Source organism: Cyrtonyx montezumae, unplaced genomic scaffold (assembly GCF_038088225.1).
Source record: "Cyrtonyx montezumae isolate F1298 unplaced genomic scaffold, pur_monq_1.0 scaffold_63, whole genome shotgun sequence".
NCBI classification, from domain to species: domain Eukaryota; kingdom Metazoa; phylum Chordata; class Aves; order Galliformes; family Odontophoridae; genus Cyrtonyx; species Cyrtonyx montezumae.
Window position 1 is genome coordinate 450,132 of NW_027072071.1, and position 66,759 is coordinate 516,890.

Sequence of the window (66,759 nt, forward strand, 5' to 3'; positions counted from 1 at the left end):
CAAAGGGCAGGCAGACAGAGGCTGCCACCTGCTGCCCATAAAAACCTCTCCGACTCCTAAAACGGTGTGAAACCCAGATTCATAGATTAATAGATTCATAGATGCATGAGGTTGGAAAGGACCTACAAGATCATCTAGTCCAACCAGATCTGCGCGTGCATCTTAACACACAGGTCCATTAACCCACAGGGAAATCATCCAGCATGGGAAAATCACCAAATTATGGGGCAAAGATGCCTGGAAAGGGAAGACTATCAGAGGAGTTGGAATCTGATCTTTATAAGTCCCTTCCAACTTGTGAACATGTCCCATAGGGCGAGAGAAAATCACTTGGGTAGAGGAGAGAAAGAGTCCCAGGGACACATCACTCTGACACCTGGAACCCCTATAGAGGAAACTAAGAAACACCACAGAAGTGTGGCATGGACCAAGATGGATTTCTCTGCACTGCTGCAGAAATCTCGTGCCCCCTTCCCAGGGGCACCACAAACAGTGCCACTGGGAGCTAATTTGGTGGCATTAATATTCCATCCAAGTGATGGGTGGGACATCTGGACCTCTCCTCTGAAGGTTGAGCTAATTAATCTCCTACCTTTCTCCTCTGATGTCAGGCTTCCTCATAAGGCCATCGTTGGCCCTAATTAAAAGGCTCTTCAAGCTGAGTGTCCCCTGAACACCAGCTGTATTTTGACAGTGACAATAATTATAGAAATCTCTTTGGTAGAAGAATAATAACCCAACAGTGAGAAGAAAGGTCCCAGGGGAGAGACAGTAAGGAGTAGGGAAGTCGGGGATTAGAGCCTTCATCCCCTGGTGATGGGTGAGGGAGAAACGTGGCCTGTTTCCCTCAGGCTTACTGTTCTCTGCACCTGAGAAAGGGCATTTGGGCTGAAATGGACATATTCAGCCCTCAAGCACCAAAACATAAAGTTCCCCCAATGGTCCTCCAGGAACCCCCCCCAGAATAGCCACAGAGCTCAGGGCTGTGTCCATCAGGAGCTGTCAGCACCTCACAGCTGTCAGTTCTGCTCCCCTCCAGCCTTCTTTCCATGGATATAAAAGGGATGAGCCCACTTTTCAGGAGGTCCCCCAGCAGAGCCACTGTCCTCAGCTTGATGACTTCCAGATGTTCCCCAGCTCCTGCTCTGAGCCCGAATGTCCCATGGGATAAAGCTCTGACTCAGATCTGCAGCTGCCTCTGCTCATCCCCAGTGGAAGAAATGGTGGTGGATGGCTGCATTTCAGATCTGGCCTTAAGGGAAAGCACTGGGCTTGGACTGAGAGCGGTGTCTGCCCATCTTCGGAGCTCTAAGTTTGAATTTAACCCTACAGAAAGCAGCAGCGAGTGCTTGTGTGCACAGATGCTTCATTTACCTTTTCATTCTCTTTTTTTTTTTCCCCCTTTCATTGTTAATGTTTTCAACTCGCACCGAAGGTGTTTGGAAGGGCAGTGCTACAGGCATAGAAATCACCTCCCTGTGCACAATGTGCTGTGGCAATGCAGACCATATCACCTGGAAGCTTGAAACCCGTGGGTCACTCCTTTGGTCCAAGCTGTGAAAAAAAAATAAAAAATAAAGAAAGAAATTCAAAGATAAAAGAAAAAGAAATGACCTCAAAAAATGAAAAAAAAAATAATAATAAAAAAAATGAAAAAAAAAACAACACAAAAACCACCAAACCAACTCATTGCTGAAGGCGTAAGGCTGAGAAATACGGCAACAACTATATTTTTGCAACGTCCCCTCTTAAAAAATCCTGTAATGATTCATAATGACCCATCCAACTAAAAAGAGGAGCACCGATGACCTACCTGTCAGCTTTTAGCATCCTGCTAACAAGCTTAAAAGCACCGGGAAGGAGTAGAGTTGAGCCACAACCAGTGAACGAGGGAAATAGGATCTTGCTTTTAGGGGAGCGGTTGTCCTTGCAAGAAGGTAAGTGCCTTTCCCTCCCTTCTTTCCTTCCGAACTCAGAAGAAATTAAAGTAATGAGAGTGCATGATGATAGACCAAGAATCTAATTTTCTGTAAATGAGGGGTGGAGGGGGTGGTGGTATTTAATTCCCTTGATGCACTGAGCCAATCAGCCCCGCTTGGAAATGTAGAACTCTAATTAATTAACACTTGGGAACGCAGCTTCTCTGAGCAGCTAATGGTGGGGAAAGTCCCACGGTATCACAGTAATGAGAGCAAGGCAGGAATTTTGCTTCTGGATAGATGGTGGTGGGAGGGAGTTGGGGCTAGGGGGGGTGGGGGGGTTGGCAATAAAGTTTATTGTGATGAATTATGTCTTTGGATCATGCAAATCCGTCCCTGTGTGCCTACAGCCAGGACAACGCGCTGGTGGATAGCAGTGGGAATGTGATTTCAGGGGCACCCACCACTATGCTACCAGCACTCCTGGAAGGGATCTCTCATTCCACACCCATCCCTGCCGTGCTGGAAGGGTTGGAGGGGGTTTCACAGTGATGGCAAGCTGTACTTTTCTGTCTGAATTCCAGGAGGACAAATGAAGCTCATCCGCTGGCTGTACCTCTCCGGGCTGGTGTTGGCTGTGCTGATTCCGACAGCATGGCAGGTGGCTCCCAGGGACATGGGGGATGCACTGAGGTATGGCATCGGGTGGATGGCTGTGGGCAGCGGCTGCTGCGGGCCAAGAGCTGAGTCCCTTGCTATTGAGCTGTGCCTGATTCCTTTGGATTGATCCATTCTGCCAGCTCACATTGCCACATCCCCCTGGGGTTTCACGGTCTGCTTGTGTTGGCGGTGTGGTGAGCAAGGCTGGGTGCCTCTCTCCTCTCCATCCCTAGAGGGACAGAGGCAACTGGCTCCCCTGATGCTGAAGGCAGCATGTGTCAGGAGCTGTTAGCTGTGGCAGGATATTGCAAAGAGCAGGGATCTCTGCTGCATGGGGAGATGCAGAGGCAGACACCGAGAGCAGCGCTGAGCCCGTCTCCACACTGTGCAGGTGGGAAACCCTCCGTGGTCTCTGAGCCTGGAAGGGGGGGCCCATCTGCTCCCCATCTGTAGAGGGCTGAGAGCAGCAGTGATGAGATCCCTGGAGCTGAAGATGTCTATGACCTTGCAGCCAAGGAGGGTGCAGGGCACAGAACAGGACAACACACATATTTAAGGGACAGTGCTGGCCAGGTTTGCCAGATCCCCACCATTATTTTTATGTGTTCTTACAGATTTTCTGGACACTGCTCCACGCATTGCAGCATTTTACAACCTCCTACAGGAAGGGCACAAGAACCCTTCTGTTTGATGTGCATTAATCCCTGCGTTTTGCCTCATTTTTGCTATCAGATGGCCTTTGTATGAAGCCCCATCCAACACAAAGCGGCACTCAGAGGGCACCTTCACCAGTGACTTCACTCGCTACCTAGACAAGATGAAGGCCAAGGACTTTGTGCATTGGCTCATCAACACCAAACGCTACAGGTAGGAGGGAGATGGAAGCAGGATGATTCAGGGAAACACCACAGTGCAAAATGCTAACAATACTAGGATGACAGAATCAGTGAGGTTGATTAAGACCTCTTGGGTCATCCAGTCCAACCATCCACCTACCACCAATATTGCTCTCTAAACCGTGTTTCTAAGCAGAATCATAGAATCACTGAGATTGGAAAAGACCTCTAAGGTCATCCAGTCCAAGCCCAGCCCATCCCACTATGCCCACTGACCATGTCCCCAAGTGCCACCTCTCCACGGTTCTTGAGCACCTCCAGGGATGGGGACTCCACCACCTCCCTGGGCAGATTGTGCCTATGCATCACCTCTCTTTTGAAAACAAAATGTCTCATAGCACTCAACCTGGACCTCTCTTGGCACAACAGGAGTCCAATAGTTATTTTCTGCTCTTACCAATGCCATTCTTACATCAATCTATATTTTAAATCTTGCCAATGGCCAGAAAATAAACCTCAGCCTTCAAAGTGCTGAAACCCAACAGACGTCAGCCACGTTGGGTACAGTAGGACTTCTGGCTACGCACCCTCCTTCATCCCATTTCCAGAAGCAATGAAAAGCAATTAATGAAGGCACCCCCAGCACGTTCTCATTGATGCGTCCTCGTGCTGCGGCTGCTATGGCCGTTGTCTTATTTCTACAGCTCTACCAAGAGGTACATGAGGGAGCAGCCCCGCAGCATCCCCTTTCTGGCCTTGCTGCCAACAGAGTAAGTCATCTTCAGCCCCAAGAAGGGTCATTTCAAAATGCATCCATGTATTGGGTGGTGCGAAGCAGGGCTTCCCAACACCACCTCTTCTTTTTGCTCTCGTGTGGGTTCATCCAGTGCTGTTTGTTTGTTTGTTTGACCAGGACAACAAGGAAAATGAAGCAGCTTTGGGGTGGGGGATTAAATAAAAACTTATAAAATCACAGAATGATAGAATCATTAAGGTCAGAAAAGACCATCAGGATCATGTAACCATCAACAATGGGCAGAAGTCATTTTGCTCTGCGGTTTTAGCTCAGACACTTTCACTTTGTGTTTCAGTTAACAGAGGTGGATCATGTCTGCATTTTAGGGGATGCAGTAACTCTGCCAGAGCACAGGTCCTTTGCCAAATGAGAAAACTGCTGCTGTTGTTTCCATGTTCACGAACTGATTTGGGAGAGTTTCTGTTTTGTGAAGCTGTTTGGTTTTTAGTTGCTTTATTTATTATTATTATTATTATTTCATTTTTAAAAGGTACAATTAAATGGCAATCCCAGGCTTTCCTCATCCACCCATGGCTGTTGGACCCCCGCATCACCAGTAGCAAGCAGACTCTCTGCAGAAGGATTGATCCACGAAACAGAAAACCACACAGTGTTTCACACTCCCCTGCTGAAATCAGCCCAGAAGCTCAGCATCCCTGCCCAATTTATTTCTTCTGTATTAATTCCTGTGGTGCTGTCCTCCCTAACTCTGGTTCTGGGGGCTTCAACCCACTCCAGCACCCCATGGGGATCCTGCATGCTGCTGTCTGAGGGCTCTGGGAGAACCAAGCTCTGACCTGGGGTTGGTTCAGGTGCCCCATTTTTCTCCAAATTCCTTGAGTTTTACATTGATTGTAACCAGGATGCACCTGACTGACCCCATGATTATCCCATCTGCTCAGACCTATTGTTCTAAGATTAAATAAAGGAGTATAAGAAAGACAAGTAGAACATATTATGTTTAATTCTACCCCGTTTGTATTGAAAAAGGATGAATTGCCCCAGATCAGTGCTGCTCACTCCCCCACCTCCTCTGAAACATCCATAAACGTGTCCAGGAACACCTCCAATCCTCTCCATCAGCACCACAGCCCTTCAAAAGACACCAGAGCAGCACAGCGACACGAACAGATTTTATTGGGTGATTTTCCCATCATGGTCAGTGAATGACAGAGAAAACCCACAGCAGATGGGACTGGGATGGTGGAACATGTCGATAGCAGCAACAATTTGAGACAGGAACCACGAGACAGCGACACAAAATGATGGTATTCGGGTTTCACAGAATGAACCCTAAGTAAATAAAATCCTTTCAAAAAAATATATATATAAATTAAGATTTGCAACTGGGAAACAACACAGATTTGTTCAGATGCTTTCTTTTCCTCCCTGTTTTATTTACAACACTGAGCGTTTCCAAACTAGATCATCTCTTGCAACAAAAATAAATTTATTTCTGTATCTCCGGAACAAAAATAATTTCTCTATTTCTACATGTAGCGTGGCAGAAGGGACACTATACCGGGAGAAAACAGAAATGTCATCACTGGACTTACTATCCTTTTACTTTCCTCCCATCCTTCTTCACTTAGGGCGCACCATAGGATTCATTTGGGATTCTTCTTTATTAGCTGTTTTTAATCCTACGGGAGAGGGGAGCTTTGCTCTTTGCATTGGCATTTGCTGCCAGGGAGCCTTCCTCGGGACTTCCTTCTCCTCCTCCTCTTTTTCCTCCTCCTCACACCCCCAGTGCTTTCAAAGCCCCCTACCATAACAAAGCTGCCCTTGTGCATGGCCCCAGCAGTTTTTATAAGGCACCAGAGATGAGGATGACACCTAGCACCCATCCTGCATTGGGGAATGGATTTTGCTGCCAACCGAACCACCATGGCAAGTTGCAAATAAATGATTTTAATCCCACTCTGATTCCAGGGATACCTTTGTGGGGGCGCTCCCTGCCCCCTACACTGAAATATCAAACCCTCCCCAAATCGTGGAATCGTTATTGTTGGAAAAGACTTCTAAGATCATCAACCCCAACCCCACCATGTCCGCTCATATGGACCAATCCTTGGGTTGGTGGTGAGTAAATGGAGAGGCAGCAGCAGCAGCACTGGGGTCTGCAGCTGCAATTGCAATAACTGCGTTATGAAGGAGAACTCTGCTTCCTTTTAAATAACAATTTGGAAATGAAATGAAGGAGAAAAAACTAAGCCTGCAAACAGGGGAACAAATAGTTTGACATCTGAATGTTTGTGCACCCTTTGCCAGGGTACTCTGAGGAAGCCTGGTTTGCTTTTGACATAAGGAACCAACAACTTTTGCATTTGGGGACGCAACTTTTCTGGTCCCTCAAGGGAGCAATGCCAGCTGTGGGACAGAGAGTGCATGCAGAAAACAATCCCACCCCCCAGCCCTAGTCCCTGCTGGGGAGGACTGGAATAGGGACCAACTTTCTGCTCATAAATAGAGGCAAATAGACAGAAAGCAGCTGCCCTGCAGCCAGAGGGTGAATAATTCCAAGGCTGCACTGCTCTCATGCAATGAGCAAACCCAAGCTTTGCATATCTTCCTTCCTCCAACTCTATCTTATTTTCCCTTGAAGAGCTAAACCTCTTTCTCTTTCTCTGACAACCACCAGCCACCAAAGCACAGTTTGCAAATCCAAACCTGTGCTTTTCTGCCCTGTTTGTTGATGCACAACCAGCATCCTTACAGAGCATTATTTCCCCCCACCCATTTAATAGTGTGCTGGGTTTGCGTGATGCATGGAAAGGCTGGTCCAAAGGATGGGACAGCAAAAGGGATGAGGTGATGGCAGCATCTCCAAGAGCCTGGAGCCACTTCATATGGGGACAAGAATAACCCACTGGGACTCCTTCTGGGTTCCTTTTCCTCCCAGACTCCATGGCCACCCGAGAGACTCTGTCTCTGGGTTGAGATTACAGTCCAGTGGCTCCCAAAATATGAGAGCACATGGGTACCATCCCTGCTCAATAGCATCTTCCAGCAGGGCAGCAGGGGAAGCAAAAAGTAAAAACCTCTTCCCACTTTCATAGAACCACAGAATGGTTAGGTTGGAAGGGATCTTGAAGATCATTTACTTTCCTGCTGGTCCATGCCACCCTGAGAGAGAGAAGGCTTTTTGCATGGGGAGAGGGACAAATGAGCAGAGTATTCTGGGGATGTAAAAGCAAGGAAAGCAATGGATGTGACTGACTGCTCCTGTGACCATATGGTTTATTCAAAGCAGTGGGTTTTAAGAATTTCCTTGTATCAACTTACAGCCAGGGAAAAGAGGGTGGCATTTCTAGTGTTTAGAATCAAAGCACCATGGAATGGTTTGGGTTGGAAGAGTCCTTATAAATCATAGAAACTCAGAATGGTTGGGTTGGAAGGGATCTCAAAGATCGTAGAACCATAGTACTGTTGAGTTGGAAGAGTACTTAAAGATCACCCACTTCCAAACCCCTTCTGTGGCCACCTGCTGATTCTGGAGTCAAAGCAAAAAAAAAATGATGGGAAAACTGGAACAAACACTTCTTTCTCTCTGCACTTCCCACCACAGAGGACATCTCTCCCACACCAGTAAGAGAGAGAAGAGTGAATCTAAGCAAGGATCCCGAATCAAAGCAAAAATCAGGCAGTGACAAAGAAGAAAGTGGAGAATGCGTCAAGTATAACAGAAAATTATTTTGTACATTCATCGTTTGTATTTGGACAGAAAAAGGGAAATGGGGGGAGATTGGATATAAAAGAAAAACCAACTAGATAGCACTGAATGACCAAGTGGTAGCTGTCCCTCTACCACCACAGACCGCGACAAAACACGCACACGCACGTACACACAGAGGCTGAGTGACACCAAGCTCCCACTGACAGCGAGGTGCACCTCAGATTGCTGGTCTAGAGATACTGAATGCCTGAAGCACACCAAGGATAACTGGAAATATCTTCAATGGCTTTAATGGGAATCCTGCTACTTGGAGGAGAGAACCAGGGAGGGTGCGTGCTTGCTTCCTCCACCCAAAATTGCTGCTCTGGCTCATCCCTGAGTCTCGTTCTTGCTCCTCTCCTTCAAGGCAAAGATCCCTAGAGAGGACAACTGAGGGAAAAGAAAAAAAGAAAAAGAAGGAATCATAGAATCATTAATCTAAAATCATCCATCCTTCAACCTAAACCTCCCCCGGTGTTTGCTGTCTGCTGTTGAGGATGAGCTCTTTGGCACCGTGGCTTGCTGAGCAGTGCAGTCACATTCACCATTAAACCCTCTCACCTTTTTCTTCGTTGGATTCAGAGTTTTTCTGCGTTCATGGTAAGAGCTTTCCACACAGTTGTCTTCGACATTTCATCTGAGATGTTAATCTCAGAAGGGTCAGTCCTGCAATCATTGAACCAATCATGATGGTTGGAATCATGAACCTCATGAATCATCAAGCCCAACGGTTGACCCATTCCCACCAAGCCCACTAACCGTGTCCCTGAGTAGAATAATAGAACATTATGTTTGGAAGAGACCTATAAGATCATCCAGTCCAACCCCAACCCATCCCACTAAGCCCATTAATCACATCCCTCAATGCCACATCTCCAGGGTTCTTGAACATCTCCAGGGATGGTAACTCCACCACCTCCCTAGGCAGCCTGAGCCAGTTCATTATCACTTTTCTCATTAAATATTTCAGGTAGCAACCAGCACAGTTACAGGAGCCAAAAACACTGACTGTATCAGCAGCAAGGAGAACAGGGCAGAGGAGCACAGCACAAGCATGGAGATTTGCTGGCGAGGAGTTTTGTGAGGCAAGCTGGAATTCTGTGCAGTTTTCCAGCTATCATGCAGCCATGGCCTTTATATGCTGGCGCATATCATGCCTGCCATTCCTCATTTCTATACACGTTGAACTCCAGTTGTTTCAGACTCATGGATGATGCATGTTTTAGGGGCCAAGAAGGAGCCGTGCAGTCACTCTGCTCAGACTCAGAGCTCTGCAATCACCTCCCACAGTTCTGCCCATGCAATTGATTTCCACCTGATCTCTAAGGGGTGCCCAAAAGTGTAAGCAGAGCAACTTGTGCCAAACCTCCATAAACTACTCTTGCCAGGGTTTCTAGCACGTGGTGGGGCTTTACCTGTCTCTGCTGTTCTGCTTGGTGACATCCACGTAGCTCGTCTTCCCCAGGCTCAGCTGGACTGAGTTTGCAGCAGCAGCTTCCATCATCTGCTGAGACTCCTGCAGCAGAGGAGCAGATCACCTCACTGTCTTTGAGCAAAAACCCCACACTGCCACTGCATGCTGCCCCTCCTGGTCCTCAGCAGCTTTAGCACTGATGGAGCAGGAAGAAAACCTTTCACTCCAAACCTTTTGGGGGTTCGAAAACCCATTATGAGCAAATCTTTCCAATAATAATGATAAGAATAACAACAATAATAAAACTTGCTTTTAGAAGACAATTTAAAACTGTATAATTGTTCAACAGTTAAGCTCATTGTATGTTTGTTCAAGTGATAGTTTAAAGTAAAAAATGGTTGTGAGGTGGGATACAGGCCATTGGGCTCTCCTTCTGTTTAGTTCCAGTCTCCCCACATCATATAATGACTGGTTATGATAGCAATTCCATAGCCTTCAGACACCTAGCAGCATTACCTCTTCTTCTTTGGCTTCATTTTTGGCATCATCCAACTTCTTCTTCTTGCTTTCTGGCATGAGGTCATCTAGCCAGCTGAGCTCTCGCTTTGTGAAGCAGAAATCCAAGACTTTCCGGACAAAAACAAGAGCCAAAACCTTCAGAAAGAGAAACATAAGATGGTTGGGTTGGAAGGACCCTTCAAGATCATAGAGGCATAGGATGGCTGGGCTAGAAGGGTCCTTAAGGATCATAGAAAAATAAGATGGTTGGGTTGGAAAGATCCTTAAAGGTCACAAAAACATGGAATGGTTGGGTTGGAAGGGACCTTAAAGGGAAGATATGGTGAGACCAGAGGCATGACTACACCCCACCCAATGCTGCAAGCATCTTGTTGAGAGCCACCAACCATCATGGGGAAGACAATGGCCGCACGGGATGCCTTGATGATCCACAGCAGCACGAGACAGGTGAGCTGCACCAGGGTGAAGAGGTGCACTTTGCGCAGCGGCACGTGCCGCAGGTAGATGAAGTCGGGCTGGTGCTTGGCCGGCATCCCAAACAGCTTCAGGCGGTCAAAGAACTGCAAAACAAAGAGGAGATGCCACAGTGGGACTGCAGGGAGTTGATGGCCTTACTGAGATCTGTAAATATCTATTGAGGCTCTCACAATAAGTGTTGATCTCTTCTAACGTGAACGGTTCCCTCCTACCCCCAGGGAGCTGTCACCGAGTCGCAATTATCCCACATGATTCTATAATAGGTATTCCTTTGACTATTGAATCCTCCAGCAACAACTTCCACAACTGGGAGATATTTCACTTGAATCAGATTCTCCCATTTTCACATAACAAAGCACTGAGACTGTAACAGAGAGTACCAAATCCACCTGGTCCTCCCAGCCCTGCAGACCCCCTGTGTCTCCACTGCCTCCAAACAAGAAGTTGGACTCCATGACCCTTAAGGTTTCTTTCCAACTTGGGATAATCTATGATTCTATATTTCCATTGCTTGTTTTTGAAGTAGCTTTTCCCTTTGCCACTGCTACTGACTGCAAGACATTTTTTTTTCCCCTTCTCCCAGTGAGATGAAATATCAGGGAGCAGACATCTGCATGGTGAAACAGACCATACCTGGATCCCTCTGAGCGATGATACACCCATGTAGAGAAACACGCCGTACAGCACAGGCATTGGTATAAACTGCAAAGGGAATGCTATCGTTTTAAATAATATCATTGCATTTTCAATCTTACCCCTCCGTTCTGCATAAAGTTGCCCAAAGCCTTCCAGTTTCCATGGGGCTGGAGGTGTGTCATATTTTAGCCATTGGACGTTTTGTGCCTGTGCATGAGAGTTAATGCTCTGCTTTAGGCAGAACTTTGGAGTGACTTTTCCTGCGTCCAGGCTGGAGATGAGATTTCTTTGTGGGAGGAATGTGCACAGGATGACTGCAGTGTGTTTAACCATCAGGAACTACAGCTTTGAGGCACTGGGAAGCACACTGCAACCTGTCCTCTTGCTGCCTGATGGAAAGAGACCATATGTAATGGTCTGAAGGCATGAGATTGTGGCCCATAAACACAGGTGGGTGCAAAAGACAGCCAAAAAATGATGTGGTTTGACGCCCTTGAGCATGCCCAATTGGAGTCTGAAGGGCTGGGAAGTGTAAATGGGGTCAATTGCCATCATGGGTCACACCTCAAGGTTTGGGATCATCTCCTCAGACCAGGAGAGAAGGGACTACTTTTGTGCATATGTCTCCAAATATCCTCAAGGGTGTTGGATGTTTTGCATTCTCCTCCTACCTTCAACACAGAGGTCAAGAAGACAGAGCAGCCCATGAGCACAAAGATCATCAATCCTGTAACCCTCTGCTCTCGTATACCCAAAAATCTGGGTTGCTCTCCCGGAGCTGAGCAGCCTGACTCCAGTTTGAGGCTGTTCACATGGGTGATGGAGAGGACGGTCGCGGCCACAAACCAGGGCAGCCCCATCACCGAGCACACCCCGAGCATCACGGCCACCACGAAGAGGTCCAGGTGGTACCCACATCCCTTCTGCAGAACGAGAAACAGAGCATCCCCCAGAGCAAGAGTAATGAGGAGAACTCACATCTTGCTCAAGTCAACTCTTTGAAAACTTAAAATAATTGGGAACAATTACAGATATAATCAGCTTTGCACAAGTTCTTCCTGTGAAAATCTGGCAGGAGTTCAGACAAAGCAGACTTCGGGGTGGGTGTTTTTATTTCTGTACAACTCCTAACTCTTCAAAACCCATTGACTTTTTTCCCATTCTTACAAAACACTCCCACCACTCGCAAGTGAAACGTGACTGGCAGGTCCCTGGCACCATGTCCAAACAACTCATGCCCCCAGATTTGCTGCTGACATTTTAAAACAAAAATACTCCTCTATATTTTTATGAGGTTAATTTGCTGTTCTGAAAGATTGCTTGTTCAAATTCCCCTCTCGTTTGCTGCCTGTGACATCATTAATGCAAAGGAGCATCCTGCCAAGCAGAGTTGCATTGTCCCAAACCAATGTGTTTGCAGTTTTTAGGGTTGGGGGTGGATTCTCCTCTTGCAGCCCCTTACCTTCAGCCTGTGCTCCTTCCTGTTCACGATGACAGCGGTGATCTGCTGGTCCATGAATATCAGGATGGTGCAGAGCAGAGCTGGGATGAGCGCAGCCAACACCGTCCACCACGGGTTGGGTCCTATGGGGTTAATGAGCCATCCACGGTCATCCCTGGTGGGCTGGGACAAAGCACCAACATCAGAGTCACCTGCCAGCTTGGATTTTCCCTTCCATCCCCACTTTGGAGCACCTCCAATGCTTTGCATTACCCGCTGCCACAGAGCTCAGCAACCCTGGTGTACTCTTTGCAAGCACGCATAGATATTTCTACTGTGAGTATCAAGTTTTAGGGTTGTTTTCTCATTTGCAGAGGGAAATGATGCATTAGAAGATGGAAGAGGAGGTCACACCACCAGCATCTCCCCCATACTCAGCCCTGTCCAGCTCCAGTGATGTTCCCAGGAGCACAGGCACAGGGTGAAGCCAGCTCTGTGCCAAAGCACCCCATTACCTTGAACATATGAGGGACATGAAGCTTCGGTGATGGGATCCCAATGAGGAAGTCAATGACCACCATGATGAGGATGGTGAGGAAAACAGCAAAGTCACTTATTGTAGACCGGACCTGGGATAAGAAACCAGTGCTGAAAGAAAGGATCACTGCAAACACAGGAGCACCACAAGATGAAAAAGCTTAGGGACGTGAACAACATGAAGGCTGGTTAACAAAACCCCACCACTCTGAGGACATGAGCTGAATCCCTTGGTTAGAAACTGCTGCTGCATTTGTCCCTATGAGATCTGGGGTCAGATAGAAAAGAAAACAGCTTAATTAATGGGAAAGGGATGCTTTAATTATTTTTGTTTTAATTATTATCAAATATTTGGAAATAAACCTCTGCCACTGCAGCCACTCTCGCTGCTCAAATGGGAATAAGGCACTGAGGCATACTTGTTCCCTGTAAGGAAGAAATATCTCTTCTTCTATGGCAGCTTCTCATTTGTACCAACCTTCCCCTTGAGAATACAGTGGTGAGGGGAAATAATAACTTTGGAGGACCTGATTTCATAGAATCATACCATCATCTCACACTGCTCTGGGACAGGCCTTAAGGCGGGTGGGAAACTCTGAGATCACTGTGCTCAAAGAAATGGTGAGAGAACATGTATTCACACCAATGGGGATCCCATCCGAATTAATGGAGATCCCATCCAAGCCAATAGAGATCCCATCCAAGTCGATGGAGATCTTGGCCTTCAAGGCTTTTCCATCAGCAGTTCTTGACATAGTGGTCACACTCCAGTATTTGAGGCAATAAATGTGGGGCCCGCTGCTGGCCCCCACCTTCTACCTACTCTGGTTGGGAAGTAGCGGCTGGTTTTAAACATCTTCAGAGAGCTCGAGAGGACAAAGGTGGAGAAGAAGAGGATGCAGGACCAGAAGAGGACATTGGGTGTGTAGGGGCCATCGTGTCCACAGGCGGGTCCATGAAATTCTCCATGCAAATGTCGACATTCCTGGAGAAACAAAACATGAGGACACAAAAGCGGGGCACGTGTCCAAAGGAAATGTTGGGTAAATGGGGAAAGGTTGGGGACTAGGTCTGAGGTCCATGACCTCGTGCCTGCTGCTGGCAGGGGAGATTTATATTTGAGGAGCAGCAGGAGCTTAACAAGTGGCACATCAACAGACAGAGGGGAGAGGGAGAGATGTGATGGGGCACAGAGCCACGGCACATTCTCCACTTGGGCTGCATGCAGCCATAGCTGAAGGCACCACAGGGGAATGAGACACCCAAAGGGGATTCTGGAACCTCTTGGGGACAGAGTAAGGGGGGACAGGAAAGAAGGGCGGTGACAACCATGGTAGGAAAGGAGAGACAAAGCATCCTCTCCCAGGGCTCATTCCTGACTGTGTCAGGGCAAAGATGTCCCTGAGACCCACAACATGCACTATGTACTGCTCTCAGCACCACGGTGCTCAGACACACGAATGTATGCATGCTCAGACTTGCAGATATAAGCACACACAGAAACGTGGATGTGTGCACACTCAGATATGCAGATATATGCAAACTCAGACTTATGCACATAGATGCAGACAGCGCCAAATAAGGAACTAGCTCTGGAGTTACTGAAGACCAATTAAAGAACCAATTACCATCTTCAGACATGAACTTAAGACCTCCAACACCTCCAGTGCTCACAACACCACCAACCTCACTCCCAGCCAGAAATATCACCCTGCAGCGCAGCCAGGGGTGACAGCCATCACCGTGGGCTGGGAACACGGTGCACTCCTTCCCAAGACCGTGGGTAGAAACCACACACACTGCACTTCAGCAGTGATTTTTCACAGCGGTTCAAAGCACAGCATCACCCAAAGGGCTTTAGCACCACACTGACGCCAGTGGGTGCACAGGCACTTACGGATACGGTGAGGTTTTCCCAGGTGATGGCTGCAGGGTTGATCTCATTGCTTTGCCAAAAGTGCAGTGTTTCATTGGTGGGATGGGTCGGAGCCTCACACTTACAGCTGGGAGGAGAGAACCAAGGGGAAGGGAAGGAGGAGTGATGGAGGTGCAGCCCTAAGGGGATGCCAATGGGGTGTTTTAGGGGAAAAATACTCACTAGTAGAGAGTGAGGAGGTCGAGCTGGCTGTGCATGTGCACCGGGTACGTCTCTCCCAGGCAGATGAGCTTCTCCAGAGCCTCATAGATGAAGATGAGGCAGATGAGGGCGGCGAAGGCTTCCTCAGTGAAGCGAGTGATGTAGCACACCAGGCAGCTGGCATCTGTGGCCACCAGCACAATGCAGAAGAAGGCAGTCCACAGCCCAATGCACGTCCGCAGGGACAGGTAGGAGAGCGCATAGTCCCTGTGGGATGCAGCAGAGCAACGGGTGGGAAACCCAATGGGTTTTCCTTGAGGGAAAATCCAGAGTGATGTAGGAACATGCCAAGAAATGGGGTTTGTCTGTACTACAGACAGCCGCAGGGCTGCAGGGTGTGGGCCCACGGGTGGAGAGGCCAATTAGATAATTAGCATTATTAAACAGTGATGTGGTGTTAATATCTCAGAGGCTAATTGAGGTCAGTTCTTCATAGAGGAGCACACTGAGCTCACCCATCACCCTTTGCTGACTCCAAAACCATCTGGTTGGGCACCCAGCACCTGCTACCTGAATTATGCAAGTGATTAATTGCAGCAAGGGTGGCTAATCACTGTCAGCCATCATAGCAATGGGCTGTCACAGAAAATACACGTTCTGCATGAAAAGCTCCTACTTTCTCAACAAAATCATCAAATCTCAAAATATTTCAGAAGAAGGGAGAACTGTTAGTCTGGGCAAAATGCATTCCCACTTTCAGAAAAACCTTGGTTTTGTGCTGAGAGCAAACAAATCTTTCTGCTCACAAAGCAAAGTGATGCATCTCTTTTCCCTCACGCATCCTATCTTGGACATCTCTATTTATGTGATTTCTCCTCCTCCTGCTTCGCTTTACCCGCATGAACCTTGCACAAACCCTCACATCCTGCAGGGACCAATTGCTTTGCACCATCACTGACTGATGTAGGAACATGCAAGGTGCAAGGCGCATGCCACAGAAGCCAACTCCAGTCTTACAATCACCATTAAGAAAAATAACAGTTAAAGATCTCTTCTCAGCCTTCAGAAGGCTCTATGAAGCCAAGCTTACTTGCAGAAATTGTAGAGGATCTTCTCAAACACGAGGACAGGGCCAGTGCTGCCAAGGATGGTGAGAGGTTGGCCAGCAAAGAGGGAATACACAACGCCGGTCATGGATGCGCCCAGCAACGACTCCATAGCGCTCTGCCCAGGGAAGAGAGGAGCAAATAAATCACATGGGTAAAGCATTTGTGGATAAAAGCAAAGTGGAAAAAACATGTGAGCACAGCATTAGTGTAAAAAAACAAATGAAAACAGATTTGCTGCAGCGAATAGAAACTTAGGGTCATTTGGGTTGGAAAAGATGTATGAGGTCATCAAGCTCAACTGACAACACAACCCAACAAGTTGCATCACCAAGCCACGTCCCATAGAGCAAAGGCCATGCACACCCCCCCATCACCCCACACTCACTATGTGACCCTCAGTTGCTTCCCCCAGCAGCCCCCCAAAGGTGATGACAGGGGACATGCAGGCGCAGTAGAGGAAGAGGAAGGATGCCAGGCACTGCAGACTCAGTGCATCCCGAAAGTCGCTCCAGAACCACGGTGCTTTCCGCTTCACATCCAGGATCAAACCTCCAAAGAGCCTGGAGGAGGGACAGGAAAACAGACAACTCTGGCAGAGCACAGAGAATTTTGTGCAACCGCAGGCATAGAGCAACCTTCATAGCTAAAAAGCAGTGTCCCTCTCCCATTTTACACAAAAAAAGCCCTTCCAACATTGAAAAGGAACTAACCTGAGACCCTATCATAGAACCAGGGAAACATAAGACCACATATGACTTGGTTTAGAAGGGATCCCAGAGGTCACAGAACTGTACAATGGTTGGGTTGTAAGGGACCTCTAAGATCATACAACCACAGAACGATTGGGTTGGAAGAGTCCTCAAAGCCCACCCAGTTTCCCCCTCGCACTGGGCTGGTCCCACCCCTCCATCAGCTGCCCAGAATCCCATCAATGTCCTTGAGCATTTCCAGGGATGGGGTACCCACTCTTCTCTGGACAGCAGTGCCAGGGTCTCACTGCCCTCATAAAGAATTTCCTCCCCACATCTCACCCAAATCTCCCCTTTTATTCTAAATAAGAATACTGAAGCTCCCACCTTCCCGTCCGCTCCAACTCAGGGCCGCTATGTTTTTCAGGCTTTCTGTGAGCACCATTGTCATCCAGAGCCCCTGGCATCTTCCTTTTTTTCTGTACAAACAGCCATAAAACAGAGAGACGGATTTACTAGTATGTCTCCCACCCACCCCCTTGCACCTCCCTCCACAACAGCATCCACCTGTGAAGGGACGTTTTTGGGGGGCTCAATGCGGATCGATGGGTCCCACTCTCCTGGTGGCAGCACTGTGACTTGGTCCAGGAACTCGTCAATGCCAGCCACCAGGTCGGCCCGGTTCTTGGCTTTGTAGGCAACGTCATGAAAAACCTACAGGCAGGGGACAACCGGTGAGGAGAAAATGTGGCTCTGGTATTCTAACCAGCACAATAAGCACCCAGCTAAATACAAGACAGTTTTCCCCAAGTATCCTCAAAAGGAAAAGTCTGTGCATCGTGGGATTTGGGGTCATCTCCCCCCATTCCTCACTCAGCTTAAAGAGGTTTCCAGTGTTGGGGATTCTGGGGAGCAGGAAGAGGTGCAGGATTGCAACCTGGGTGGGAATGCAGGCTCTGGGGTAGAATCATAGAATAAGTGAGGTTGGAAAAGACCACTATGTTCAATGCAGACTAATGGTCAACTCTACAATTCTGTGATTCTGTGATTCATCTCCACCATGCCCACTACATGGGGTGATGCAGACCCAAGTGCTGTGTTTGGGTGCAAAAAAAAGGGTGGGCTATTTAGAGCTTCCAGCTCTCCAAATCTGTTTCCTTGCTACAGAGGAGGTGGGCCCAAATCCTCACTGTAATGGAGATGTAGAGAGGAAGAAAGCGAGAAATGACCCTGAGATCTCTATTATCATACCTCATCCGTCATGAGAGTGGCCATGGACCTGCCGATCTCGTGGTACTTATGGGCTTTTCCTTCTGGTCCCAATAACACAAACAGAAACCTGAGTGAGGAAAGCAAAACAAGAGAGAAGAACAGATCCTTACTTAGGGAGCACCCAAAGAGATCCCAGCAGCTCCCAAATTGATCCCAGCAGCTCCCAGTCCAGAGCACAGCTTGAGACTGGGCATGCAGGTGGTGGATTTTAAACTCATTAATCTTAACTGATCACCTTTGCCAACTGGCTTTTCAGGCTGAGTTTCACTAAAGTTGGCCAATGCAGGTTTTAATTTTTGAGTTCACGTTCATTACAGTTGGCCAACACATTTTATAATTTGGGGTCTGATGTTCACTACAGTTGGCCAATGCCTTAAGAAACCATGGGAGAAACAAAGGTGGGAAATGAGAGATGGGGGAAATGCGCTTGCAGACACGCTCCTGCTGGTCGCATTTTCTTGGGATGAGTTTAGATGTTATTTTGCTGTTGTTATTTTTAAAGAAGAACTTTGTGCTTCTCCTTTGGACCTGGTTGGGATGGGGACTTCCGTCACGCCTGAGAGGAGGACAGCTGGGGTGAGGCGGACGAAGGCCATGATGGGCTGCTGAATGAAATCCAGCTCTCCCACCAGCACGTTTGCTGCTTCAGCCCCAGTGGGAATTTTCTTCATGAAGTGCAGCTCTGCCTGCGCATGGTAAATAAAAGGATTTTTTAGGCACTTACCCCAAAGTGAAAGCCCACAGCACTCTGCTGTAGACACATTTGTAAGAGCAAAGACAGCCATAAAGGATAAAGGGCTCTCACCTTGCTTAAATCCATGGGGCTGGTGTCATGGCTCGGCCCATTTTTAGCTTCTGTGGTGGTGGGAGGAAGATGGGGGATGAGTGTTTGGGCTGGAATGAGAAAGAAAGGCTCAGAAAGACAGACAAGGAGCAATTGGGACACATATCCTTGTGCAGGGCAATTCTAATTTGGCCAAACCCTACAAGAATTTTAACCTGGTGTCAAAACTGTGCAGGAACCCACACCTGGTGTCAAACCCTAGAGAAATCTTCACCCAATGCTTGGCCCTATAGGACCCTTCACCTGGCTTGTCGGCAAAGGAGAGGACAATGGGGAGGAGGTTGTTTCTCTTCTTCTCATTCTGGTGGTGGTGTTTCTTGAGAAGGACCTCCCGGACTTTCTCCCGCATGCTCTCATCGAACTCACTGGAGTGGTTATGCGCGTCCAGGATCATATCTGAGGGTGGTAAAGGGGCATAAGAGCAAAACCCAAGAGGATTGCAGCACAGTTCAACACGGGCACAGCTTAACTTCATGAGACATTTCAACGCAAGAATTTTCTTTTGCTAAAAGCCAGCATCAAAGTGCTTATTCATTGCTCAACTATGATAATTATTTCTCCCTCTAAATAATGCAATTTCCTTGTCTGGTCTGGTCTTTTGGTATTACTCCACGTATCTAACCAAATTATAAGCAACCCACAGCACAGCCCTTCCCTGAGTTTTCTCCACCAAATGAGAACAATTTGCTGAGAAACGCGCTGGGAATGGCTTTGACTCCACCACCTCCTGAAAGGGCGGAATGATGACCACCATTCAACATTCATTTCTCCAAAGCTGCTTTTCCAATTAACTTCTATTATCTTCTCCCTCCCCTCACTCTGAAACACACTGCCTGGTCATCTGCCAGATAAATTCTGCCTTCAAATCTCCCAAATCCTGAATGTTAAGGCAAAAGGCAAAAAAGAATGCAAGAAAATGGCTGGTAATTACTAGTTTATTTAACGAGGCTCAGCTCTTATGGAGGATGTGTTCATTTCTAAGAGGCTCAGCCCTATGTAAACTCCATATTTCTGTGAGCAGACTTCTGAGCTCTGATGCAAACACCCTTTTTAGGCCGTAATATATTCTCTAAGTTGTTTCTACAGCCCCACAAATGGCTTTCAGAAAGCTCTCATATTTCAATAAAATGCTCAGCCTCCTGCCAGGCCAAGGCAAATCTTTGTGACACAAAAGTGAAATGGGATTTTTGGAAGATCGGATGTGCTGTGGGTAAGGTTTGCAGAGCATGGTCTGATCCCAACACCGAGCAGTACCTGCTATCTCCTCGGTGCTGTTGGCATGGATGTCCAGAAGCACTATGCCTTTGATGATGCAGTTCCTCAGCTCAAAGAGGCTGTGCAAGGAGAGTGTGGCCACGTAGGGCTTGCTCCAGCGCTCACCACCATCTTCCACATCCTCCTCGAACTTCAGCCACCTGCAGGCACCGCTCAGGGTCAGTCCCACGACACTGCAGTCAGCCTGGCTGCAGGAGGAGCTGGGATTTACCTCGCTGTCTCCTTCCACTCTGTGCCCTCACCCTCTTTCACGTGGATCTCATCCAGTTCAGTAAACAGATCGTGAGGGGCGTGCTGCTCGTCCTCCTCAGTGCTGAGGATGAATTGCACCCGCTGAGACGGCGTGTCTGTGGGAGAACCACAGGCCCAAGGGCCCCATGCACCACACTGAGACCAGGTCAGCCATAAACAACCATCAAAGGCAGTTGGAAAAGACCTCCAAGATCACCAAGTCCAACTGTTAACCGATCCCCACCAATGCCCACTAACCATGTCCCTAAACAGAATCATAGAGTCACAGAATCATTAAGGTTGGAAGAGACCTCTGAGATCATCTAGTCTGACCCTGAACTATCCCACCATGCCCACTGACCACGTTCCCAAGTGTCACATCTCCACGGCTCTTGAACACCTCTGGGGACAGTGACCCCATCACTTCTCTGGGCAGCCCGTGCCAATGAATCACCACTCTTTTGGAAAATAAACTTTTTCCCTCCTCCAATCTCTCCCAGTCTCCTCCAATCTCTTCTACATCCTCCAATAAATGTGACTTTCCCACATAAAAATAGAATCCCTAAGACAAGCCTATGTATTTAGTTATCTGAAAAAAAAAACAACCCAAATCCCAAGGAAGGTTTGCAAATTGAGGCTCTTGCTCTAAATAATGCAATTTCCCCCCAAAATCAGGGGGGAATTTGGCCAGGCATTAAATCAGTGTAAGAATCGTAGAATCACAGAAACACAGAATCACAGGAACACAGAATTATTAAGGTTGGAAAAGGTATCTATAAATCACCAAGTCCAACAGACAAGCCATCCCCACCATGCCCAATCAATACAAGAATCACAGAATCATGAAGGCTGGAAAAGACCTCCAGGATCATTGAGTCCAACCTTCAGCCCATCCCCACCACGGCCAATAACCACATCCCTAAGGCCCACAACTCCCCATCTCCAACTCTGCACATTAAAACCCCAAATAACGCGATTTTCACCCCAAACAGCAGCCCTCAAGGAAGCCCCACATACTTCACCCATGGAATCCCCCAGCCCCAAAACTCCTCACCCCCAGGACTCACAGAGGTAGCCCTGCTCTTCGGGGGCTGCCTCCTTTGCCCGCTCACGTTTCCGATGCTTTTGGCTGCGGGGACGGTGGTGTCGGTGGCTCTGCCTCACCAAGGGCATCTGCACTCCCACGTACAGAGTCCGGTGGCCTTTGGGAGAGCAGCACCATGACACAGTTCACTTATTTCACTCGAGTTTTGCTACAGCACAACAAAAAAGCTGTGGCTCTCAGTTCTTTAAAAATTACCCATGGAGCACTGAAACCCTTCTCCAAGTCAAGCTTTGCCTGGACCATGCTCATAATTGCTCATTATAGAAGGGGATTATTTTTAAAATCTCTGTATAGTACAAGGTGGTGAGAGATGATCAGGTCACTCTCACGATAATGAGCTCCACTGGGCTCCCAGATCAGGGAACTGTTGGAAAGAGCCCCGTGGAGGGTGCAGTGCTGCTGGGGGCCTGGAGCACCTCCTGGTGGGGACAGGCTGAGGGTCCTGGGGGTGATCACCTTGGGGAGGAAATGGGACTGGGGGTCTGAGCAGTGCTGACCAATGTCTAAAGGGGGAACCTAGGAGGATGGGGCTGGAATCTGCTTGGTGCTGCCCAGTGCCAGGATAAGGGGTACTGGGCACAAGCTGCAGCCCAGGGAATTATGTCTGGAGCAGGAGGAACACAAAGGTTCCTTTTACCCCCGTTATTTCTGGGATTCATCCCGCCCTCCCCATTAAAAAAATATAAATAATTTTAAAATTGTGAAAAGAAGTCTTTTTCTTGGTTAATAGCCACTGTAGGTTCAGTTGTAGTCTGATAGAATCATTAAGGTGGGAAAAGATCATCCAGTCCAACAGGGTCTCACCTTCCAGCTCCTCCTTCTCATAGTGGATATTGACAACATTGCTCGTTCCTCCCTGGTCGACCAGCACCTCTTCATCAGGTCCCTGTTGGACAAGGAGCAGGGTTACATTTTATTATTATTTTTATATGAATTGAGGCCGTCAGTATTTATTGCAGGAGGACAGGGTAGCATGTAACAGATCCTCTCAAGCAAACAAACAAAACAAGCCACACTTCTTCATTTTCTCAGCCCCTTGGCAGCTTTCTAGAACAAACAAATAAACAGAGATGTCAAGACCAGGGGGAGAAATGCACTTTTGCATGCCTGAAGATGCAGTGTTGCGGTGCTGGATGGAGATCCCTGCAGGGCTCGCTAGGTGGCACTTGGCCACAGGACATGGCCACCACCACCTCCAAAGGCAGCGACCTGCAAGGGCAGCTCCATCTCCAGCACCTCTTGTGCTTTCCACTGAAAATGCGATTTTTCCCCTTGCAAAAGAGCTGATGCCTTCCTGGGCTGAGATACCATCGCTGCATCAGGAGAGAATTTGTGCATCAAAAGCCAAAAATCTACTGCCACCATTCACATCCATGCGTAGACAGGATTTAACCCACAAAGACTGCAACGCTTTCACCAACGCAAAGAGAAACTGCAGCCTCCAAATGAGCACCATCGAGTTTCCACTGGTTTCCAAGTTGTTCCTTCATGAAGGGCACAAGGGGGATGACACAGGGTTGGGAGCTGTGAATTCCTGTTCACCAGCCCATAGTGGCATCGACAGAAGACTGTGGGTGGTTCAAACAGATATTGTGCTTTTTGTTGGAGATCTGCACCCAGAATTGATTCTGGAATCTATAGTTTGAAGAGAAGAAATGGGGGAACCAGAAGGGCTACAGTGTGAAACTCAGGAAGCATAAAGTTCACCATTCACTCAGCAACAGCCCCAGACAGCCCAGTCTGTCATTTGCAAGCCAAACTCAAAACACCACACTCGTGTGTGCTGCCTGTTGCAGCATTAACAGTGCTGGAATCTTGAGGACATCCCCCCTCCCCCCCAAAAAAAGAAATTAAATACCTGCTTATGATTTAAGGTGTAGACATTAATGTGAAATTTGCTTTTCTTTTTTACCACCAAATAGTGTTTGGACTGAACACACCACCTGCCAACATGCAGCAGAGGCATTCAGGAGGATGCTCACCCCCTGGTCTGTGGTTATGTGTTGGGAAGGGGAACAGGGATCTCTCAACACCACTGCTCTCCGAATCGGAGACCGGTGCTGCTCTTGGGGTTGACCTGATGCTCCCATGGCCAAAGCAGAGCTCGTATTTGCCCCTCTCTGGTCCATTTGAGCAGCAAATCCAGCTCCCCCAGCCCAGATTTGTACAAAAACAACCTCCAAAAAAAAAAAAAAAAAAAAGCATGGGATGAAAGTGCAGAATAAAATCACTGCCAACTTGCAAGCTTGGGTGTGTTGGGCAGGCATCACCAATCAGCACCACTCTGCCCACCATGAACCATCTCCTCAGAGCACCACCTCTGGGTTTTGGTGCTAGGAGCCCCGGCCATGCTACCTGCAGCTTCTCCACAAGGGTTATCTCGCAGTCATGCCCCAGCTCATCCTCATGTTGGACATCATCTCCGGGGGCAGGTGGAGTCTCTGAGTCCTGCATGGGACCGACTTCCTCCAGGACATCTAAGCAGACCCTGCATCCCCCAGCAGAGCTGCCCCCACCAGGAGGAACCCGGGGACACTCCCAGTCGCAACACAAACACGGGTGTGTTTTTTGGAACTGGAATTCATGGGGCAGGGCTGGAACTGGGCGATGCCCACCAACACAATCTCCCCACCAATATGATGGTCTCACCAACAACGGTGTCTCCACAAAAATGATGCTCTCGCCCACATGATGTCCTCACCAATATGATGCCCTCACCAACATGACTTCCACCAGGCAATGTTCTCCAGCCCCTGGGGCTGTTGCAAAATTCTAATCCCACACCCCACAAGATCTGAGGTCGTGGCCAAAATGCTGCCAAAATTCCTTTGGGATAAGGGATTTGGTTGAGCCAAGGGCATCAGTGCCCAAAGCGCTCCTGATTGGAGCCCATCTGTTAACGGGGCTGAAAAGTGGAGCAGCTGAAGGTCGTTTGGGCATTTAAAATCTGAGCTGCTGACATGCAAGTGTGGTGCAAAGAGATGTTATGGGATGGCACTGGGTTTTGTGGCAATTTCCTGTGAAAATAGCAGCATTTCAGGAAGGTCTCAGTTGGGCACGACTTCGATTAGCCCCAGATCCTTATTAGTCAAACCAAGACAGAGCACGGCGCTGAAGGCGGTGAAGGATTAAGAAACCTTCCAAATTTTAAAAGCAAACAGCCTATTCCCAAACAGCAGATCTTCCTCCCAGGGGAGGATGCAGCAAAGCAGAGCCCCATGCAAATGTTTCTTACCCCCATGCCCCACAGCTCTGCACCCCACATTGGTGAAACCACCGCCCCAGAACCCTCGCGGAGCACGAGGGATCTGGAGGACCACCCATTTCCCCCTCCTCGCTTCCCCAGCTCTCTGCTGTCACACCTTAAGTCCTGATCTGAGCTCATCCCTCCGTGTTTCACGTTCCCCTCCTGCAATGACCTCAGAACAGAGGTTAAGTGCCGGCTCTGAAAGGTGACCGGCTGTAAGACAACACGGTGAGGGAAACCGACACCGAGCTCCGGACTGAGCAAATCCCATCGAGATCTGAGCTCCAATCCCACTGCTTTTGTATTATTTAGCATTCAGTGCTACTACAGAAAATGGACACGGGGGCACCTCCCTGTGCCAAACCCACAGTCTGGGGTCTGAGCAGCCCATCTCCCCCTTGTAGCATCGTGTAGAGGTGCCACCAAAGCAAATGGCCCTGACAAAACACTCTGTCCCTTAGGGCACACAGAACCTGAGTGATTATTTCATTGGGGAAATGGGAAGACTTCATGATTTCATAGAAAACATCCCATTGTCACCGTCAGGGAAAGGGGACTCAGAGCTTTGTGGGTTTGTGGAACAGCAGGAGCTGAACCACATCGCTATTTGCTGAGCAAAAACTTCCCTTATATTTTCATATTCTTGTATGAGAGGGATTTGTGGTGTCCTGCCTCAGTTTCCCTGCCCCAGTGCAGCTTCTCCAATTAAAAAAGCGCCGTATGAGCTCTTATCCCCTCTCTCCCACCCTGCACAAGCAAAGCTGCAATCATGGGAGCACACAGTCTGCAGGTCCCTGAGCCAACAGGATGGGATTAATTGCACCCAAGTGGAATTAATAATCTTGGGGTTCTTATGGGATGAGGATTGCTGCCTGCATGGAGCTGATCTGGGAAAGAGACAGAGGGGCTCTGGGAACTGTCCCTACTCCATCCCCATCCCTCCATCCCCAACTTCTCCCCTTTCAGGGAAGGTGAATTCATTCCCACACCCACATCTGGCACTGAGGGCAGCTCCTCCAGATGTGAGGGGGGGGACCCAGGGCTGCTGTGGGGTCCCATGAGGGATTCAGGGAACAGTGGATATGTTTGGTCCTACGGAGGGTCAGATGAGATTCCAGATCCCATGGAGAGAGCAGGGTCCAATGGAGGTATGCTGTCCAATGAGGGGTGCAGGGCCAAATAAATGGGGTTCAGTGGGGTCAATGGGTTTGATGGATTGCATGGGGTCCCATGGGGTGTGCCAAGTCCCATGGGGTTCTGAGTCCCACGGATGCTCAGTAGGTGGGTGCAGAGGGGCCAGAATGTGCTCCCTGGAGACAGCCCAGACAGGATGATGCTAAAATGGGGGGACTTCCCCACTACACCCTACTGCACCCAGCCCCTCCTGAGACTGCATGCTTTTGGGCCTTTGTGCCCACTCCTATGGGCTGCGGCCACACAAAGGGGCACGTCCAGGTGCGGAGGAGACAAGGGGGGCCCAGGGAGTTGCCACCAGCCAGGGACACCCCCCATATGCCCTTTGTGCCCCCCCTAGGCAGGCACCTTTCCCCTCTCATTGCATCCATCTTGCATACCCCACCGTGTCCCCCCGCCCTTCGTTCTGCACCCCCACTACAGAGCCTGCCCCCCCTCCTCCTCTCGCTCCTTATGCCTCATTTTACAGACGCCCTCCTCATTCCTTGTGAACACCTTGCACCCCCCCACCGCAGACCAATTACATCCCCCCCCCAATCTTTGCAGACACTTTGCCCCCAACCTTGCAGACGCCTTGCATGCCCCCCCACCACGTACCCCATCCCCCCCGCCGCTGGAAATGCCGCATTGAGCAGCCATGGAGCATCCTCCGGCTGCACTAGGTACCCCCCCTCCGTGCACCCCCCCACCTGGTAGCTGAGGATGCCATCGGGCTCGGTGCTGCCCGCGGGCATGGCTGGGCTGGAGGGAGGGCCGGGCTCCCCCCGGGGCTCGGGGCCAGGGGGGGCCGCAGCCGCTCTACACCCCGATCCGCTCACATCGGCTCCACCATCTCCGGAGAGGGGACAGACCCCGCCCAGGACCGGGAGGGGCGGGGGGAGGAGGCAGAGTCCGCTGTGGGGTGGGCACTGGGGGGGACACTGGGGAGCAGCACAGTGCGGCCCGATCTGGTGACAGCCTCCTCTCCTCCCCCCCGGGGTCCTCCCGCATAGGTCCCCTTCGGCACGGCCCCCGGCATCGCCCCTCTCGGCCTGCACCATCATCACCCCCCAGTTCCACCCTCAGCATCATCCCCTCTGCAGCAACACCCCCCACCTTCAGCATCACCTCCACCTCCAGGATCACTAACCCCCATCCAGCACCACTTCAATTCCACCCCAGCATCACCCCCTTTTCAGCATCACCCTCCATTCCCCTCCAGCATCACCCCACCTCCACCATCATCCCCACAGCATCACCCCCTAATTCCCCTCCAGCATCACCCCACCTCCAGCATCACCAAATTCCCCTCCAGGATAATTCCCTTCCCGATATCACCCTGGTCCCCCTCCAGCACCCCTCAGAATCACCCCTAGGCCCACTGTAAGTAACCCCCTGAACTTCCTTCCATCTTCACATCCTCTCTCTTCCCCCCTGTTGTCCCTCTATCCCCATGCCCAGCTCCCTGCTCCTTCCTGGACTCCTTCATCATCCTCCCCCAAACCTGCTACCCCCCAGCACCCCCCTGGATGGGACCCCCAAAGAGGCCCCATTTCCCCAGCAGAAAGTGGTCAGAAACACAGGAGGGTGGTAGACACTTCCCCCCCTCCAATGGGCATTTTGCAGAAGCGTTGGGAAAAACTAAAAAACTGCTTTTTCCCGAATGGTTTGGGAACTTCATATCCTTCATAACCCCAAATGCAGTGTTTTCAAGGAAATCCAAGCCCTAAAAGATCCTTAAATGACAGCCAAGGCCCACCCCACTGCAGGGACTGCCCTGTTACCCCTTCTACTGCTCCCTGCTTTATTCTCAGTGGCAAATCCTAACAGCAAAAACCCCTTCCCAAACCCCCTGGCCTAAGACACTGCTCTCAGCTCAAACACGTAGCAGTCTGCTGATAATGCTCTGATGATATTAATTGATTGGAAACGCCCTTTGCTCTGTCCCAGCTTCGGACTCCTTGAGCTCATGTGTGGGATAAGGAAAACATTTATCTTCCATTAATGGGAGATGTAAACAGAGGGTCAGTTATTAATTAACAGAGCCATTAGCAGTTTCCTACCCTCGCTGGAAGCGCAGATGTGTTCCTGCTGTGGGTTGTGGGGAGGTAAACCCCTTCCCCTGGGGATGGGGAGCAGTAGGGGGATTGGGCCCAAGTGCAGCCACCACTGAGCTTCCTTCCTTCAAAAAATATTGTTATTGATGGAGGAAATATTCATATTCTACCACATTCCCCATTAGAGGCACCACATTCCCTCCCCCTTGAATCCAGTGAGATTCTGGCTGGTTTTGGGCCCTGTAAAAATGTGGTCGTAATGTTTCTGATACTGGAGAGCACGAGTACACGGCCAGGACACCCGTGTCCCTGTTTCCCTCCCCACACCCCAGTATTCTTCATTAGAAAACCTAACAACTGAACATTTCCCAATCTTTTCTGGTTTCCAGCAGCAGTTCTGAAGTTTGGTTTCCCTTGGGAAGCGGTGGCATCACCTTCCCCCAGCCCTGCTTTGAAACCAAGGGCCACGAGAGGACACACTGATCCCCAGCCCAATGCATTCACCCAGCAGCAGGCATAATCCTGCTTGATTTTCCAATCCAGCCTTGATTTTTTCCAATTTCTCCTTACTGGAAACTGCCACCAGTCTGCCATGCCTTTCCAGAAATTACACCACCGCAGCCCCGGTGAGCGGGACCTGGGGAAAACAATAACACCACCCACCCTGCAGCTAAAACAAACACCCTATACTTAAGGTTATTTGGGAAGCAGAGGCATGCTCACGCCAATGGAAAGTGTGGGATTAAAAAAAGAAGCTCCTGTGTCACCGTGGACCATCTGGCTGGGGGGGGGGGGTGACTAATTGCACTGTACGACGCAACATCTAAAAATATAACAAAGCACACTGAGAAAGTTTGTGCAGCGAAGTTATATGGTAGAACCTCTACAGCTCAGTCCCAGCCTGAGTCACCAGAGATGGAGCACAAGGCAGAGCATCACCCCAAAAGTCAAGGTCTGGGTGACCCTAAAGGAGCCCGAAGTGATTTGTCACAGAATCCCAAAACCTTCCCAGAGCAGAGCAGAGGGGAAGAGAAACTCCCTCATCCTGATAGCCATGCTCTGTGCAGCACTCCCCTGGCTTTGGACTCCAGGGCACACTGTGGTCTCAAAGTCTACTTTGGTCAACTGTTTGTCAACTGCTGGTCAACCATTGGCCTTCTCGTCCACCAGGACATACTGCAGCCTCATTGTCAACCATTGGTCAACCCATTGGCCACCATTGGCCATCTTGGCCACCAGAGCACCCTGCTGGCTCACAGTCACCCTGCTGGCCACCAGGACCCCCAGCTCCTTCTCTCCCAGCAGCTCAGCGCCTGAACTACACCGGTGTGTGCAGCTGTTCCTCTTTGGGTGTAGGGCTCTACACTCACCCTGCTCCCACTAACTTGAACTGTGCCATGCACACACACCCGCAGCTCATCACAGAGCACATCTCATAGGAGCTGTCCTTCTGCCACGGCTGCTTTGACTCTTGAGAAAAGCCATCTGTCCTTGCAATTTTTAAATTAAATCCATTGGACTTGCTCTCAGAGCAGGAGGAACCGGGTTGGTTTTCTTCCTTCTGGCAAATTCTGGATGGCTGTTACGATTTTATGCCAAATGAATTTATGGCCCTTCTTGATGCAGAGCGCTGTCAGAGCTGATGCTGCTAGTAATTCTGCAAGCTGTGAACTGATATTTTCTTCCAGGCCCTACAGAGGAGCACAAAACACTATACAATGATGCCACTGCCTAATTAAATTGGGGACCCACAGGAGGCAGCTTGGAGCTGTTGGAGATGCCAGTGGGGAGGCTGCACCATGATGTGAGGAGCCTCACTTTAAGCCCCACTGAGTCTTGATTGACTGAGTCTCAGGGCAAGAAGCAGCTCCAGAATCATCATAGAAGGAACTGAGTCCAGAGGTGTGGCTCTAAGCAAGATTGCTGAAGGCTCTGTCCTGGAAAACGGTCTCCATAAAAGTGGCTGCAAATCCAAAATTGCCAGGAGCCAGCGCTGCCCCATGCACATCAGTCCCTGCCCATCTGAAGGATGAGTTCCTCAGGACACACAGATGTTTGCCAGCAGCTCTGCTGAGGTCACGGCAGCTTCATGATGCAGTCACACTTCTGGGAAGAGCCTCAAGTCATTGCTGTTATCTGTGCTGCTTAAGATGAGATTCCGGAGCTGGAGAGCAAAATTAATCATGATCCATGGAAGCAGAGACATCAGACGCTGATTCAAATGTAAGTTGCCTCAAAGATGTGATGCCAGATCTGTTTCAGAGCTACTTGTTAAACATAAAGGCCTGAGATAAGGAAAGGAAAAACAAAACAAAATGATTTGGAGTTAATCAGCACTTTGCCCTTCTGTCTCCTCACCTCTGCGGGTGAATTCCTTTGCAAAGCACACGGACATATATGGACAGAAAATGTTATAGAACAGCATTATTACCCATGCTGCTAATGAAAGAGTGCACTCTTCATCCTGGGTTTGCAGAGGACACCCCAAAATAGAAAGGCAGGATAACACTCCACGTACCCACCTCATTGCTGCACTGCAGGAACTCCTTCCTGCTTCATTTTTCCCAACGCCCAGCAGCCCACCCCACACCTATGGACTCCAAGCAGACTCTTCCCATCTGGATAGCAAACAATTAAATTCCCAGGAGCTAACGAGTTGAAGCTAATGAGGTCTTAATGAGGAGCAAGGAAAGATCTCAGTTCTGCCCCTTTTAGTGATGGAATTGGAGCCTTGCAACGCTGCAGAGCGGGTGGCATCGTGCACACAGCACTGGAGCTCTCTCCAAAAGCAAATTCAGACTTAGTGCCACGAAAACGTGGTGTTCTTCTCACCCATGCTCTCGGAAATAAAACAATGCAGCTTTCAAATGTCTCTCTCTATTCAAGGAAGAAAAAAAAAATAAAACAACAACAACATTTCAGCATTTTCCAGTTATGGAGAATTTTGGAAAAATGTCCATTTCCCATTAAGTTGCAGCTCCCCAAACTTCCTACGCACATCTGGAGCTCAGCACAGAAGCAGTTTTGATATCCACAAAACTCAATGAGCTGAAACACACCCAGAACCCCCTCTGGGCCCCCAGGCAACACAGCAGGAACCAAGCTGGGTTACACAGAAGGGGACTGCAGCCTGGGCTGACCCAGCAGCTGCATCTCATGAAGGTCCGGAGCCCATCACGCCATTCACAGTTGCACATACATGGGTTCCTGAGCATGAAATCCTAAAGCCCTACTTCATGTGGGTTAAGACGTGCTTTAAATAGTCAGCCTGAGCTGCGGTGCCCGCAGGGAAGATTGCCTGGCAAATGTCACATGTCTGAGTGTCCACGGCTGCACCCGGTCCGAGTGCGGCGTCCTCCAGCATCCAGCCCGGCGTCCAGGAGGTCTGTGGGGAGCAAAGGGGGAAGGGGTTGGTGGGAATGCAGACACAGCCTCTCCTCAAGCCCACAGCTGTGTCTGGATCCCCACATCGACTGGAGGACCCTACAAGGGTGGTCCCATCACCCGCTGCTTCCCCCAAGGCAGAGCATGAGAAAAGTGCTTCAGTATGAAGCCTACTGGAGAGCAGTGCTAATTTCCTCCTGTGCCATTATCACTTAAGTGCTGATAAGGCACATTAGGACTTCACCAGACAGACACTGCTTCTACTTCTTTCTTTCTCTTCTCAAGAAGAAAACAGCTTCTAAATATAACCCAGGCTGAAAATCAATAGCTTTCCCCACGGATACATCACAACAGCAGCCATGACATAATTTCTAAGGGTCTCGTTTGGGAAAAGGAATTAAAGGAAACTGGTTTGGAGACCCCCAGGGGTCAGCCCAGCGTTGGTGTCCCATACATAACACACACTGAATGCTGAGCAGGGACTGAGCATCTGAGGATGTATTTTGAAATCAATGCTTGGGGGCGTATAAATCAAAGGGACTGAAGGAATAATTAAGAGCTTATTTAATTTGCAGATCCAACCAAGGTCGATACAGGCTGCCTCAAGGATTCCTCAGCTGGGAGAGGGAAGGGTCACTGGGTTTCTCCCAAAGCAAAGCAGGCACTGTCATGGGGTTTTCATGGATCTGATTCTGCTTGAAATGGGATAACCGGTCTCAGGGCATAACCACAAACTTCTGCCACAGCTCCCCACGTTACACAAGGGATAACAGAGAGGACGGTGACGATGGGCACACGCCCCTACACTGGGAAGAGCTCGCAGAAGTGGCAGACAGAAACCTCTGGCCCCTTTCACGTTTACCTTCAGAGGTCCTCGGATTTCTACCGGTGCTTTGTCTGCAGCAGGCAGAGCGCTCTCGCTGGGGGCATCTTCCCTCCCAAGGGCTTCTGGGGTTTCATAGAGGTCCAGGATAGTCAGGAAGGAGTCTGCAGCCTCACTGTTCAGTTCCACTAACTCCTGCGGGCTGCAGCAAGCTCTCACTTCTTCCTCGGAGCTATTTGAAGTAGGAGCTATCCTACAGTCCTTCAGCCATGTGTCTACCAGCATCTTCTCCTTCCTCCCTGCCTGGCTGCTGCCGAAAGCTCCAGGAAGGGTGGCTCTCCCAGCCCCGAGACCGCTGTGCACTGGGTACCAACCACCAGAGCCAAGCAGTGGTGGGGCCAGAGGGTGGGCAGAGCCCTGCGGGGCCTCAGGGAGCACCTGGGGGCTGGCTGCTGGCTGCTCCCCTCCCTCTGTCCAAGTGTCCTCCGTGCACTGGATGGGCAGTGACATAGGGATGTCTTGGAAAGAAAGAAAGACAGAGAGGTCAGTCCTTGGGCTCTGTGCTTTCACAGGGAATCATTAAGGTTGGAATAGACCTTCCAGACCACCCAGTCCAACCCAACCCATCCCACCACCCCACTGACCACGTCCCCTCTGCGGTCCTTGAACACCTCCCAGGGATGCTGACCCCAGCACCTCACTGGGCAGCCCATGCCAACGCATCACTGTTCTTCCAGAGGATAAACTGTTCCTAATATCCAACCTGACCCCCTCGGTGTAATGTGGGGCCGTCACTTCTCATCCTATTGCTGTTACCTCCTAGAGATAACCACAAGATACGCAATTAAGGGAAAGCAGCCCAAAAAGATTTTTTAAATATAGCAAAACATTACAGCAAGCTGACTAATTTTTCTATCCCACCACAGATAACTAAATTAGCATCCAAGCTAAAACAATTTCTGTCTTTTTGTGCCAACTCATCTAGCGCTCACAAAACCCCTTCATCCTAACAATGCCTGTCTTGCAGTTTCAGCAACCAGAGAGGTCCTTTGGAACCCAGAGGCATTGCACTAAGGACTGGGTGAGTCTTAGCTGCATCCCATCTACATTTTTTCCCCTTCCCATTGCTTTATTCTCTTTTTTGTGCTATGGTGAAACAGCCCAGCGTTATCTCCTTGGTGGGGGGAGGGCAAGCAAAGCTTGCTGCCCCCACTGCCAGGGGACGACAAGAAATACGAGGCTGAGCCAGCAAGAAGTAGCAGATGTGGAGAGACAGAGAAGGCAGAGAGCTGGAGGAAGAGCATCAGCTGCTCTACGAGGGAGATGCTGAGATATTGCTGCGTCCTCGCATGATGATGGTTTTGGTCTGGGTGCTGCTTGGAGATGTTTATCTGTGTTCCAGACCCGTGCAGAGGACATTCAAGGGGTGATGCTGCAGGCTCACCATCTTCACAGTGGGGGAAATGAGGCAACCACAGGGCTGAAAGAGCAGCACGTGGCAGTCCTTTGCCTGGACAAAGCCCTCCTGACCACAGGAGGTTGTGAAAAGTTTGCAGGACCCTGAGGGATTAATTAATGGGAGTGCTGGAGGGGGGCAGACGAGCACCCAGAGCATGGTGGGGAAGAGGAGGGCAATGTCTTAGAAAGTCATGCAGGCTGCTGGGGTTCTTGAGAGCATTTGCCCAGGCAATGTGCAGTCCTTGGAGGCTGCAACACCACCATGCCTGCTTCCCAAAAAGGCTCCAGGCCGTCAGCACCATCTGACACGGATCCTTCTTGCCATCCCCAGTGTGAACTGCATCCCGTGATGGTTTAGCATGGCTCTCAGCAGACACACACACATGACCGTGCTTTGGATGGCAAAGGCAAAGCCAAAACATCGTGACAGCCAGCGCAGGGAGCTGTGCCTTCAGCCAGCTTCCTCATTACACCCTTTTTGGCAGCAAATCTCTCGCCAGCATGAGTTTAAAGGTTGAAATCCCTCCCATCAGCCTGGATCTGCTCTTTGCTGTTAAGGAGCAATTCAGCATGATCTCCCTCCCATCCCCAGCCACACTGCTCACCCACGATGGGGCCCTTCCTGGAGCTCAGCTTCTGGAGCAGCTCGCTCTGCCTGGAGCACAGCTCCCGCAGCCTGGCCACCTCCTCCTGCAGCTGGAGGAATACTTCACCCATTTCCATTGCACCTGGTCAGGAAGGAAACAAGAGGCTATGCATTATCCAAAGGCAGCAAGGAGGGGACATGGAGACAGGGAGTACATTGCTCCCGTCCCATTATGGGATCTCTGGAGACGTCAGGGCTTCACTGTGATGGAAAGAAATTGTGGTTGCAGTTTTGTTTTTGGTTTTTTTTTGCAGTTTAAAAGAAAAAAAGCTGAAAAGGGAAGTGATGCCGTCCAAAGCAGGGGATAACCCAACTGCCAAGCTCAGCTCCTCCATCTCTCAGCCCACGGTGGAGACATGCTCAGGGCCATGGATGGGACCCCGGGCACTGATGGAGTGATGGGACCAGCCCAGGGCAGGGGGCGAGGCAAGGGGCTGTGAGGACCCTTCCAACCCAACCATCCCATGGTTCTGTGAGCTTCAAGGACCCTCCCAGTCCAACCATGCAGTGGCTCTGTGATCTTTCAGGTCCCTTTCAATCTAACCATCTTACAGTTCTGTGATCTTTAAGGACCCATCCAACACAACCATCGTATGGCTCTGTGATCTTTAAGAACCCTCCCAGCCCCAGGCATGCTGCGATTCCATGATTTAAGAGAAATAACTACTTTACTTTTGCAGTGGTGTGGCAGCAAACAAACTCCTGGCAATGAACCCAATGGGGAAAGAGGTGCAAGCACAGGGGCACAACTGCCCCTTCTTCAGCCACTCAGCCCTGAGCTGCCCCTTCTGCTCCTGAAAGTACTCCACATGAAAATCCAGCTCATGCCCACAAGGTATGCCTTAACCAAATATTGTTACTACGAAGAAAAACCTCCCACGTTGTGTTCAGTACATTTCTCCATGGTTTAACCGCTGTAATGTGGATTAGACTTTCCAGTTTTACCATATTGCACCAATTATTACCAGCCTGAAAGATAATAAACAAAGCCAAAGCGTGGTGCAAATCCAAAAGCCATCTGCAACATATGCTTTGATTTGAAAGATTTGTGCAATCGCAATTAGCATAAACATGCAAATCAGCTTTGCTTCCTGTCATAGTTTCCAGGTTCACCGCTGCGAATTTAAGCCCCAGTGCCGTAATTTGGGGCTCAGCTGATGGCTTTGGGGACATCTCCTCCGTCACCCGGAGCGACGTGGGTTCCCCATGAGGGGTGAAGGGCAGAGACCCCGATGGAGCTGAAGCTCCCAGCACCAAGAGGACTGCAGACACCATGGTAAGGTTGCCTTCAGCAAAGCGTTTTCTGCACTTCTCACCCCAGAAATGAGCTGCGATGGGAGCTGTGTTGTGCTGTCATCCGTTTGGGCCCCACTGATCTTAAAAACCGAGCGTATAAAACCTGCCAAGCAGCTAACTCCACTGCTAATTAAAGATTAAGAGGATATATTTTGTCTAGGAGTTATATATAAATTGTGCCGATTAATTATTAAGGAGTGTGTGATTTGGAGCTGCCGTTCCCAACAAGACCATATTGATTTTGTACAATTCCTGCTGGTTTCTCAGTAGTTAACCACGTCTTAATTTCCCCCAAATTACCACTTTGTCATTAAGAGGACGGGAGATCCTAAGCTCCCTCGTAACCCAGAGAAGCATTTCCCAAATTGTAATTAAAGAAGCAACAGGAGATTGGGGACCAGAGGGGCACGACCCACGTTCTCCCTTGGTGCCGGGGAACAGGGTTGCTTTAGTACAGCAAAAATCCCAACCCCCATCCCCCACCTCGCCATATAACCCATGGGGACCCCATGAAGCCCCAGGGCTTTGATTTGGGGAGCACACTTACTGTGGTGGGGGGCCCTCCTGCCCCTGCCCCAGCGGCTGCAGCTCAACACTGGCCTCTCGTTGCAACTGAAAAAGTTCTCTAACAGAAAAATCCGGGGCAGGGAATTTCCCTTCAGTTTTTCAGCGCTCAGAGCGAAACCTCAACGCGGCGGTGAGACAGGAAATATAGCAGCAGTGAATTATAGGCAGCAAACCCAGGGCTTAAAATTAGCTCTGAAGAGTCCGGGAGGTGATGCTGAAGGCCAACAGTGGTCTCATGGCAGTGAGTTTGGGCCCTCCTCTGCACTGTGCCAGGTAAGCCGTTGTCTGTCCTGTGCCTCAGTTTCCCCCCTGTCCTTCTTGAGCAATGTGTTGGTGCTTTAACATGTTGGGGATTTGCACATCTGCGATGCTGACTGCCACAAAGCCTTGCTCGACTTATCCTCTGTAAGACAGCTAATATTCAATCTCATATCCCAATAATCCAAAGTAATACACGCTCCACCCCAGCTCAAATCCCTCAAAATCCTCCATACAGCATGGGAGCCAACATAAAGTGCTCAGCAGGAGATTAAAACCCTCCCAGCACTCGTGCCTTCTGCCTTCGGGATCCTGGAGAGTCCCCTGGGGTTTCCCCACTGCCTTTGGTATTTCCCTTGCGCTCCTCTGCCCTTTTGCCTCTCAACCATTGCTGGGATGCAACGAGGACTTGAGGGATTCTCATCCCCTGCTTCATCTGGAAAAGCAGCCAAGCGTTAGCCCAAGGCTGCCCAGGGAGGTGGTGGGATCACCATCCTGCTGTGGGAATGTGGCACTTGGGGACGTGGTTAGTGGGCATGGTGGGATGGGCTGGGGTTGGGCTGGATGGTCTTTGAGGTTGTTCTGTGATTCTGTGATGGGGTTGCCTGTGCCTATACCTGCTCCATCGTCCCAACCGCATCCTCTGGAGGGGCTACAAGCAACTCCTTCTCACCATCTCTACCACAGAGTCACAGAATCACAGCATGGCTTGGCTTGGAAGAGTCCTTAAAGATGAGAGAACCATAGAAGGGCTTGGCTTGGAAGGGAACTTAAAACCCCCTCAGCTTTAACGTGGAGTCCACAGTACAGCAGAGACTTTCCCTGCTTTCCCAGGGACTTCTGCAGCAGCCACCGGCCCTGAGCTGGAAGTTTCATGGAGATATCACCACCTAGTGTTAAACGTGGGGCTGGAGGATGAGGAAATGGGGTGCTCAGAGCAGCTTCAGGGCTGCACTCCATCGCAGGCCGTGGGGACACGCAGCCCTGTCACAGCACAGCAGCAAACTGGTGCCATCAGGAGTTCAGCGAGAAGACAGAGGCTAAATAGGGATGACAGAGACAGGAGCAATTAGCAAATCCCAGTGACGATGGTCTGTGTGTCTGCCTGCCTGCAGAAACATTGCCAGCAGTTATCACGGCCTGATAAAAATGAACAAGTTCACTCCACGACACAATGCTGCCACTGAGCTGGGGGTGAGGGAGGCTTTGGGGTGCTGGAGTAATTAACAGTGAGAATAATAACAAATATGAGGCAAAACGAGGACTGAACATGAGTAGGGAGAGCAGCTCATGGGTCCCATTACTGCAGCTCCAGCCACGGGACAGTGTTGGGCCATAGCACATCCAGGCTCAGAGCTTCATTGGGTCTCAGCACCCCACATCGGCCCATATGGCCTCTCCAGGTCCCTATGGCTTTCTATAGGTCCCTAGGGCCTATCCAGGTCCCTGTGGCCTCTCCAGGCCTCTATGGCATCTATAGGTCCCTATGGCTTCTACAGCTCCCTACAGCCCCTATAGGCACCTATGGGCCTCTCCAGGCCCATAATTCCCAGCACACTGGTGTCAGGGCACTATAGACCCCATGGCCTCAACAGGCCTCTATCGTTCCCAGCACATTGGCTGTATGGCCACTATGGGTCCTATTCATAGGATCACAGAATGGCTTGGGTTGGAAGGGACCCCAGCCCCCCTGCCACAAGCAGGGCTACCACTCTCCAGATCTGGTACTAGACCAGGTTGACCAGGGCTCCATCCAAGCTGGTCTTGAACACCTTCAGGGATGGAGCACCCACAGCCTCTCTGGGCAGCCTTTTCCAGCATCTCACCACTCTCTCTGTGAATAATTTCCCCACGACATCCAATATAAACCTTCCCTCCCTGAGCTTAAAACCATCCCCCCATGTCCTATCACTGCCTACCCTTGTAAAAAGCCAATTCCCCTTTTAAATAACAGAAGGCTGCAATGAAGTCTCCTTGTAACCTTCTCTTTTTCAAGCTGAACAAGCCCAGCTCCAGGCTGATCCTGTCTCTGTAGGGGAGGTGCTCCAGCTCTTTGATCATCTTTGTACCCCTCTCCCCATCCTCCAGACCCTCTGCAACAGCTCCACAACTTGCTTGAATTGGGGGCCCCAGACCTGGATGCAGTACTCCAGATGGGGCCTCACGAAGGCAGAATAGGGAAGGTCAATCCCCTTCCTGTCCCTACATCCCACCCCTCTGCTGATGGAGCCCAGGATCCCATTCCATTGCCAACCCCCCCCCCCCCCCCAAGCTGCAAGAGCACCCCACTGTCTCACGTTCAGTCTTTCACCCACCAGGACACCCAGGTCCTTCTCCACAAGGAGCTCTTCTCCCAGTTTGTACACATACCCAACTGCAAAACCCCATACTGTCCCCTTAATATCCCCGTCACTCCCCACATCTCCTGTACCAGGCCCCTACAGGACACCTATCGCTCCCAGCACCCTGATATCAAGCCACAATAATCCCCACAGCATCCCTGCCTCTCCCCAACCCCCCCAGTACCCACTGCTCCCCCTCACCTCGAGCCCAGCTCCCAGCCCTTGTGTGTCCCCTATAGGCCCCCCACCCATCTCCCACCATCAGCGCTTAGAGCCCCTACAATCCCATCCCCCTCATCTCCTTCCGTTGCTGAGGACGGCGCTAGGACCGCGCGCTGTGCACCTGTGCCCCGGGGCGAGGCAGGTGCCGGCTGAAGCCCCGCCCCCAGCCCCGCCCAGCCCCGCCCCCCCCAGACGGCACCTGCGGCCCCGAACCCACGGCCGCCGCCGCTACGGAGCGGGTGAGTGGGGGCGTCGCGGGTCGTTCGTGGGTTCCGGTTGTCGTGTCTTGGTCCCGTTCCGGATCCTGGTCCCGGACCAGATCTTGGTTCCGGTCCCGTTCTTGGATCCGGCTCGCTCGGTCCCGATCTTCGGTCTCAGTTTTGGGTTCCGGTTTTGGGTCCTCGGTCCCGGTCTTGGGTTCTGGGTTTTTGGATCCTTGTGCCAGACCTCGGCCCTGGTCTCAGTCTCGGTTGTGGGTCTGTTTTCTGCCTCTGAGCTCGTCTGCGGTCTTTGGGGTCTCCTGGGTCTCCAGTCTTTGGGGTCCCCCAGGCTCCCAGTCTTTGGTGTGCCTGGGTCCTTGTCTTTGTTGCCTTTTGGGTCCCCCATGTCCCTGGTGTTTGGGGTCTGGAGTCTTTGGGGTCCTCTGGGTCCCCAGTCTTTAGGGTCTCCCAGGTCCCCAGTCTTTGGGGTCCTCTGGGTCCCTAGCTTTGTCAGCCCTTGGTCTTTGGGGTCCCTGGGGTCCTTGGTCTTTGGGGTCCCCTGAGTCTCAGTTTTTGGGACCTTCTGGGTCCCCAGTCCTTGTGGTCCCTAGTCTTTGCGTTCCCTGGGTTCCTAGTCTTTAGGGTTCCCCTTGGTCACAGACTCTGGGGTCCCCAGATCCTGGTCTTTGGAGTGTCCTTCATCCCTGATCTTTGGGGTCCCATCAGGTCCCAGGTCTTTGGAGTCTCTCAGGTCCCCTGTCTTTGGGGTCCTCTGGGTCCCCAGCTTTTGCAGCCCTCAGTCTTTGGGGTCCCCTTGATTCCATTTTTTGGGGCCTTCTGGGTCCCCAGCCCTTGGGATCCCCCTAGTTCCAGTCTTTAGGTTCCCTGGGTCCCTAGTCTTTGGGGTCCCCAGTCTTTAGGGTTCCTGTTGTTCCTGATCTTTGGGGTCCCCTTGGTCCCAGACTCTGGGGTCCCTGCATGCTGGTCTTTGGAGTATCCTTCATCCCTGGTCTTTGGGGTCCCACCAGGTCCCATGTCTTTGGGTCCCCCAGTTCTGTTCTTTGTGTTCCTGATTTTGGGTGCCATTCCCTGCCCCTTGAGTCCCTGTCTCTGTCCTCTGTCCCCGCTCTCTGGTTTTGGGTCCAGGTCCTGGTCTCAGTCTTTAGTCCTCCTTTCTGGTACTGGGTCCCCAGTCTTCACTCCCTGCTCCCAGTCCCATTCCCACCCTATTGCACCCCTGGGATCAGCACACACACCTCAGCATCGCTCTTTTTTTCCCCAATCTGCTCAAAATAAAAGACTTGATAAGGGGGGGAGGGGTTCCCCCATCCCACAGCTGCTACATCTCTTGGCTTCTTATAACCCCAAAAACCTTTGGCACCCCAACCGACATGGCCACGTGCAGCCGAGGGCTGCATCAGCTGGCGGTGCTGATGTCTCTGTGTTTTTATTTGTTTTATTATTATTGTCATCATTTCGGTTTTCTCCCATTTTTGTTTATTTTGGGGGGTAAAATTAATCTCTATTTCAGCCCTGGGGGTTCCTCCCTCCGGCACCGAGGAGGAAGCAGCCGTCCCCATCACGTGCGCACTGTCCTGTGCTGTGACCGTGATGACTGTTTTCCCTAAATTCCTTTTTCTCCCCCTCCCCCCGCCCTTTATTTCTTCTTTCTTTATTACTTTTTTTTTTTTCCCTTTAAAGCCTCCTTGAAACGCAACAGGCTCTAGAACTTCTGCACATCCACGCTGCGCATGTCACTCACACCTCGTGCGTCCTGGGGACGGTTATGGGGTGGCCGCAAGTTTTTTGGGGTTGCAGTGGCCAGGGGAGACTATGGGGGAGGTGGAGGTGAAAGGGGGGGGGGGAGGGGGTGACTTTGAGCCTTGGGAAGGGGCTGTGCAGTGCGAGGCTGGAAATGTCCTCGTGGCAATGCCCCCCCACCCCCGGGACGCACCCTCCGGGTGACTCAGCTCTGCGGGAGTGTGTCACCGTGTCACCGTGCTCCTATGGGACACGGGGACAGTGGCAGAGGGGGGGAGGGTGGGGGGAGGAAACGAAACGTCCCACGTCTCAGCGTGGTTCCTACGGGGACCCCATGAGTCCCCCCCTACCCCCCACCCCCCTACCCCACACACACGCTCGGGGCTGAAGTGGGATAGGAGAGTTTTGGGGAAGGGTTGATGAGAAATTTCAGCCCTGAGGGCAGATTGCTGCTTTTTTTTTGGGGGGGGGGTTGGGTGGAGGGGTGGGGACTTCTCCAGCTTTTAGGGAAGAAGATGGGGTAGTGGTTTAGGATAGGACCCCCCCTTCCCCCCCTCCCCCAAAGGGATGGACCCTTTGGGGCTGAAGCTGTTGTGTGCTGCCCGGTGCCTTCCCCAGGGTGCTGCGCTGAGGTTTGTTAGCAGATAATGAGGTGCTCGTTAGTGTGGTCAGGGCAATAGGGCCGGCAGAGGATTAGGGTTGAGGGAAACGGGGTTCCTCCACTGTGGGGTGGGAAGCTGGGGGGGTGGGGGGAGGGGAAGAGAGAGCTCAGATTAGAAACAATATACGAACAAGGATTTGTTCGGGCTTTTTTTGAGCAGAGATTCATTTTTCCCCCTTAATTCTGCTTCTCCGCTCCCCCCCCCTCTCCCCCCCCCACACACATTGGGCAATAAAGCACTGTCTGAACGCCGGCATTGATCTTGGAGCCCTATGGGCACTGAAAGCAGTGACCCGGGGGCTGAGTGTCCCCCTCCCCTATAGCGCATCGCTGAGCCCCCCCCGCCCCTAAACCTCATGGGGCCGTGGAAGAATGGGGACCCCGCACTGAGCTCCCTGCCCTTGAAGTTGACAGCGGGATGCTGGGGGAGGGAAGGGGGGGAGAAGGCTGAGCAGCTCCCAAAGCATTTTAAGAAAAGAGGAGGAAAAAAAAAAAAAAGAGAGGGAGGGGGGAAAGGAGGGGGTGATCCTGAAGAGGAGGAGGAGGAGATGGCGGTGAATGGCTCCCGCAGAGCTTCTCCATGCTCCGGTGGCAGCGGCTCACAAAGAGCAGCAGGGAGGAATGGTCGGCGGATGGGGCAGAGCCCCGGGTACTGGGATTGCTGCTCCCAGACAGCGGCAGCTCCGAGCGATCTGCACGCATCCTCCTTCCCAGGCAGGAGAAGGGCCCGAGGGAAGGTTCTTTCCGTGCATCCCAAATGTTGGAGTAAACCGTTTCAGTGCAGGTTTGCGGGGTGCAGGTGATGAGAAGAGCTCTGGGAGAGCTGCTCTGGGCAGAGCACGCTTTGCAGGTTGCATGCAGGGTGAATTAACCTGGGTCTGTTTCTCCCCTCCAGGCTAGAGGAGCCATGAAGCCCCCACGGACCCCCTGACCCTGAGCCGTGCACCGCAGTGCCTGCAGACAGCATGAGGCTGCTCCGCCGCCGCTACAGCCCGCTGAAGGTGGCCCTGGTGGGCGCCGTCTTCCTCCTCTTCCTCTTCATCCTACAAAGGGACGTCAGGGACGGCGACCCACACGAGGAGCCCTGGTTGAAGAACATCGTCGATGGGAAGGACCAGGTCATCGACCTGATGCTGGGCGCCGTGCACAACCTCCGTGACTCCATGCCCAAGCTGCAGATCAGGGCCCCGGTGCCCCCGGAGGAGCCACCCCGCAGTGCCCGCTCCTGTCCCCCCGGCTTCTACACGGCTGCAGAGCTGCGCCCGCTGCTGGAGCGACCCCCCCAGGACCCATCCGGCCCTGGGGCCGATGGCAAAGCCTTCAAGAAGGAGCAGTGGACGGCAGAGGAGAGCAAGGAGAAGGAGCGGGGCTACGAGAAGCACTGCTTCAACGCCTTCGCCAGCGACCGCATCTCCCTGCAGCGCGCGCTGGGACCCGACAGCCGCCCGCCGGAGTAAGAGCCCCCTCCTCCCAAAAGTGTGTTGGCCTCCTTGGCTCCGTCCAGGGCAGAGTTAAGGGGAAATCAAGGCAGAGTTTGGCCTGCAGCTGCCCACTGCAGGAGCTCTGTGCGCTCTCCATGCAGCTGCTCATTGCATGAGCTCCATGCCCTCCCTCTGCAGCAGCAGGGAATACTAAATTTCTCCCCATCTCCTGTCCGCTTGATGCTTGAGTTTTAATTGCAGAGGGTGAAACGGTGCAGCAGCTCTTTGTGTACCTGCTCCCAGCTCCAGCATCTGCCCCCCTCCTCTCCTCCCTCCCCTCCTTTCTTCTAGCCCAGCCCTAAGCTGACTTTTTCTTTTCTTAGCCGAGTGGAACAGCCCCAGGCAGGGGGCGAAGGAAGCGGCCTCAGCACCGCCCGCCCGGATTAGAGTGTGCCCCCAGCCCCTGCCTGGTCGGGGGTGGGTTTGAGGGGGGCTCCTGGAGGAAAAAAAGCTCTGAATAGGAGAGAGAAGCCGCGCCGGCCGGCGATTATCCGTGCCTAGCAGGTGTAGCGGTCACAATGGGGCAACACCGGGTCGGGGTGGGATGGGAATGTCATTCACTGGACCGGAGGCGACGGGGGCAAGGGGAGGGGGAGAGAAGAGGTAAACCCAATGGAAATCAAAGAGGCAGAGCTGCAGGGGCTGTCGGTGCCGCTGCCCCGCCGTGCAGAACGCCGCGGTGGGGGACGGATGGCGTTTTGTTCCGGCATGCCGACCCCGCTGCTTCTTCATGCCTGATGCATACCCGTGATAAATTCTGCTTTTTCTTCTCTTTTCTTTTTTTTTTTTTCTTTTTTTCATCCTCTTCCTCCCCCAGGTGCATCGACCAGAAGTTCAAGCGCTGCCCGCCCCTCCCCACCACCAGCGTCGTCATCGTGTTCCACAACGAAGCGTGGTCGACGCTGCTGCGCACGGTGTACAGCGTCCTGCACGCCTCGCCTGCTGCACTGCTCAGAGAGATCATCCTCGTGGATGATGCCAGCACGGACGGTGCGTGGGGCTGTTAACGGGGCTGCAGGATGAGGAGACAGAGAGCAAAACGCTCCTGGGCTTTTCTGAGTTTGTTCCCTACTGCCCTGTGTGCCGCTGGGTTTTTTCATTCCATGCGGATAAACCCCGGGTGTTCGTCCCACGTCCTGCACGCACCTCCTCGTTATATGGCTCACTAATGAGTTCCACCCAAAGCAAATGAATGGCACGGTGAGGGGTGAGGTGTTGGGAGAGGAGCAGACTTTACCCTCGAGCTCTGCTTCTGCCTGCAGCAGCTCCCAGGATGCGTAAAGCCGTGTGCGCTGCTGCACCTGGAAACAAAGGCATTGCTGCACCGGGAAACAAAGGGATTTCTGCACCTGAAGCATCTCCTGGGGCAGAGCAATGCGTTGCTCTGTGGGCAGCATCTCTGGGGGAGCTGCGGTGGTGCTTTCTCATGCAGCACCCTCCTTTCTGCTGGGTTTTCTGCCCTGAGCACTGCCCATCCCTGAGCATTTGCGGTGCAGGGTGACCTGGATGGCAGTTCTCATTCCACCCCAGCGAGCTCCAGGTTGTGTTTTGGCCAAGAGGTGGTGGCCTGGCTGCGTGCAGGCACTGGCAGGGCAGGAGATGCTGGGAGAAGTCCTTGGGAAGCCAAGCATAGAGCCAAGAGCTTTGTGATGGGGACATGGGTTGGGTGTCCCTGAGACTTTGGGACTCTTTTGGGGTGTCCAGCTCTCTGCTGAACACTTTGAGTATCCCCTCCATGGCTTTTGGTTTGGTGGATCTGCTCCAAGCCCAGGTCAACCTTGGAGATCCATACCTCAGTGATGAGATCTGTGTAGTCCTGGTGGCTCTTTAACCACAGAGCCAAGAGCCCTTGTTCCCCCATCCCTCCTTGGTGAGGGCAAAATGGCAGTGACATTGAAAACTTCATTTAGTGGGCATGGTGGTGTTGGGTTGGTGGTTGGACTGGATGGTCATAGAGGTCTTATCCAACCTCTTATGATTCTATTTAGGAACGTGATTTAGTGGACACAGTGGGGATGGGCTGATGGTTGGTCTGGATGATCTTAAAGGTCTTTCCCAACCTCAGTGATTCTTTTCTTAGCCATCAAAAACCTCTCCGGCTGGTGGAATTGGGAGGATTTGTGTCGCCCTCACCTTGTTGCAGGGTGCAAGTGGGATCGGGGAATCCCTTTCCCTCCCTGCAGGGACCCCAGTGTGCTGATGAGTGCAAGGAGCAGGGGCTGCGCTCACCCTGAGTCTGTCCTCCCCAGAATATCTGAAGGATGAGCTGGACCGCTATGTGAAGCAGCTGCAGATTGTGCGGGTGGTGCGGCAGGCAGAGAGGAAGGGGCTGATCACAGCCCGGTTGCTGGGAGCCAGCGTGGCAAGCGGCGAGGTGCTCACCTTCCTGGACGCACACTGTGAGTGCCCACCTCCCCACCATCCCCTGGATGCCCCTGAGGTCAGGATGCAGCCCCCGGTCCTGGCACATCCCACCGAGGCGATGCTGATGCCGGTGAGGTCGGTTCACCCTTTCTCCTGCCCCAGGTGAGTGCTTCCACGGGTGGCTGGAGCCCCTCCTATCACGCATCGCCGAGGAGCCCACAGCCGTTGTCAGCCCCGACATCACCACCATTGACCTCAACACCTTTGAGTTCTCCAAGCCAGTGCAGTATGGCAAGCAGCACAGCCGGGGAAACTTTGACTGGAGTCTCACCTTCGGATGGGAGGTCGTGCCACCCCGCGAGAGGCAGAGGAGGAAGGACGAGACCGTCCCCATCAAGTAAGCCTGAACACGGGGTGTTTCATCCTCCCCATGCCAAGGTAGAGCCCTACATCTGAGGAGGAGCAAGCTCACATCAATGCAGGTCAGGGGCTGAGCTGATGGAAAGGAGCTCTGTGGAGAAGGACCTTGGGGTCCTGGTTGGCAAACAGGGTGATCATGAGTGAGCAGTGTGCTTTGGTGGCTGAGATGACCGATGGTGTTCTGTTTGACCAAGAGATGACCAACAGTTGACCAGCAGGGTGACTATGAGCTAACAGTGTGCCCCACTGGCCAAGAACACCAGCGGTGTCCTGGTTGACCAGTGGTTGGCCAATGGTTGACCAAAAGCTGACCATGAGCCAGCAGTGTGCCCCAGTGGCCAAGGCCAGTGGTTCCCTGTGGGGCAATGCACAGAACATGGCCGTGGAGCCCCACATGGAGGGTGCAGAGATGGTGGGAGCCTGGAGCTGGGGGTTTTCTTGCTGCTTCGTGACATTGTACGTTCCCAGCATGGCTTCCCATGGCTGCTGGGGCCATGGGCTCTCTGTTAGCTGATGCTCGGGCAGAAGGGAAACCTCAGTGTGGGCCTGGTGAAAGTCCAGACACAAATGTGACTTTGAAGGAAAGCACTCCACAGTCGCCTCCTGCTCCAGCTACATCTCAGTTCTTGCAAAGTCTCATTAAGGGATTAATTTCCTCTTTTTCTCTTCTTGCACTTAGAGCCCACTCTGTGGGCGTGGGGCAGTACTGAGCTGGCAGTGCAGTGAGCAGGATGCTACTCGTGGGTTGGGCCACACTAATTTTCTTTCTTTTTTTCTTTCAACCCAATTTTGCAAGCAGAGAAGCCCCCAGCACCAAAGCATGCTGTCTTGTTTGCTGCAGAGCTCCCTGTTATGCAGCAAAAACAAATCCTTTGCTGGGTGTGCTGGGGCTGTTTGCAGCAGGTTTGCAGAGTTGCCTGCATGCACCTAACTGAGCCCCCTGCAAGCAGGCAGGAACACCAGCAGGTGCAGGAAGGATGCCTGAGGGGGCTCCTTTAAGCCCCCCCAAAGTCAGGTAAATGTTCGTGCTGTGATTGCTCCATGCAGCTGATGGTGATGCTGTGAAAATGCTCAAGGTGCCGTGGAGCTGTGTGTTGCACGAGGTGGTGGAAAGCATCAAGAAAAATGGGCTTTTGGCTCTGGGAACCTGATGTCCCCACAGAAGCAATGGGGTTTGTCCAGCTGCTGAGCCCCACAGCCCCACAGGGACACCCGATGCCGTGTTTGGCCGTGGCCGCATCCTGTCCAGCGGGACTGGCTTTGTGCAGAGGTCACCCGGGAGACGTCCTGGCCCCAATAAAGGTCCCTTTCTCTGTGAGCCAGCACGTTGGCTCCCAGCAGCGTCTCATCTCTCTCCGCTCCTCTCGACAGGAACGCAGCCGCTCAGCGAGCTCTTTTTTTGTCTTTCTTTTTTTTTTTCTCCCCCCTTGAATAAAAGCAAGTTTCTGTTCCAGCCTTCCCCTTCCAAAGATCAGATGGAACAGATTAGAAAAGCCAGAGGAGTGAATAGGGTGCCTGGTCACCGAGCTAATCTCTCTGCCTTTCTTTGCTGCAAAAGGTTTTCTGTAATCAAATCCACCGTGCTTTGCTCTGCATCCCAAGGCAACAGAGTGAGGCCCCTCAGTGCCACGCTGCCCCATGTTCCTGCTGTCCCCTCCTGGCGTTGCTTCTGTCCCCATGGTGTCACCTCTGCTATGGCCATGGGAGCTTGAAGGGCCACATCTGGGGTTGGCACGCAGCTGGTTGAGGGGATGCTGCTGCCCAGGACCACCCTCTGTGATTTCCCCAGAATTCAGATTTGTGTTTTGGAGTTTCTTTAACCTGTTCTGCAGATGGACGTGCACGCAGCTGCCCTCCAGCCTTATGTTTTCTCCCTCTCCTGTAGGTCCCCGACCTTCGCTGGTGGCCTCTTTGCCATCTCCAGGTCATACTTTGAGCACATCGGTTCCTACGACGACCAGATGGAGATCTGGGGGGGAGAGAATGTGGAAATGTCTTTCAGGGTGAGCCCGAGGGGGCACTGCATTCAGAGCACAGCTCTGGGGACGTCCTTCGTCCCAAACCAGCTCAGCCTCCACACCTCATCCCTGCAGGTCTGGCAGTGTGGGGGTCAGCTGGAGATCATCCCCTGCTCCGTTGTGGGCCACGTCTTCCGCTCCAAGAGCCCCCACACCTTTCCCAAGGGCACGCAAGTCATCTCCAGGAACCAGGTCCGCTTGGCTGAGGTCTGGATGGATGACTACAAGGAGATCTTCTACCGGAGGAACCAACAGGCTGCACAGATGGCCAGAGAGGTACCTGCATGCCCGTGGTGGTCTTGCTGATGTAGAGTTCTTGGGTGGCTTGGGTTGGAGAGACCCTTAAAGAGTGTAGAGTTGTAGGACGGTTGGTTGGAAGAGTCCTTGAAGATCACTGGACCGTGGGATGGTTGGGCTGGAAGGATCCTTAAAGGTCTCAAAGCCAGGGGATGGTTGGATTGGGAGGGACCTTGAAGGTCTCAAAGTCATAGGATGATTGGGTTGGAAGGGTCCTGAAAGGTTATAGAACTATAGAAATGGTTTTATTGAACTATAGAAATATTGAAATGGTTGGATTGGAAGGGTCCTTACAGATCATGAAGCCATGGGATAGCTGGATTAGGAGTGACCTTGAACATCATAGAACCATAGTGTGGTTGGGTTGGAATTATCCTTAAAAGTCACAGAACTGTAGGATGGTTGAGTTAGAAGGGTCCTGAAAGATCACAGAACCACAGGAGGATTGGGTTGAAAGATCCTTAAAATTCACAGAACCATACGGCGGTTGGACTGGAAAGGTCCTTAAAGCCCATCCAGCTCCAGCCCCTCTGTGGGGTCCTGGGGTCTGAGCCTGGAGCTTGGTTCTGAACAGGGGGTGATGCAAAAGCTCTGCAGACTCAGCTTGGAGCTGGGAAGCCAAATGCAGGTGGGAAAACACAGCCAAAGAAAATAAATCCTTTGGGCAATAACGCTTCCCAGCCACTTTTTTTTTTTAACATTTTTTTACAACACCAAATTGTTATGCTGCAGCTCAGCTTTGCTCTGGTGCCCCCTGGGGTCCTGCAGTGGGTGGGGGGATGGAGCTCTTGGCCTCGAAGGGGGATGTGGGGAGGGATTCCTGCTGGCTCTGGAGATCAGTTTAATTTTCTCACGTGACTTTGCCGATAGAAGACGTATGGTGACATTACAGAACGGCGCAGGCTGAGGGAGAGGCTGCACTGCAAGAACTTCACCTGGTACCTACAGAACATCTACCCTGAGATGTTCGTCCCCGACCTCAACCCGACCTTCTACGGAGCAGTAAGTGCAGGAACGAAAGGCTTTACTTTCAGCAAAAAAAAAAACCTTTTTGCTTCAGCTGGGAGCTGGAATCCAGCAGAGCTGGTTCAGGGGCCCTGGGGGATTTGATGCTTCAGTCGGGTGGAAGAGCTGAGCGCTTCCCGGAGCCCCGTGCCATCGCTGTGGGCACAGATGGGCACGTAACGCCGGGCAGGTGCTGGTGTCCAACCATCCGCGTGGCGCTTCGTGGGTGCGGTGACGTGTCCCCGAGGGCTCAGCACTGCCTCTCCCCACCCGTTTTTCTGTTTTTCTATTTCCTGAACCTTTGCTCACCTCTCATCGCCGGGGGGGAGGCGTTGGCACGGGCGTTCCCCACCACGTCCTGGAAAGGACAGGGACCCGGACCCAGTGCCTGACACACACCCAGTGCCACATCATGGGGCTGAGCACTGCCATCCACCCTACGTCAGATGTTACCTTTCTTTTAATAATATGTTTTAAATTTTCTTTATTTTTTTTTAATTATTTTTAATTTCAAATTTATTTTTTTTATTTTTATTTTTTTATTTTTATTTCTTAATTTATTTTTATTTTTTTATTTTTAATTTCTAATTTATTTTCAAATTTTATTTTTTCTTTTTATTCCATAATTTATTTTATAAGTTCATAAGTTCATAAGGTTGGAAAGGACCTATAAGATCATCTAGTCCAACCATCCTCCTATCACTATCTCTACCCAACTACTAAATTAAGTCCTTTAGCAATTTTCATTTTTAATTTTCTTATTATTAATGTCTAAATTTTTATTTTTTATTATTTTCAATTTTTAAAATTTATTTCCATTCTTATTTTTATTTCAATTTTTGAATTTTTCATTTTTTAATTTTTATTTTAAATTTCTTAATATTTTTTTTATTTTTATTTTTATTTTTATTTTAAACACTTTATTGTTTTATATTTGTTTTAATTTAGTTTTTTTAATCTTAAATATCTTTATATTTATTTATTTTTACATTAATTCCTTTTTCAAATTTGTATTCATTTTTAATATTAAATTCCTTCTTTTATTTTTTATTTTCTAATATTTTAATCTTTTAATTTTTTGATCTTCTAATTTCGTATTAATGTTTTATTTTTTTAATTTTTAAATGTTTTTCAATTAATTTTTTCACCCTGCAGATTAAAAACGACGGCACCAACAGCTGCCTGGACGTTGGGGAGAACAACCACGGGGGGAAACCTCTCATCATGTACCCGTGCCATGGGATGGGGGGCAACCAGGTAAGCACAGTGCTCATCCAGCAGCACCCCCACAGCTATTTTATTGTGTGTTGTCCCCCCCACCCCCAACCACCACCCAATGGCTATTTTATCATCATCCCCCCCCTACCTAGTGCTATTTTATCCCTTCATCCCCACCCCTAGGGTAAATTTACCCCTTCCACCCCCGCCCCCCAGCTATATCTTATCAATTTCCACCCCCCCTAGCTCTATCTTATCACTTTCCACCCCTGCTCTGGGGACTATTTTATCAATTTTCCCCACCCTGAGGCTTACTTATTTCATTGTGTTTCCCCCACACACTGCGGGTTATTTCATCTGGCCCACCCCTCCCACCCTATGAGAGCTCTCATCCATTTCCCCTCCTCCCCTCTCTCCCCCTAAGAGTTATTTTCTCATGTCCCTCCTCCCCGTGAGAGCTATTTTATCACTATTTTTCCCCCCCTTCTGATTGCTACTGCCTCGTGCTTCTCACCCCTAAGATCTATTTTATCCCCTCCCCCCAGGGACTCTCTTATTGGGTCTTCCCTTGCCCCAAGGGCTCATTCCTGCAAGCACCTCTCTCACATGGCTGCTCTGCCCCCTTCCCCCCACCTTTGCTCCTTCCCACTGCAGTACTTCGAGTACACGACGCAGAGGGACCTGCGGCACAACGTGGGCAAACAGCTTTGTCTGCGGGCGGGTGCGGGGCCGGTGCAGCTCGGGGAGTGCCGCTTCCGTGGGCAGCCCACGCGTGTGCCCCCCGACGAGGAGTGGGAGCTGACACAGGTGAGCATCACTGTGGGCATCCCCTGTGCTCAGAGCAACCCCAGCGCCGTGCCCTCCATGTACGCTGTGCCCCCCCCCCCCCTGCACTGTGCCCTGCGCTGCATTCACACATGGAGCATTTGCTGCTGCATCCCTGGGCCACGCATGTGATGCAACCGACCACTGCATACTTGCTGCATCCCTGCACTGTGCGTTTGCTGCGGTCTCCCTGCACCATGCACTCGATGCCACGGCACCGAGCGTTCAATGCTGCATTCCCTGCTCTGGTGCTCAGTGCTGCAAACCCTCACTGCCTGTTTTGTGCTCCAGATCTGTGCTGTGCTCTCAGTTCCACATCCCCACGCCACTCAGCGCTGCAGTCCCGCACTGTGTGCTCACTGCTGCATCCCCTTGCTGCCCGCTTGCAACATCCCTGCACCATGCACTTGACACAGCCCTGCGTGGTGCATTGCACGCAGTGCTGCATCCCTGCACCGTTCTCTCACATCCTTAGGGCCGAGCTGAGCTGGGCTCTGTCTCTCTCTCTTGATCCAGGACCGCCTCATTAAGAACCACGCATCCCGCATGTGCCTGACGGCGCGTGGCAAGCACCCGGCCATGGCCCCCTGCGACCCCTCGGACCCCCACCAGCTCTGGTCCTTCACCTAACATCAGTGCACTGGAACCCAGCCACGCTCAGGGCACTGGCAGCCAACTCTTTCCCCTCCTTATTATTATTATTAATTATTATTATTTTTTTTTAATTTAAAAGAAGCAAAAAGCCTTAAATATGCTGCAATTCACATCTGGCCTTGAAACTTCAGCCCTGTGCCTTTTGCAGACCTCGTGGAGCTGGGGTGTTAACGTGAGAAACCCTAAAAAGGGGCATCGTGGAGGAGCCCAGGAAGGGTCATTGAGGAGCCTAGTGCTCCATTTTGGTGCCTGGATGGGAGAGATGGCGCTGGACTCGTGCTGGACTCATTAAAGAGACCCCAAACTTGCCCTTGGGGTCTTCCAGAAGCTGTCACAGCTGTCCCACATGTGGCCCTTCCCTGTACCCAAGGAAGGCAGCAGGGTTGGCCTGGCTGTGGGAGATGGACTTGGGGGCTCAGCCCCATAGAGAGGAACTGGGATGTATGGGGCAGCTGCTGGGACCCAGCCCCACACCAGCACCCAGTGTCCTTACTCGTGGTCAGGGAGAGGGACCTCAGGAAGCTCTGTGGTGCCACCTGCCTTAAATCCCAGCCTTGATTGTAGGGGAGATGTTAGAGGGTTGTTATTATATTACTATTTTTGTCATTGTGACGTTGCGATCGTTGTTTCTTGGGGTGGTTCTGCTGCTCCTCGTGCTGAGCAGGAGGAAGGGGTAGGGCTGTGGGGTGCTCCTGGGCACTGGGCAGGGGTCACCCAACCACAGTCCCTGCTGTTCCCCAGCCCCACTGCTCCCTCTGCCCCAATTTTGGTACTGTTTTGTTGATAGTTGTGAAGAACTCCTCCTGGAAATGGATGGGGGGGATCTGTCTTTTGGGTACATGACCTGAAATAAAAAGATGATTTATTTTACAGACCCCATCTCAGCTCTGTTCCCTCCCCCAGCATGACCCCAGAACTGCCCCCAGCCCTGATCTGATTCTGTTGCCCTGGAAGTCCTCTTCATCATCTGCAGCCCAAATGCCCCTTTGAAGCCACCTTCTTGCAATAAGACTTCAGGGGGTCTCAGGTTCGCCCTGGGCAGAGTTGGATTGTGCCTCCTTCCCACGCGCGCCCTTCTGTGCTGATAAATACAATGACGTGATTATTCAGAGACAATTTTTCCCAATGAAATCTCATGTTTTCTGCAGTGATAAGAGCAGAAATGTGGCAGGTGCGTTCTTATCTTTCCTATTTCTTTTTTTTTTTTTTCTTTTGGTATAAGCCCATGGAACCTGGGATGTGTGCCCACTCCGATGGCAAAACTTGAGTATTGAATCTCCCATCGAATAGAACCAGAGAATGGTTGGGTTGGAAGGTTCCGGAAAGATCACAGAACCATAGCGTGATTGGGTTGGAAAGGTCTTGAAAAGCCAAGGAACCATGGGATGGTTGGGCTGGAAGGGTCCTTAAAGGTCACAGGACCATGGGATAGTTGGGTTGGAAGAGTTCTGAAAGGCCAGAGAACTATAGGATGATTGGGTTGGAAGGGTCCTGGAAGATCCTAGAACCATACAGTGGTTACTACTGTCGAACCAACTTCACCACACAACTGACCACAGCCCCGTGTCTGCATCCATCCAACTGAATCCTTACCCACCAAGCAGTCCACCCTTCACTTGGAGGATGTCCCACGAGAAGTGCACAATTCCCAAAACACTACAGAACCGCCTCCATTCATTTCTGAAGGACAATATATATACATAGGCTGGACTTTTTTCATTCATTCATCTTGCCAAAAGTCAGGGTTTTTCTTTTGTGGTGGACAGAAATATTTCAAATAAAAAACACGCAGGTGTAAACGTGGCCGTGCAGGTGCACTGTGATGATAGCAGAAGCTGGCTGAACGCATCCTGCCGCTGTTGTGCAGTATGAGATAAACTGAGCATGTTTACTGGAGGTTGCCCGCATTTAGAGTACGATAGCTTCTGAAATCTGACGTTCATGGCCAAGAGTGTTTTGGAAAACGGACCAAGGCTGACTGATATGGCGATGCCACCTGCAAGGTTCCCATGTCTCCTTCCCCAACCCCTATAAAGCAGCGTGTCGCAAAGCTTCGGCCACATCATCACCATGCTGCAGCTCCTGCTCCTCGCTGCCCTCGCACTCTGTGGTGAGTCCCTGTGCCAAGGGCTCATTAGCTGCTAACGAGCTCTCAGAGCGACTGTCACTGTCCTCTTCCCACAGGAAGCCATGCCGAGCCAGGCTCGGATGGGATGCAGCGCGTTGTTGGTGGAACTGAGGCGAGATCTCACTCTTGGCCATCACAGGTGGGTTGTGTTGTGTTGGGTTGGGTTGGGTTGGGTTGGGGACTGGTAATGAACCCAAAGGGATTCCATCCCCTTGAGGATCCCAACCCCCTGGTGCTCCTTTCCCCATGGGCGTCCCATCTCCTTGGGCTTCCTGTCCACTTGGGTCTCCCATCTCTTTGTGTCTCCCATCCCTTGGTGCTCCTTTTCCCTTTGAGTTCCCTTCCCCTTGGGACTCCCATCACCTTTGGTCTACCATCCCCTTTGGGAATCGTTTTCCCTTTGGGTTCACATCCCCTGGGAGCTTATGTCCCCACATCTCACCCTATGCCGTGTCCCTGCAGATCTCCCTCCAGTATTACTCTGGGGGAAGCTGGCACCACACCTGTGGAGGGTCCCTCATCAGGCAGAACTGGGTGCTGACAGCGGCCCACTGCGTAGACAGGTGAGTGGGTGTGGAGGCCCCATTTTCTCCTGAAAATACCATTTTTCCACCAAAGAAAAAGGAAAAAAATTAGTGGTCCCCACCCACTGAGAGGCAATCCTTGCTGATCTTTCTATTAAGAACTGGGGGGTCTTTGCTGATCTTTCCAGTAAGGAGAACAATCCATGGAAGCATCTTTTTGCATAGATGACTCTTTCTTACAGAACTATGGGATGGTTGGGTTGGTAGGGTCCTAAAAGACCATAGAACCATAAAACATTGGTCTGGAAGGGTCCTGAATGACCACAGAACAATAGGATTGTTGAGTTGGAAGAGCCCTTGAAGCTCATCTTGTTCCAACCCCTGCTGAGGGCAGGAATACCACCCACTGGATCATGGAAACTGTGAATACTGAGTCACGGGAAGCACTGGAAGACCTACCCCTTATAGTGGAGTGTATGATCAATTTAGCACCTAGAAAAAGGACAAAATTAGGCAAATGTGTGGAGCCCAAAAGGTAATTTCTCACGTGTATTGCCTGTGTGGTGATCTCCCGTTCCTTTGGTAATTACTCTGCATGCTGATTACAACAGTGTTCTGACATCTGAGTTGAGTTTTAGGGAGTTGTAGGTTTATTTTCAGATTCCTTCTTTCCCTGTGTCCGTGGTGTCTATTGCACACGCAGAGAAAACGTGACTGTATATATGAGAAATCTTGAGTAAAACCCACGGTTTGAGTATTCTCCATAAAGTTTGTCCATCAAAACTGAGTCATTTCCTTAATCCTGTTGTGTTAATCCTTGAAGCAATAACAGTGTGGGTCCTGATCCTGTACTTTTTCACAGTAACCTGCAGTTCCGTGTCGTTGCCGGTGACCACAACATCTACCAGAGCGAGGGCACTGAGCAGGTCTTAGCTGTCAGCAGCATCCACATCCACCCCAACTGGAACTCCAACAACGTGGCTGCGGGGTAACACACCTGGGGAGGGAGTTTTCAGGAAGGAGCACTGCAGGGAAATGGGGATTCGTCCGCATGCTCTACAGTGCCCTTTGCGTCCCCCCTGCAGCTATGACATCGCACTGCTCCGCCTGTCGAGTTCGGCCACGCTCAACAGCTACGTGCAGCTGGCGGTGCTGCCCAGCCAGGGCACTGTGCTGGCCAACAACTACCCCTGCTACATCACCGGCTGGGGGCTGACCCGCAGTGAGTGCCCCTGATGGGGGATGTGGCATCCAGGGGACTCCTGCCCCCAATCCTGAAAATCGTGGGGAAATGGGGGAGGTCCACGGGGTTTTGGAAGGCGGGGAGGTCCCACAAGGCGTTGTGCATGGGGATGGTTACGATGGTGGAAATGTGCTGGGGAGTTTTGTGGGGCTTGCCAAAATCCCCCATAAACGTGGGAAGGTGGGGGAGTTCAATCCTTTTTTTTTTTTTTTTTTTTGAAAGGATTTTGAGGTCCTACAAGACATGGGGATGCTCAAGGTTGGATGGAGTCATGCAAAATTTGGGGGGGTTTTATAGTGGTCATCAAAATTCATTAAGAACGTGGGAAAATAGGGGAGGTTAATCATTTTTGGACATGAGACGAGGTCCTCCAGAGGATGGATGTTTTCGTGCAAATATTTTGTCACGGTTCTATGGGATGCTCAAGGTCGGATGCTGCTGTGCAAATATTTAGGGGGTGTTGATGGGATCTATGGGTTTTAATGGACCCTTGCTCACTTGCAGCCAACGGACAGCTGTCCAGCGTGCTGCTGCAGGCATACCTGCCTGTTGTGAGCTACAGCACCTGCTCCAGCTACTCCTACTGGGGCTCCACTGTCAAGAACACCATGATCTGTGCTGGTGGTGACGGCGTGCACTCCGGCTGCCAGGTACCGCCCTGTCACCTCACCATCAACCCTTGTCAGCCCTGTTACAGCCCCATTCTGACAGGTGTCCCTCCATAGGGTGATTCTGGTGGCCCCCTGCACTGCGCAGTGAACGGGGTGTACCAGGTGCATGGTGTCACCAGCTTCGTCTCCGGCTTGGGCTGCAACGTGCGCAACAAGCCCACTGTCTTCACCCGTGTCTCTGCCTACATCTCCTGGATATCCAGTGTAAGGCAATGGGGTGGAAGGGTTTTTTCCAGTGGGGTCACGCTTAGGGATTTTAAATGGTGTCCCAGCTCGCTGAGAAGATTTGGAGCACCCAACGGGGTATGGAGCACCCAATGGGGAATAGAGCAACCAATGGGGAATGAGGCACCCAATGGGGCAAGGGGAACTCAGTGGGGAATAGAGCACCCAAATGTGCAAGGGAGACCCAATGGGGCATGGAGCACCCAACAGGGAATGGAGAACACAGTGGGAAATAGAGCACCCAATGCAGCAAGGAGCACCCAACAGGGAATGGAGTACACTGTGGGAAATGGAAGACAAAATGGGGTGTGGAGCACTCAGTAGTGCCGTGCTAGAAACTCAATGGGAGCAATGTGGATTTTTGGGGTTACACTCCTTGTTCTCCCTCCAGGTGATCTCCTAAAATTGAGCAACAACACAAAGAGAAGCCCAGGCCCAGCCCTGAAAATGGACATGGAGCATTTCAGCTGGGGACATTTACATCTCAAAGCTGGCATCAATAAATTGTGTTCTTCAGTGAGAGCGTGCTGGCTCTTGACTCTCCCCAGCAAAGATGGGGATGCTCTGCCCCATTTCTTTCACCTGCATCCACGCAATTCTTCTCCAATCTCATCTTTTGGAGCATCCCTTTGCTCAGGTTCCCTTTGGCCAGCCCCCCCTTCTGCCTTGCACGAGGGCATGGAAAAAGCAATCAACCCTAGAAAGCCAAAGTGTCCCTGGTAAAAAAAAAAGGGTAAAATTGTTTCCCTGAGGGTCAGCTGGATGGGGCAGGACTTCTCCCAGTCCCTCAGCTCTGCTACAGTCCCCATCCCATCACTGTCTTCATCCCCATCTCATCCCTATCCTCATCCCCATCTCATCCATGTTCCATCCCATCCCATCCCCATCTCATCCCCCTCTTCATCTCATACCCATGCCATCCCCATGTTCCACAGTGCTTCATGTTTCCCCGTGTGCCATTGGGCTCAAGGACATGCAGAGCACATCCCTTTGCAGTGAGAGGGGATGGATGCAGTACAGTTATCACTATAGGATCAAAGCACACTCACGTTGGTGTGGGGCAGATCATGCTGCACGCCAGCCCAGCTCAGGGTGGGAAAAAAAAAAAACCAGCAAAGAATTACAGAAGTGACTCCAAAAGCAAAATTGAAACTCAAAACAGAAACGAGTGTGAGGATTGCCACAGCTTGGCCACGCGTGCTCCCCTTCCCGTCCCACCCCCATGGTTGGGTGTTTCGGGGGTGCCCGGCGCTCAGCGGATGCATCGCTTCAAACTTCCGCAGCCGATGCTGCGAGCAGAACCCCGCAGCCAACTGCAGCCATGGCTGAGGGCAAGAGTGGGGCCGGACTGTTTGCCAAGCAGGTCCAGAAGCATTTCAGCCGGGCACAGGAGAAGGTAGGGCACAGCCTCGTCGCCTTTGATTTTCATTTTTCAGTCGGGGTTTTTGCAGGGGGAGGGTGGGACAGCCCTCTGTGCTCACGAGGTATCCGGTTGGGTGCCCCACAATGCTGCAAGGCTTCAGGTTTGCAAGCTGCTCCTCAAAGTCCCCCCAAATGCTTCAAGAAGTGGGATTTTCTCCCCAAAAGTATGGCTGGTGCTGGCCATGGGGTGGGTGCTGCTGGAACGGGGTTCAGTGGGACTGTCCCCATGTCCCCTGGGTCAGCAGAACTTGCTGCTGGGGTGGCCCTGCACTGCAGGTGCAGCCCATGGCAGGAAGCAGGGGGGGAAGGGCTGCGGAAGTGGGCTGAAATGGGGTGATTGGTCGTGGTTTGGGGACATTTCAACCCCAACAATGGAAGGAGCTGCTCCCGCAGTTCCTGGTTAGGACTAAATTCAGCTCTCCCGTGACCGTATCAGCCCAGGACACGCTTCCGTGCTCCTGCGGTAGAGGCATGGGGGTGGCCTTTGCCCACAGCTGCTTCTCCTCCTCCTCCTCCTCCTTGTAGTGGTGTCACCAATCCCCACTGGGGCAGCACTTTAGGGCTTCATTTGCATCTGTATTCACCCACTGTACGCCATCCCAATGTGATCCCCACACCATCCCCTTCCCATCCCAGTTTCATCCCCATATTATCCCAATCATATTCCAGTTCCATCCCCACACCATCCCCATCCTATTTCAGTTCCATCCCCACACCATCCCCATCCTATTTCAGTTCCATCCCCACACCATCCCCATCCTATTTCAGTTCCATCCCCACACCATCCCCATCCTATTTCAGTTCCATCCCCACGCCATCCCCATCCTATTTCAGTTTCATCCACGCACCATCCCCATCCTAATGTAGTTCCATCCCCATCCCAAATCTGTTCCATAATGATACCATCCCCATTCAATTCCTGTTCCATTCCCATACCATTCCCACACCATCCCTCTCCATCCCCATCCCTTCCTCATTCTGTTCCTGTTCAGTCCCCATACTGCACTCATGTCATCCCAATGCATCTGTGCAGGGGAGTTGTGTGGAGCACAGGGCTGCATCCATAGGATTTCACAAATGAATGCAGTGGGGACACACCATAATGGTTTGGCTCCCTAAAACCCACAGTTTCCCCCTAAAAATAAAGAGCATTTAGGAATGTGGAGAAGTTTGGCATCCCTCAGGCACGGCCCAGCTCAGGTGGGCTCCACGTTGAGGTCGTCAGGTCCTTTCTGGGCACCCCGTGGGGCTCCCCCAGCAGTCTGCCCACGCTCCATGCCGATGTGCTCCCCTTTCCATCCCAGGTTCTGCAGAAGTTGGGCAAAACCGTGGAAACCAAGGACGAGCAGTTTGAGCAGAGCGTGTACAACTTCCAGCTGCAGCAGGTGGCACCAGGGAGCAGAGGGGGCCGAAGGGGGGAGAGGGACACCCCCTGTCACCCCCATTTCATCTGCTTGCCATCCCTGTGACTTCCCTGTTCCATCCTCATGTCACCCCAATGCTATCCCCATACCATCCCCATACCAACTCTGTTCCATCTCTGTGCCATCTGCATGTCATCCTGATCCCTGTCCCACCCCCTTACCATCCCCATGCCACCCCTGTTCCATTCACACGTTGTTCCAATGCCATCCTCATGCCACCCCTGTGCCATCCCAATGCCATTCCTGTGCCTTTGCCATCTCATCCCATTGCTACCCCACCCTCACATCATCCCTGACCCGTCATATCATTCCAAAGCCATCCTCATGACACCCCGATGCCATTTCCATCCCTGCACCACCCCCATATCATCTCCATTCTATTCCCACTCCATCCCCATTTTATCCCAATGGCATTCCCGTACCTCCCCGTGCCACCCCTGTTCCGTTTTCATGTCATCTCCACATCACACCCTTCCCATCCCCATCCCACCCCCATCCCCTTTCCATCCCACTCCCCACACCCTCTTGAGGGTCAAGGACAACCCTACCCCAGGGGCACCAACCTGCCCCCTCTCCCTCCTCCCCCCAATACATTTGCTTTGCAGAATGAAGGTAACAAACTCTACAAAGACCTGAAGGCTTTTGTCAGTGCAGTGAAAGGTACGGAGCAATGCCCCTGTTGCACACCCGACCCTGGGCACGGCATCACAGTGCAGTGGAGAGAGATGGGGGGAGGGGGGATGTCATCAGACCCTGTGCTGCATTTCCTCACTACACACCCCAACTTTCTGCAACCCCCCCCGCCCCCCTCCTACAGTGATGCATGAGAGCTCGCGCAAAGTGACTGAAACGCTTCAGGAGATCTACAGCACTGAGTGGGACGGCCACAAGGAGCTGAAGGACATCGCAGACGTGAGCTCTGCTGTCCCCCTGCGGGTTGGGGTCATTGAGACGTTTCCATGGGGACAGAGCACCGCACGTCCCTCATTCCCGTCCCCTCCGTCCTGCAGAGCAACGACCTGCTGTGGGATGACTACGAGGCGAAGCTGGGCGACCAGGCACTGCATCTGATGGAGAACTACCTGGCACAGTTCGGGGACATTAAGGTACGTGGGTGTGATTGCATGGCATGGCACAGCACGGCATGGCACGGCATAGGATGGGATGGCATGGCATGGCATGGCATGGCATGGTGCAGTATCGCATGGCACGGCGCAGCATGGTATAGTACGGCAAGGTATGGCACGGCATGGCACAGTATGACATTGTATATCATGGCATGGCATAGTATGGCACAGCAAAGCATAGCACAGCACAGTACTGCATGGCCTGGTACAATATTGCATGGCACAACGCAGCATGGCATGGCATGGCATGGCATGACATAGCATATCATGGCATGGCATGGCATGGCATGACATAGCATATCATGGCATGGCATGGCATGGCATGACATAGCATATCATGGCATGGCATGGCATAACATAGCATATCATAGCATGGCATGGCATGACATAGCATATCATGGCATGGCATGGCATGACATAGCATATCATGGCATGGCATGGCATGACATAGCATATCATGGCATGGCATGGCATGACATAGCATATCATGGCATGGCACAGCATGGTATAGTACAGCATGGCAAGGCACAGCACAGCATGGTGTGGCATGGCCTGGTGCAGCACTGCATGCCACGACACAGCATGGCATGGTATGGCATAGTATGACATCGTATATCATGGCATGGCACAGCATGACACAGCATGGCCGTATCCTGGCATGGCATGGCATGGCATGGCATGGCATGGCACAGCACAGAACGGTGTGTGTCCATCTCTCTGAGCCCACTGCCCCACGCAGGAGCGCATTGCCAAGCGTGGACGTAAACTGGTGGACTACGACAGCGCCCGGCACCATCTGGAAGCGCTGCAGAACGCCAAGAAGAAGGACGAGGCCAAGATCGCCAAGGTGGGTGCCACCCGGTGCTGGGAGAGTGCTGTGCCCCCCCAACCCCACCCTTAACCCACCCCCGGGCCCCCGCAGGCTGAGGAGGAGTTCAACAGAGCGCAGGCGGTGTTCGAGGAGCTGAACCGGGAGCTGCGGGAGGAGCTGCCTGTGCTGTATGGGAGGTACCGAGCAGCCCCAGTTTGCAGCCCCCTCCTCAAAATCCCCCTCCAAAAGCTTTGCACACACACGTGCGGCGCTCCCCCCACCCCCAAAATCCCGCTGGGACACAGTGCTGTCCAAACAGCCACCCCCTTTCATCACATTTTCATTCCCCTCCTCTTCACCCCACCAAGGATGGGGGTCAGGGGCTGCACCCCCCAAGCCCCCTCCTCCCTGCACCCCATTTCTCCCCACAGCCGCATCGCCTGCTACGTCACCATCTTCCAGAACATCTCCAACCTGCGTGACATCTTCTACAAGGAGATGAGCAAGGTGGGACCCCAAAGTCCTCTTACAGCCCCCCCCCCCCCTCCATTCTGCGGTGCTGCACCGCTCTCTGGGGTGGATGGAGGTTTGCATCACTTTGAGAGCACCAGCGCTGCTCCACCACAAAGTTTTGGGATGAAAAATGAAGCTTTTTTATCCATTGATTTAACAGTGCAGAAATATATATATATATATGGAGAGAGGGAGGGAGTTTTGGAGTTTTGGAGTTTTGGAGTTTTGGAGTTTTGGTTCTTTTGTGGCTATCAGTGCTGGGATCAAATACGCCCCCAAATGGCATCGGGGGGAGGGAGGATGGGAGAAGTGATTTCCTCGCAGCTTTCCAGCCTCAATCTGAACTCTTGTTGACCCTAATTGGTCCTCTGTGGGATTCAGCCCCACCCACGGGGGTCCCCGGGGGCTCTGATGGGGTTCTCTCCCACCACGCAGCTCAACCGCGACCTCTACGAGGTGATGGGGAAACTGGACAAGCAGCACTCCAGCAAAGTCTTCATCATCAAAGGTGTCCCCAGGTATTGGGGGGTCCCATGGTGCCCCAGAGCTCCGCCCCCTAAAAAGTGGGCGGGTGTGATGCCCTCCCCTACCTCTGCCTGTGACCAATGGGGATGGATGAGCACCTCCCGGTGCTGGGAGCTGTAGGGTTGAGTTGGGATGCAGGATGACGAAGTGGGGCTGAGCACCTCCCAAAGCTGGGTGCTCTAGGGATGAGCACCCCCCAGCACTGGGTGCTACAGAGATGAATAGGAGCTGAGAACATCTGGACGTTGGGTGTTGTAGGATTGAATTGGGGCTGAGCACCTCCTGCTGTTGGGTGATGAATTGGGGCTGAGCACCTCCCGAAGTTGAGTGTTGTAGGGATGAATTGGGGCTGAGCACCTCCCGAAGTTGGGTGTTATAGGATTGAATTGGGGCTGAGCACCTCCTGAAGTTGGGTGTTATAGGATTGAATTGGGGCTGAGCACCTCCCGAAGTTGGGTGTTATAGGGCTGAATTGGGGCTGAGCACCTCCTGACATCAGGTGCTATAGGGCTGAATTGAGGCTGAGCACCGATATGGGGTGATGAATTGGGGCTGAGCACCTCCCAGTGTTGGGTGATGAACTGAGGCCTTTGGCTTTGGTGCTGCTCTGATCTAATGGGATGCTTGGGGATGAATTTGGATAGGGGGTGCAATTTGGGTTGAGGACACGGTGTCACCACGACCCCTGGGCGGGATTCAGATGCATTTAGGATCTCAAAGGAGTTGAACCCCATTTGTCTTCCCCCCACGCAGCAATCGCCGCTCGCTGCTCATCTCGGCCCCCGTCAGCCCCCCAGCCATGTACCCATGCCCAGTGAAGTCACCAAACTTGGACCCCTCATCGGGACCAGAGCAGACACCGACGACCCCTGGGGTGGGCAGCGATGCCACCGAGGATGTCCCCAATGGCCCCATGACACCGGGTCCTGCTGAGCCGTGTGCCCCCATGCCCGGACCCCCTCCAGCCTCACCCGCGAGTGTGGGATCCCCGTCGGAGACAGCGTCAGAGTGCAGCGAGGAGAGCTGTGAGGTCGACCTCAGCCCCAAAGAGATGGAGGTGTCCACGGGCAGCGGGTGCCCTGGGTACCCCAAAACAGAGGGGGCTGCTGGGGGTGCAGAGGAAGGCGTTGCTGCATCCATGGCTTCCATGATTCTCTCTGAAGCCATCGCTGTGGCCACCAGTGGTGCTCCAGAGAGGGGTCTGGGGGACACTGGTGGCACTGGTGATGGGAGCAGTACCGACAGTGACATCGGCCCCATGGAGGGGGCACAGGGGTGTCCATCCCCTGAGGGATCAGAGGAGAGCATGGAGGGGACGGATGTGTCCCCAGAGGTAAAGCCAAGATTAGGGTGTTCTGGGGGTGTGGAGGGCAGGGGCTGTGCCAGGAGCTGCACCCTGTGGTGGCAACATGGGGAGATGCTCTGGGGTGCTCAGAGCCTCAGTAGAGGAGATGTGGGGGTGGGGGATCTGGGATGTGGGGGTCTGGGGATGAGCCCCAGCTCTGTGCGAGGACATAGGGCTGGGGGGGGGCCTGAGGGTGAGCCCCTGCATGGTGCAGGGACGTGAGATGGGAGGGGTGGAGAGGGTGGGGATGAGCCCCAGCTGGGTTCAAGGGTTTGTGGATGGAGGGGCCTGGTGGTGAACCCCAGCTTTCTGCAAGGATGTGGGGATGGGGGGGAGGGAGAATGAGGGGAGATGAACCCCCACCTGACACAGTGCTGCTTTCCCTGCAGGTGGGGCCGGATGCAGTGCCCCATGAGCATGGCACACCCGAACCTTCAAAGCAGGACGCAAGCTGTGACCCACCCCAGGACCCCAATGAATCCCTCACCCCACTGTGACCCCCACGCTGTGAGCCCCACACCCCAAGCTGTGCGGGCAAGGAAGGGGGAGTAGGCTTCGTGGGGCCACCTTCACTGTGTGTAATCGTAATGTGCTTCACAACCCACAGCGCTGAAATAAAGGCAGAGGGCAGTGCCAGCACCTGGAGATGCACTGAGAGAGGAGGTCAGATTTTCTGGACCTCAATTTCATCCCGAGCACCAAATCGGGGGGGGGGGGAGGGTTGCAGAGCGCTGAGCACTGCATGGAGCTGGAACAAACCATGCAAACCTCTGTGCTGCAAGGGTGCTGCTTTGGGGTGAGCTACAGCTCCATCCCCAGCACCAAATCTGGGGGGGTTGCATTGCAGCAGGCATTGCACACTGCTGGACCACCCCATGCAAACCATTTTGGGTTGCATTATAACTCCCTCCCCAGCACCAAATCTGGGGGGGTTGCATTGCAGCAGACATAGCACACTGGTGGAGCATCCCATGCAAACCTCTGTGCTGCAAAGGTGCCAGTTCCTGTGGGTCCTACAGACAGACCCTAAGTGGGATTTGTGCCCCATTTCCCTACGGGGTCCACATGTGGTGCAGTGCACTTTGTCGCGTGGGCTGTGCTGCTGTGGGGTGCCCCATCCCTCGCCAGCAAAGGGTTAAGCAGGAGGAATTGCAGCTCTGTCATCATCAGGGGTAGTGGAACTGGAAAGGTGAGGCAGGAAGGGAACGCCCGGGCGAGGCCATGCTGCACTGCACTGCATTGCACTGCACTGCACGGAGCAGCACATGGTGCTGGCAGCCCCACAGCAGAACGGGTACAGGGGAGCAGGGGTATTTGGGGTGTGCTTTGTGTTTGGGGTGATGGGTGGTGTTTGGGGTGTTGGCTGTGAGGTGGTGGGGATGGGATGGTGGGAATGGGGTGTTGGATGTGGGATGGTGGGTATGGAGGGGTGGGTATGGGGTGTTAGGTGTAGGGTGTTGGATGTGGAGGGGTGGATATGGGGTGATGAGTGTGTGGTGTTGGGTGTGGGGTGCTGGACATTGGGTATTGGGTATGGGGTGGTGGGTATGGGGTGGTGGGTATGGGGGGGTGTGTAGGGGGCTGTTGGGTATGGTGTTGTGGGTATGAGGAAGCGGGTATGGGGTGCTAGGTGTGGGGTTCAAGGCGTGGGGTGCACGGAGTTTTTTCATGGAGAGGCTCAAGTGTAACTCAGCCCCACAGAGAGCGAGCACTGAGTGAAGAGAGGGGGGAACCCCACGAGATAGAGCAGAACGCGGTGGGGTCGTGGGTCCATCCCGGGGGTTTGGGGTTGGGATGGTGCCACACATCCCCTGCATTGAGTTTTGGGGACAGCTGCACTGCGGGAACTGCTCATGAGCAACGCAGAGGGCTCAGTGGGGATGGGGAGGACTGGGGCTGGATTGTGATGGCTTTGCTGGGTGAGACGTGGAGATCTGCCCACCCCACGAGGGCTTTGCAATGAAGTTTTTCCCACTGGAATCTGACCCCAGTGCTGTGTCCGTAGCATAACCTCACCCAGACAGCCCTCCCCCCAACCCCCTTTGCACCCAGCAGTGCAAACAAGAGAGCGTTTCCCATCCCAGGAGCACTCCCCAGCTCTACAGCACTCAGCCCCACACCTCTGCACCACGCGGTGCTCAGTGCAGCACTGTGCAGCGCCCGCGGGACCGGCTGCGTTGCACCCCACAAACTGGTTTGGCACTGGTTTGGCACTGGTTTGTCGCCATCCGGACGGGCCGGTGCTGTGCTGCAGCCCGGGGGAAGAGGTTGGGCTTTGGGGTGGGGGGAGAGGTCCTGGTAAAATGAGGTTCAGCTGCTGGGAATGGGGCACAGTGCATGCACACAGTGGGGCAGGGGCTGAGGGAATGGGGTGGGAATGGGGCGGGAATGTGTGGACACAACGGAGCAGGGGCTGAAGGAACTGGAAGGGGAATAGGAATGGGAATGAGAATGGGAATAGGAATAGGAATAGGAATAGGAATAGGAATAGGAATAGGAATAGGAATAGGAATAGGAATAGGAATAGGAATAGGAATAGGAATGGGAATGGGAATGAAAACGGGATGGGAATGGGGTGGGCGTGGTGCACACAGACAGTGGGGCAGGGGCTGAGGGAATGGGAACGGGGTGGGCGTGGTGCATGCAATCAGTGGGGCAGGGGCAAAGGGAACAGGAATGAGAATGGCAATGGGAACATTGTGTGCAGAGTGGGACAGGGGCTGAGGGACCGGGAATGGGAACGGAGAGGGCACGGTGCATGCACTCAGTGGGGCTGAGCAGAGTTCCTGCAGCTCGGATGTCTGCACACTGCGAGCAGGGGATGCCAAGTGCTGCAGGAGGGGAGCAGCTCCGAGTCACGGCGGGGCCAGCA

At 52.1% G+C, this 66,759-nt stretch overlaps 6 protein-coding genes across 9 annotated transcripts; 4 read left to right on the plus strand and 2 right to left on the minus strand.

Annotated features, from left to right (window-relative positions):
* Window positions 1-1,666: 1,666 nt before the first annotated feature.
* On the plus strand, window positions 1,667-4,189 carry LOC136057393 (glucagon-2-like). Its single transcript, XM_065750107.1, has 4 exons — window positions 1,667-1,937; window positions 2,504-2,612; window positions 3,312-3,446; window positions 4,120-4,189. Exons 1-4 carry the CDS (start codon window positions 1,805-1,807, stop codon window positions 4,187-4,189), a joined length of 447 nt encoding a protein of 148 aa, XP_065606179.1. The 5' UTR covers window positions 1,667-1,804.
* Window positions 4,190-5,923: 1,734 nt separating this feature from the next.
* Window positions 5,924-26,830, minus strand: SLC4A8 (solute carrier family 4 member 8). Its single transcript, XM_065750048.1, has 25 exons — window positions 26,683-26,830; window positions 22,357-22,438; window positions 21,515-21,649; window positions 20,428-20,563; window positions 20,196-20,356; window positions 19,185-19,337; window positions 18,903-18,991; window positions 18,626-18,783; window positions 18,077-18,164; window positions 17,393-17,539; window positions 17,213-17,304; window positions 16,522-16,696; window positions 16,118-16,251; window positions 15,049-15,294; window positions 14,848-14,953; window positions 13,774-13,935; window positions 12,929-13,042; window positions 12,435-12,596; window positions 11,644-11,895; window positions 10,970-11,038; window positions 10,246-10,419; window positions 9,857-9,994; window positions 9,342-9,442; window positions 8,488-8,592; window positions 5,924-8,316 (listed from the first exon to the last, which is right to left on the minus strand). Exons 1-24 carry the CDS (start codon window positions 26,725-26,727, stop codon window positions 8,505-8,507), a joined length of 3,207 nt encoding a protein of 1,068 aa, XP_065606120.1. The 5' UTR covers window positions 26,728-26,830; the 3' UTR covers window positions 5,924-8,316; window positions 8,488-8,504.
* A 4,084-nt stretch (window positions 26,831-30,914) lies between these two features.
* LOC136057371 (uncharacterized) lies at window positions 30,915-36,319 on the minus strand. Its single transcript, XM_065750080.1, has 4 exons — window positions 36,184-36,319; window positions 34,300-34,422; window positions 32,276-32,754; window positions 30,915-31,414 (listed from the first exon to the last, which is right to left on the minus strand). The coding sequence occupies exons 2-4, from the start codon at window positions 34,415-34,417 to the stop codon at window positions 31,259-31,261; spliced, it is 753 nt and encodes a 250-aa protein (XP_065606152.1). The 5' UTR covers window positions 34,418-34,422; window positions 36,184-36,319; the 3' UTR covers window positions 30,915-31,258.
* GALNT6 (polypeptide N-acetylgalactosaminyltransferase 6) lies at window positions 36,303-52,801 on the plus strand. Of its 3 annotated transcripts, none has more exons than XM_065750053.1 (11): window positions 36,303-36,476; window positions 42,543-43,100; window positions 43,946-44,118; window positions 45,378-45,527; window positions 45,655-45,889; window positions 47,798-47,915; window positions 48,006-48,206; window positions 49,098-49,229; window positions 50,388-50,489; window positions 51,105-51,257; window positions 51,792-52,801. In XM_065750053.1, the coding sequence occupies exons 2-11, from the start codon at window positions 42,613-42,615 to the stop codon at window positions 51,903-51,905; spliced, it is 1,866 nt and encodes a 621-aa protein (XP_065606125.1). In that variant the 5' UTR covers window positions 36,303-36,476; window positions 42,543-42,612; the 3' UTR covers window positions 51,906-52,801. The 3 variants fall into 3 exon arrangements, with proteins under 3 accessions (XP_065606125.1, XP_065606126.1, XP_065606124.1); XM_065750054.1 differs by lacking the exon at window positions 36,303-36,476 and adding an exon at window positions 39,202-39,264; XM_065750052.1 differs by lacking the exon at window positions 36,303-36,476 and having other exon boundaries at window positions 42,476-43,100.
* Window positions 52,802-53,999: 1,198 nt separating this feature from the next.
* Window positions 54,000-57,236, plus strand: CELA1 (chymotrypsin like elastase 1). Its single transcript, XM_065750084.1, has 8 exons — window positions 54,000-54,039; window positions 54,114-54,196; window positions 54,520-54,620; window positions 55,444-55,569; window positions 55,667-55,803; window positions 56,329-56,474; window positions 56,550-56,699; window positions 57,112-57,236. The coding sequence occupies exons 1-8, from the start codon at window positions 54,000-54,002 to the stop codon at window positions 57,121-57,123; spliced, it is 795 nt and encodes a 264-aa protein (XP_065606156.1). The 3' UTR covers window positions 57,124-57,236.
* Window positions 57,237-58,003: 767 nt separating this feature from the next.
* On the plus strand, window positions 58,004-64,538 carry BIN2 (bridging integrator 2). 2 transcript variants are annotated; one of them, XM_065750091.1, is made up of 11 exons: window positions 58,004-58,116; window positions 59,447-59,527; window positions 60,172-60,226; window positions 60,384-60,478; window positions 60,577-60,672; window positions 61,433-61,540; window positions 61,616-61,701; window positions 61,936-62,011; window positions 62,453-62,535; window positions 63,296-63,875; window positions 64,277-64,538. In XM_065750091.1, the coding sequence occupies exons 1-11, from the start codon at window positions 58,042-58,044 to the stop codon at window positions 64,382-64,384; spliced, it is 1,443 nt and encodes a 480-aa protein (XP_065606163.1). In that variant the 5' UTR covers window positions 58,004-58,041; the 3' UTR covers window positions 64,385-64,538. The 2 variants fall into 2 exon arrangements, with proteins under 2 accessions (XP_065606163.1, XP_065606161.1); XM_065750089.1 differs by lacking the exons at window positions 58,004-58,116; window positions 59,447-59,527 and having other exon boundaries at window positions 59,851-60,226.
* Window positions 64,539-66,759: the final 2,221 nt, after the last annotated feature.

What these genes read in the sequence shown, in the direction of transcription:
- GALNT6 (XM_065750053.1), top strand. Translation starts at nt 42,613, where the DNA reads ATGAGGCTGCTCCGCCGCCGCTACAGCCCGCTGAAGGTGGCCCTGGTG. An exon ending in CCCGACAGCCGCCCGCCGGA is followed by an intron (nt 43,101 to 43,945) that starts GTAAGAGCCCCC and finishes TTCCTCCCCCAG; the next exon opens with GTGCATCGACCAGAAGTTCA. An exon ending in ACCCGACCTTCTACGGAGCA is followed by an intron (nt 49,230 to 50,387) that starts GTAAGTGCAGGA and finishes TTCACCCTGCAG; the next exon opens with ATTAAAAACGACGGCACCAA.
- CELA1 (XM_065750084.1), top strand. Translation starts at nt 54,000, where the DNA reads ATGCTGCAGCTCCTGCTCCTCGCTGCCCTCGCACTCTGTG. An exon ending in CGGCTGGGGGCTGACCCGCA is followed by an intron (nt 55,804 to 56,328) that starts GTGAGTGCCCCT and finishes GCTCACTTGCAG; the next exon opens with CCAACGGACAGCTGTCCAGC. An exon ending in GCGTGCACTCCGGCTGCCAG is followed by an intron (nt 56,475 to 56,549) that starts GTACCGCCCTGT and finishes GTCCCTCCATAG; the next exon opens with GGTGATTCTGGTGGCCCCCT.
- BIN2 (XM_065750089.1), top strand. Translation starts at nt 59,902, where the DNA reads ATGCCATTTCCATCCCTGCACCACCCCCATATCATCTCCATTCTATTC. An exon ending in TTTTGTCAGTGCAGTGAAAG is followed by an intron (nt 60,227 to 60,383) that starts GTACGGAGCAAT and finishes CCCCTCCTACAG; the next exon opens with TGATGCATGAGAGCTCGCGC. An exon ending in CACAGTTCGGGGACATTAAG is followed by an intron (nt 60,673 to 61,432) that starts GTACGTGGGTGT and finishes TGCCCCACGCAG; the next exon opens with GAGCGCATTGCCAAGCGTGG.
- LOC136057371 (XM_065750080.1), bottom strand. Translation starts at nt 34,417, where the DNA reads ATGGAAATGGGTGAAGTATTCCTCCAGCTGCAGGAGGAGGTGGCCAGG. An exon ending in CAGGAAGGGCCCCATCGTGG is followed by an intron (nt 32,755 to 34,299) that starts GTGAGCAGTGTG and finishes TTTCTTTCCAAG; the next exon opens with ACATCCCTATGTCACTGCCC. An exon ending in AAATCCGAGGACCTCTGAAG is followed by an intron (nt 31,415 to 32,275) that starts GTAAACGTGAAA and finishes TGCTCCCCACAG; the next exon opens with ACCTCCTGGACGCCGGGCTG.
- SLC4A8 (XM_065750048.1), bottom strand. Translation starts at nt 26,727, where the DNA reads ATGCCCGCGGGCAGCACCGAGCCCGATGGCATCCTCAGCTACCAG. An exon ending in TGAGAAGGAGGAGCTGGAAG is followed by an intron (nt 21,650 to 22,356) that starts GTGAGACCCTGT and finishes GCTCTCCCAAAG; the next exon opens with GCCACCGGACTCTGTACGTG. An exon ending in CTCCTTTGCCGACAAGCCAG is followed by an intron (nt 18,992 to 19,184) that starts GTGAAGGGTCCT and finishes TTCTCATTCCAG; the next exon opens with CCCAAACACTCATCCCCCAT.
- LOC136057393 (XM_065750107.1), top strand. Translation starts at nt 1,805, where the DNA reads ATGACCTACCTGTCAGCTTTTAGCATCCTGCTAACAAGCTTAAAAGCA. An exon ending in GACATGGGGGATGCACTGAG is followed by an intron (nt 2,613 to 3,311) that starts GTATGGCATCGG and finishes TTTTGCTATCAG; the next exon opens with ATGGCCTTTGTATGAAGCCC. An exon ending in ATCAACACCAAACGCTACAG is followed by an intron (nt 3,447 to 4,119) that starts GTAGGAGGGAGA and finishes TTATTTCTACAG; the next exon opens with CTCTACCAAGAGGTACATGA.